Source organism: Epargyreus clarus, unplaced genomic scaffold, assembly GCF_041222505.1.
Source record: "Epargyreus clarus isolate Ecla_fem2 unplaced genomic scaffold, WU_Ecla_fem_2.2 ptg000003l, whole genome shotgun sequence".
NCBI classification, from domain to species: Eukaryota; Metazoa; Arthropoda; class Insecta; order Lepidoptera; family Hesperiidae; genus Epargyreus; species Epargyreus clarus.
Genome location: NW_027332211.1, coordinates 5,158,073 through 5,230,161, shown reverse-complemented (window position 1 = coordinate 5,230,161; position 72,089 = coordinate 5,158,073). Strand labels below are relative to the sequence as shown.

Here is a 72,089-nt window from a genome sequence, read left to right as displayed (position 1 = left end):
CATTTTGTTCGTAATTCTGACACGATACTGCGTAGGCAGTAATTAATGAGTGCCTTTTATGAGAAATTGAGCGTATTTAGGTTCTACGCATGATTATATTCACAATTTTTAATAATAGAATAAATATACATCATCATGGATAAAAAGGTATCATTGTTTGTTCAATCTCAAATGGTTATTTGGTTAAATGTTATGTTATGAAATTTTTTCCTTCCTATGTATACAATAAAATCTCACACATACATAATTTATGACCGCTTCACCTCATGGGAAGAGAAGGTTAGCAGTAAATCATAGTGCAGGCATCCAAAAATATATCAGATCAATACCACGTCTGGGCGAGATCCACAAATACCGGCGCTTCGTTCCACCTTTCTTACTTGCTTGGCAACTGTTAATTATCCTAATTGATACTACCATAATCCGCGGATAGATAACAGTAACAATCCCTATCCATTTTTAATATTCATAGGCATGAATAGCGCGTGAAAATCAAGTAATATTTTCAAATTTAGAAAGAGACAGTAGATACTCTTCATGTTTCTAATTATGTTCGCACCACAGCCCCTTCTATATCTGTCTAATAGAAACTGAATAGCTCTGCTGTTCTCTTTAAGAGCAAATATGCTAACATGAGGCTTCTAACTTAGTTTTAAGTAGCAACAACACATCTGTGTACAGTTGTGTAACTGTCACTTACAGTTGTCTATGGGCGGTGAAGCGCTAACTCCGCGGCTCGTGGATCATAACCCATGTACAAAGTTACCAACTTGGGTACAGTTGGTGACAGTTGGGTAACTAGACGCCTTTCATACGCGATTTTGCGTTTCCCGCCCGCGCATCTACTAATGAGCAATCCTCTTCTTTTAGAATGAAAAAGCTATAAACCACTACGCGGGTCAGCCACGAGATTGTGGACTTCAAACATCTTTACTATGTATTAAAACTAAAAAAAATTCTTGGGATTTAAACATAATGATTCAATTGTTTCTGTCAGATTGAAAACCGAGTTACTAAGCTGTGACTGCTTTGATTATTGGATAGCCATAGACCTAGTCGGACAACTTATGAGTAATATTATGAAAATATTCGATTACCCATTACCTTGCATATTCCCAGGTCTCTACCTATTGGAGAATGAGACCTGTGCCCAGCTGTAGAGAAAGTTTGAAACCTCAGCAAGCAGAATGTCAAACGTAAACAGTCCAACTAATCATGAACCATACATACCATATATACCACTAAACCGTAAGCACCATTCACATCAAAGGCATTGAAAGTTTTCAGCAAGAACACAAATGTGAACACGTGTGCAACTAAGTCGGGAAGTTACAGTGTAAGTTAGTGAAACTGTTCTAGATATTCGAAGCCAGGTGTCAGAACGAGGTATTCCGAATACATTTCACTAGCCCGCTGGGAAATACTGCGTGATATGGCAATAAAACATTGTTTCCCCTGTTTGTATGTAAATCCCGTAACTACGTGAGCTTATCGCCCCAGAGGCGTCTGCCATTGTTTCACATAATAATAACATTTTAGAATAATTTGAATTCATACAAATTGTCAGTTGCATACAAACCCTCCGTGTTTCAGCTCTGGAGACACTACCGCCGCATCTATTTTTTTTTCTAATAACAGCAGTATTAACCACAGTTTTATTCTAGTTTGAAGAGTGTGCTAAGGTAGAAATAAATATATGAGGCATTAATTCAGTCCTTAATGATAGCAATGATGCCTGTTTTTGGTGGGACTCCACTCCGACTATAACGGTTGCATTACATTTAGTAGTTATTATGAACGCTATATAATAACAAACTGTGTAAAAAATCAATGCTGTCACAGAGATAGACAGACAGACAATGGCTTATTACGGAACCCGAAAAATCAATTTCGATTACACCGCTAATTATAACTAATGAGTTTTAAATTAGTCGCTAAATTGATTAATGAGTCCGTCAATGAAATATACTTGGTCGATTGCCAGCATTGAAACTGTCTCCGAACAAGTGGACCCGCCCAATTTACACAACAAACTTCCGATTTGAATGACAGGGCTTAAATGCTAATTGTATTTTGAAATTCCTGCGACGCTTTTATCAATTTCCGGTTTCCGAACAGGTGTGTGTAATTTATGTACGTGCACATGAGTATTATGTGCCTACGAAACGTGCTCGAATGTGTATTATTGAAATATCGGTAGGGAAGGACTGGGTGCAATCCTTTTTATGGCCTAATGCTGCGCTCGGGTCGGGTCGGGGGAGGCCTGATGCCTACTCTATCACTCGGCTTCAGTTCTATACCCATTGGCCCATACAAATTCCAATCAGCGCCCCTAGCAGATTGTGTCAGAACTTGGAATTTGTATAGGCAAATACGTAAACAAATACCAAAACAGTCATATTTGTCGAAACGTAAAAACTCCTGGTAAGGGTACTGTTTGGTGAAAGGGGTTACGGGTATCCGATATTTTCAAACGATAAGATTTGACGACTGCCATCCAATGATGAGCGCGTATGAAAATGGACCACTAGTGGTCACCCGTCCCATTCTATATGTGGCTTAACTTTGTGAATCAATATTAAGTACCTTGATTAAGCCATAACTGAAAGCCGTAACATACATACATGGTAAGTACTTAAAAACATTATATGAGTTTATGGAATTTGATAAAATACTTTCAGTGACATAGATTAGTAAAGATTACTCACTCCTAACAAGAAAATGTAACCAGTTTTGAAAATTGAAATAGTTGCGTAAAAAAGTCTTGTCACGTCTCCGTGCTAATATGTCCCTAAAATATTTGAAATACTTATTTATTTATTATTTAAATTACGCAGTATTAGTTATTTATTCGTAAGTTTTCTCTAAAAATGTTTTTTATTTGTCAAGAATTCAAAAAAATAACTGACAAATCACCGTTTGCGGCATCATTCAATTTCAAGGCGGCGAAGTATCTTTACTAATCTATGTTCAGTACGACATAAAAGATCCAGCCAATCCATCCATCCACTCATCTTTAATACTATTCCAATATCATAATAGATACCTAATTAATATATTCATTTAAGTTACCTACCTTATCAGCATAATAAATTCTCGCAAACGTCTACAAACATTAGTAGCTCCTTGATCCGATTATGGTGTTGAGTACCTTCGCGATACATATATCATGTCGAGTCCTAAGTAGCCTGAAGTCCACGCAATATTCCCTTTGAGATATTCATATACTGTACACGCAAAAAATATTAAACGTAACCCGTAAAGTAAGTCATAAGATATTCATCATTATCCATTTCAGACCAACGGCTGAGCACGGATTTCCTCTCAGACTAAAAGATATTTTTCATTTATTGCGTTTCACTGCGGGGGTAAGTATCCTCAACATAAGGTTTCTATTCCACACCTATTTCTACCTAATAACAGTAGTGTTAGGCGCTGCTGTGTTCCGGTTTGAAGGGTGTGGTAAGGGAGACAGACTTTTCCAAGGCGTTCCAGCTTAGTCCTCAGGGGTAGCGGCGCATCTGTGGCCGACGTCAGGTAGGAATACCTAATCCTATCTGGGATTGATTACAGATGTCCATGGGCGGCAGTAGCCACTTACCATCAGGTGGACTGCATGCTCGTCTGTTACTCCTATATTATAAAAAAAGGTTGACAAGAACATAGTACCACGATTTGCTACGATGCAATACCATACTGAAATTTTTCCGCAAAATGTATGTAATTTGATCGTAATTACGATCTCACATATCACGGGTAAGTAAGAGAGTAATAGCAAAATTCTGCCGATTAATATGACTTATTAAGGTTTCGACTATACTGATCTAAATGTACCCACCCATACCCACAGACCTGTTTAAAACAAATACAGATCTGTTTCCATACCCTTTTAATACCTTAATGGGAAACTGAAATTAAATGAAATGAGATATATATTTCTATAGGCCAACGGCGGCAATTACAAATTGTCAGTTACAATATTTCTTCTTAAACTACTACCGGATCGGAACGCGACCTCTTTGTTTTGCGAACTTTAATGTCTCGTCGTTTCCCCCTCATCAAAAAAAACCGGGTAATATGTCATATTCCCTTATATTAAAAACGTAATAAACGAGTAAGTAAATGGCCACTTGCCCTTACAGAACTCACGGTGCTTTTTGCTACCGCGCTTGGACGCGAAACCCCACCAAGCGTATGATTTTTGTCGTTTTCGCGGCGCAATTTATTTTGATTAAATGAAACAATCATCCGCGTGCGGAAACCTAAGAAAACATCAGTAGTGAGCCCTAAGTAGGATTTGTAGTACTACTACTACCACCCTACTATACTACTACTATCTACTGTAATTATAATCACCTACCAGTCGCAATGCCACTCTAATTTCCAATGTTCGGCCGATTGCGCAGTACCTATTGCCCTAGAGATGCATACGTGGCTGGGCACCTTAATACCCTAACAATTACATCCATTACTGATAATCCAAAGGCAATTGAAGATGCCAACTGTTAATTTGAGCACAGAGAATATAATAGCTTGCTGATTAACTGTTAATTTTCGAAGCTACTGCACTGTAATGGAGTTTATTAAAAGATGTATTATATTGTTTAAGAAATAAATGGTGCTTATTTGGTGAATATGAGAATTAGGTTCAAAAGATACAAGAAAGCTTCATTTAAAAATCTCATTTAGTAATAAGATTATATTACAAATAACTCTAATATTATGCATAGACTAAAAAAAATATTCCATTTTCTTTTTTGTACTGTATCTGTAGATAACATAAGTAAATTAAATAATATTTTTTTATCATATTGTATTGATAAACTAGCAATAAAAAAGAAACAAAAAACACAAAGAAAATAGTTGAACAAACTTTTGATTTTCACAAAGAAATATACATTCTGGTTTGATCGATGGACAGAGTGCGCCGCAACAACGCTCGACGCGGGGGCTCAGGGGACGAAGTGGAATCGGACTGTACTCTATAATAATGAAAGCACTGAATATAAACCTCAGTCTATTTATTTGAGTACATTTCTTGGATTGTTCTGAGGCTTTCGAGTCTGCTCTAGATTTGAAAGTAAGTACTTTTCGAATTTATCAATGTGCTGTGATTATCTATTATGACCATTGCAGCGTTTCAGAGAACCAAGAGTCATTGATTTAGTTTCGTTGTAATGTTGCTAACCCAACGACTCAGGGGGCCATGAGGGACTTAATCTGAAAAATAACTTTAATTAACTCGAAGATAAAAACATACATTCCTGTAGAAGAAAACGTCTGATTTCGAATGATTCCAACATTACATCACAAAAACTTAATATGTGAAATATTATATACATTAATGAACGGCGGGAACATCTGCTAACGATATATGAAGAAATATGTTTTTTCTTAAAAATGCCATTACCATTACTTCCCAGAATTTGATCCGTAAAAGCGACACTATCTGATGATAGAATAATACAGGGTGTGTTTTTCTTTCAAAATGAACTCGTTCGTTTCCCTAGGGAGGAGAGAAATAGGGAGAAATATATTCAAAAAAACGAAAGATGCAGTGTTAGTTTTTATCAAAATCGGCCTCGTAACTCTTTTCAGCATTTTTTTCTAATCCTTATAGTTCCGAAGTTGGCCAGAAGGCCTATTTGAAAAATTCACCCTGTACAAGGTAATAAGTTTAAATAGTAATCATTTTATAAAAATATTATAAAGCGTTACTTTCTAGGTAGGCACGATTGCTCCCGCGCGCATTACCGCCAACCTTCAAACCGTCATAGCAATGGCGTGATTTTATTAGTCTCGTAAAAATTCATCCGCAATAAACACCAAACAACGGATAATGCCCAATTGTTCCTTAGCCCTACGAAGATCGTTTTATGGACGCCTTCCGAGCGCTGCCAAACATAAAACGAAAGTAGGCGAGTATACTAAGACGACGGGTCTTAGACTCCGGTTTATGCTGTTTAGTTATATTGAACAGTTTATCCCGCAATAATTTAAGGTGGTTTTATGAAGGTGGTAGAACCCTTGTGGTTCGATTTCGGCGGCACCACCGCCACACCTACTTCTGCCTGAAAACAGCAGTGTTAGGCGCTGCTGTGTTCCGTTTTGAAGGGTTTGGTAAGGGAGACATACTTTTCCGAGGCGTTGCAGCTTAGTCATCAGGGGTAGCGGTGTATCTTTGGGCAACTTCAAGTAGGAATCTTAACTTATCTCGGGTTGACAACAGATGTATATAGGCGGTAGTAGTCACTTACCATCAGGTGAACTGCATGGTCGTCTGCTACTCTTATAGCTCCGTATCTATGATTGACATCAGGCAGAACCCCTGCTACAAAAAATAACGCCAAATTATTGCGGAATTATTATCAGCAACCACAAATTTAAATGACTGTGGACAGTGATTAATTCATAAATAAATATTTTAGTTTATTTCACATAATTTTTATCAAATAAATATCGACAACCATATCGCAAACGTAGCAATATTACGTAACGAGAAATGGTAATAAAACATTTGAATCAATGCCTGGCTTAATCTAGTCGATCAATAACGCGAGATAAGACGGCCTAGTCATCATTGAACGGTAATATATCTTCGTCACTACTGCCTTTACTGATTCCACAATGTCTTTGTAGTCGGACAGTTACGTCACTTTTCAACAACAGAATTTATTACATAATTTATAGAACACAACTAGGCCGATGACCTAAACTGCCTACTCAATGTCAAGATCCAAAATAAATCGACAGTCGGCGAATAATCTTCTCCAATTTAGAAAATGTTGCCTTACTCCCCATGGACCCTACAATGTGGAGGCACGATGATAAGTGCTTGATACACAGGTTACAAAACCGATATGCAATATGCATAGTACTAGAGGACAAATAGGGAAGATCTCGAAAAACTGGATGTATTATTATAAAGATGACTCTCAGCACTCCGCAAGATCTATAAACAGAAATCCGTAATTAAAGGATTTAGAAAGAAAGAAAGAAAATACTTTATTTACTTAACTTATTTTATTTTTATTTTTATTTGTCTGGACACTCATCCTACTATGATCTTAAAGTAAGTACTAAAAATCTGACGTAAAATATTAATCATCAAGAAACCAAAATAACCTAATTTATATTACTTTTTCACTGTCTTGTATACAACAAAATATTTTCCCCTTAAATCCCGCCCAATAAAGATTTGATAGTATTATCTTAAGACGGGTCATAAAGTATTATACTTTGTGGGAGAGATATAGTAACTCCTTGGTGGAAGAGTGCCGAATCACGAATTACTATAAAAACTTTTCATATAAAGCTGGGATCATTGTTTACACTTTGTAGACTCACTCATTCCTTCGTCTAAATGTAAGTTTTGCTCATCACTCTCTGATAATAATTATGGTGGTATATCATGTCTTGTGACATTTTTAAAAGTAACATTAAATAGATCGTAACACAGTCAAAAAACACATTTTCCTGATACGCACAGTTTGACAATTTTTATCATCGGTACTTATGGCTATAATAAGTTGCCAGGGGCAATCATGCATTATATCATACTAGCTGACCCGGCAAACTTTGTACCGCCTCAAAATCTATTTATCAAATATATTTCATTTAAAATATAGCCTATGTTACTCGTGGATAATGTAGCTTTCGAATGGTGAAAGAATTTTTAAAATTGGTCCAGTAGTTTTTGAGCTTATTCATTACATTCAAACAAACAAACAAAGTTTTCCTCTTTATAATATTAGTATAGATAACGCTTGCATATAAAATTTTATATTTATTGCAATATTCAATTCATTAGCAATGAAGATTATCAGCTGAAAATGACGTATTATTCATTAAAGATCTTTAACTGGTTCATAATATATTACATACCAGCTTAAACATCTAGGAGAAAGTATTTATAGAATTGCAATTATTTGCATTTAATATGTGTGGGAGAAATACAATATAAGTCGACGTAACGACATAAGTATGACTTTGTAAATTAAGCCAGTAGAGTGGAGTATGTTGTTGCTACTTCATACATACTCGTAGTTGCACATACGGCTTACGAGTACAAGTATCCTTGCAGCGCTTATGCATAACTTTCTCTGCATACAAGTCCATTTGCGGAGCTTTCTCGTTGCCGTGAGCTTTGAGTTCGGACGCTGTGGAATGGACCTGCAATTAAAATTTGTGGAATTGGACGAATTTTGTTGTTAGGACTTGTTTGGCGCTGCTAAATTCGTTCACGAAGCGTTCTGAACTAATTGTAACTTCGGGTATCACTTTGAAAATTGAGTACAGAGAATTGATGCTTTAGTCCGGAAGTAGATATGAGTTTTTAAACTACATTTCGGCAGTTTACGTATAGCTTCAAAAGAGACTACAACAATCGCTACTGTACATATGACATGTATAAGAAAAAAAATTTTCGAAATAGTAAGTAAACTGCTATTTCCAAAATATAAGACGCTGCATGGTGCAACGTTGCCCGCATGCGTCCATTTATATTTTTTACGAAATTTACGCAGACTCTAAATAAATTAAGTTTAAAAATGATTAACAGTTACAAAACGTTTAGAAATTAGTGTTTAAATTTCAATATCATATACTCTACCAATATAATATATCACTATACCGATTTGACACACAAAATCTTCTGGGTCCAAACCTTAACCAGGCAATCATCGAATTTCCAAGTCTTTGTATTTACAAACCCCTATTCTGGCCTATTTGTGGTGTACATAACACCTACACCATAGCCGATCCTATTGTAAGGCTATGAGCATAAAAGCCACTGCTTAAGCGATAAACTTGGTTTTGGAGTAGCCGGGATGACATATTCAATCAGCGGATTCCAGTTGGGTGCGAGCCAGCGCTGCTGCATATTGATGCACCAATGCTCACTCGGCTGCAGTGACTGCCAAACTGCTGCCCTAAGCTGATCGCGTGAACTTAATGACGCAAATAAGCCAGCTTGCGATCTGGTTGCATTTCAAATAATAATAAAGCTTTCTAAAATCATAGCGTCGCACTAGAATTTTTCTTGTTTTTGGATGCCAAGGATACGCAAAAAGACGAATACAAGAACACCAAGTCCCATAACAGATATCTAAATTAATAGTTTATACTGTCTAGCCGGGGATTAAAGCCGTAATCCAAAGCATGTCAGTTATGATGTAAGGAACATGAGGTCACAACACAATTGTACATAACGCACTGAGATTGCAACTGGATTTTTCATGCGATTATTTCTCATTTCGATACATTATATGCTATTTCAAGTTAATAAGTAAGATATTTAAAAGTATTTCTCAAATTTAACTAAAACAACAAAAATATCTATAATTAATGGAATTATAATAACCAGAGGAAAAAAGAAAATAAAGATGACATCGAAGGAGTCGAAATTGCTGGCATATGGGATAATTCCTTGCTGTATTACAGCGTAATACATTTTGCACCAAATATTTTACATTCCCTTTCAATATATCTCAATTCAAAAGCAACGATTCGTCTCAATACTTCCGATTTATTATCAACAGAAACGAGGGCAAGTAAAACCAACAATCTGTTTTCATACGATGAACCACGCTGAACAAAGATCAATTTGATTTGATCGATGGGCAGCTACTATGTCTGCGCCGCGGTGAGCCGGTAGCGTAGGAAATTGAAGGCAGTAATGAAAATAGGTATCTAGTAGACTAACACTCCTCATATTGAACTAGATCTAGGCATTAGCTTCAATGTACGTAAAGGAAGGAAACCGGCTGTTTATTGTAGTGGTTTGGTAGAAGAATATCCCTATTCTTGTAATGATTTTGGTATCATAATTGTCACTATTTGCTTCTACCATCTGGCTATAGTACATAGTACCATCTGAGTATCAGTACTTCAATTTTATCTCGTGTTGATTACAGATATTTATGAAGAGCACTGACAATCGGGACTAGCATTTGTTTGTTACACATCAAGAACCACATAACTTTATGTGCTGCTTTGCGATTAGTCCCACGATTCGATTAGTATTCACCGATAGAATTCGTAAAAATCTTAATTTCGCTGTTATTGAGTTTTCATATTCACATTAATGACAATATCTTTACACGTGTTACATTTGAATTTGGGGGAGAGTCATCTGGGGATTTCCGATTCATCCTAAAGGATCTATGAATCTGTTAAATTTGCTTTAATCTTCGTGTTTCAAATTTTATCATGCCAGCTCTACTATTTCATCTAACACTTATTTATTTAGAATTACGTTACCACTAGACTTGAGTAGCTCGCGAGTGAGTGATATAAAAGATATATATCTTCACCAAAGAGCTAATCACTCATCAACTCCGACGAATTTGAATTATATCTTTATATCCGCGTCACATGGTTGAGTTCATAGGTCCATACGATTACGGATATAAGATCTTCTTCAACTCAACAGTTTTATACTCGCTCGCGAGTGAGTTATGAGTCAAATGAGCGACTGACTGAGAGAGTCTGATTCGAGTCAAATGCATTACGTCTTAAACACTTATTAAAATCTTTTTTCTTTGCTAAGAATATGAAAATGGGGATATACAAATAGTGTTGGCTGTGAAATTTATATATAATTTCTTGCCAGTTTTGTATTAATTATAGGAATCAAAAATGTTGTCAAAACATTTTGATCTGATTCTCTGATATACTGATATAAAATGTCGCTTATATCTTTACAGAGCTACTGAGCTAAAGTGAGTTACTGAGCTAAAAGAGTGATATATATCACTGAGTTGAAAAGATATATATCTCTCTTTTCACTTCAGTGATATATAATGCGCACCTCTAGTTACCACCAGTGAAAATACCACAGAAACCTTAAGTCATTTCAACAGACTCCATAGAAGATATCAGTATACCGATAAAATATTTTCAATATATCGTTCCCTACCCTACTCATGAACTTCGAAAGAAAACGAGTGAAGATGCTACGTCAAGTTTAATTCATTGAAGAAATTCATTTGATAGGTAAAATGTTGATTTACATACATAAATAAATGATGAACGAATCCTCGGTTCCTTCAAGTTGGTCGTGAGATAGGGTTGTCACTCATTCAGCTATTGTAAAATTTTCAGTACGCACAAACGGCTAGCCTATTGTAATCCTAGAAATATATTTGATCTTATCCATACACATCTATCATCCATCCATCCATCCATCCATCAGCCTTTTGAAGTCCACTGCTGGACATAGGCCTCCCCTAATTGGCGCCACTCCAACCGGTCCTTTGAATCCAGCGGTTTCCCGCCGTCTTCTTCAGGTCGTCGGTCCACCTGGTCGGGGGGCGGCCTGAACTCCTTTTGCCTACGCGTGGTCGCCACTCGAGGACCTTTCTTCCTCATCGGTTATCGGTCCTCCGAGCGATGTGGCCGGCCCATTGCCACTTCAGCCTGCTAATTTTGAGGGCTATGTCGGTAAGCTTAGTTCGTCTACGGATTTCATCATTACGAATCATGTCTCGTAGCGAAATACCAAGCATAGCTCTCTCCATAGCACGCTGAGCGACTCTGAGCTTTCGAACGAGGCCTACGGTAAAGGACCACGTTTCGGCGCCGTAGGTCATCACTGGCAACACACATTGCTCGAATAGTTTCGACTTCAGGCACTGAGGAATTTCGGACGAGAAGATGCTGCGTAATTTCCCGAACGCAGCCCAGCCGAGTTGGATTCTTCAAGTGACCTCCCTCTCAAAGTTGGACTTACCCATCCGGATCGTTTGTCCCAGGTAATTGTACTCGTCGACAACTTCGAGAGGAGTGCCATCAACAACTACCGGTACGGGTGTGACATGGACATTGGACATGATTTTCGTCTTGTCCATGTTCATCTTAAGACCCACCCGTTATGAGGCACTGTTGAGGTCTCCTAGCATTTTACTAAGGTCCCTCAGCGAGTCTGCCAAGATGACTATACCATCGGCAAATCGAAGGTGTGTGAGGTGTTCACCATTGATGTTAACGCCAAGACCTTTCCACTCCATCAGCTTGAACACATGGAACAGGTGAACAGCTTCGGCGATACGACGTCGCCTTGTCTGACTCCCCGCTGCAATTGGATAGGGTTCGTCCTCTGGTCGTGTACTCGGACTGACATGGTGGCGGGTTTGTATACACACTTCAACACCTCGATGTACCTATAGTCGATCTGGCATCGCTGAAGGGACTCCAGCACCGCCCAGGTCACGATAGAATCGAAGGCTTTCTCATAGTCCACATAGGCAACACATAGCGGCATATTATACTCCTCGGTCTTCTGTATAATCTGCCGGAGCGTGTGTATGTGGTCCATGGTGCTGTAGCCTTTTCGGAATCCGGCTTGTTCGGGAGGCTGAAAGTCGTCAAGCCTGCGTGCAATACGGTTAGTGAGGACCCTCGAAAAGAGCTTATAAACATGGCACATCTATCATCAGTAGCATATTATAGTTCCAATCAATAAACTTAAAAGAAATATGCATATATGACGGCAGTAAATACCTGTGTAGAAGTAGCAACCCACCAAGTTTTAAGGTCTATGTAGGGATGCAAACTAATGATTGGACCTAATAAAGCGCTTCTCGAACTTTGGTCTGAATGGCCGTGTCCAAATTAGAATTCAGCCTAAGGACTGTGGCAGTAGTGCAACCATACGCGAACGTCAAAATGTTGAACCACCGTTAAAATATTTGGTAAGATTTTTATTAATGCCCCTTTAAAACGTGAGCCGGTGTTTGAAAACGTATATCTCGGTTTTTGCTTAAAAAAAATTTTTCTTAAAAAAACGAGAATTAGTTTTTAGTTCTTGTTGTCCGGCGAATATAATCCGGCTTTTCTATTTTCGAGTGTGACAACCCTATGCAGAGATGGAAATCGCGCCAAGAACAAAGGAACATTTCAACTTTTAAAAGCTTCGCTGACGCGTGCCAGCAATTATAATATCAAAAGAATTGACCCTCGCCTCGGCCAGTCATTTATTTGCCACAATTTTAATATTTTTACCATAATAGAAACAAATTTCATTTTAATAGGCAAGGTCCCAAATTGTATTTTGTATTTTTTGCGTTTCCTTGTTTTTACAATAAGTACCGAATTTCGTGGAAAATAATTATTGTTTTACACAATAGATGATGTTTTGGAATTTCATAGTTAAAAGAGTCCGGGCTTCTCAAAATTCTTGGAATTCTCCAGACTCAACAAAGTCTTATCGGTCTTCACAATCCCCTAGATCTTTTTGAGCTTTTCGATCTACTCCACCCTTTAGGTCTTTTCGCACTCTCTTATGAGGATTTTGAAAAGAGATAAATTCAAAGCTTGAAAGGTCTATGACACATTTTTTTTTTGTTAACAAGGGGGAAACCTTCAAAAGGTACCCGGTGCCGTGGGTGCGACACAGGGTTACGTGGAGCTCTTACCGCACTACAACCCCCCTGGTGGCCGTCCTCGGTGCTGCGGAACGCAACCGGAGTCCTCTTTGCGCGGTGCCCCGTCGGGCTCCGCCCAGGTGAGCTTGACGCTCGCCACACCGTCTGGTGTGCACGATGATATGCGACCACACATTCCGCCGTCCTTCCCGGGGCCGCTGGCTGGGCGGTTCGAGCTCCCACTCTTGCCGTCCGCAACCCCGGAAGCCCCCTTTTAGTCGCCTCTTACGACAGGCAGAGGATACCGTAGCCCTATTCTTGTCCCGGAACTACAGGGACAGAGGTCTATGACACCTAGATTACATATTAACTTTTATTACTTTAAATAACTAAGTTAAGGGTCAGTTTTGTTGATAGCTGCTAGAAATTTCCTTAATCTTAATAAAACGGAAACATGTACCTTTTACGCTCACCTCATTTATGCGGCCTGCGCTTATCACTCCCTTGGGCCCTAGCTCTATTCTTACATACATCGTCCTTTTACCTTTCCATTTGGTACACATATATTATGTTATCAAAGGTGGTGCAACTCTTCTTTGTTAATACACCTATTTCTGTCTAACAGTATCACTATTATAAGAATATTGTAAAACGATTAAAATAAAACGACCATAAATAAATAAGTTGCTCAATTTTCCAATCATCCCAATGTATATTAGGTAACTTTGATTTTTCTATGTGCTGTGCTTATGTGTTTATTAGAATCGTGAAAAAAAATCAATGGTGTGTGAAGTCTATCAATCTGCATTTGGTCAGCCTTGTGGACTATGACTAAACCCCTCTCAATCTGCAAGGAGACCCGAGCCCAGCAGTGGTAACTCTAAATAAGAAAAAATTAAATCACAAACAGACATATCATCTTTATAAGTATGTATCTATATCTATGTATAAACCACTTATAATTAATTCAGTCCTTTTGATTTTTCATAACCAATCCTATTATAGTGTCATGATCATTGTCGCTGTAGACATTATCCATGTAACATCCGGTTAATATGCATTTCCTGGAATCGTGTCATAAACAGCTTATGAACAATTTCAATATTACCAGCAATACTCATCGTATGCACATCCAATAATATGTAGCGTATCTTCGTAATCCGATTACTTTTAATGTGCTTCGGAATCGAATCGGATAGTTCAAATATTCCTTAAAATGGATTTTATTCATTCTAGAATTGCTCACTATTTCTTGAAGAGAATGTTCTGTCTTTTAAATTTCGACGTAAGACTAAAATATAAATAGCAATAAAATCCGTACTTGGGAAAAACCTTAGCAACAAAAAAATATGAAATGTCCTTAAAAATAAATAAAGTGCAAAAATAATAAACTATTTATTACACCTATTTCTAGAGATGCGCTTACTTGCGTTTCGATAAAAGAGCGTAGATGCTGGCTGACGTATAGTACGGTAACCAGCGTATTCCTCAGGAGCAGCAACTCATCTGTAATCGATTTGCGATAGAAGCCCTGTTCTACATGCAGTTAGTTATATGTCCATGGGTGACAGTGAAAACCTTGTCAATCTTTTAAAAACAATACTAACCCTTTATTTGAAGGTGGTAGAACCCTTTGTGGTTCGACTCCGGTGGCACCACCACCACAACTATTTCTGCCTAATAACAGCAGTGTTGGGCACTGCTGTGTTCCGTTTTGAAGGGTGTGGTAAGGGAGACATACTTTTCCGAGGCGTTGCAGCTTAGTCCTCAGGAGTAGCGGCGCATCTGTGGCTGACCTCAGGTAGGAATATCTAAGTATTTCTGGGATTGATTACGGATATCCATGGGCGGCAGTAGCCACTTACCATCAAGTGGACTGCATGCTCGTCTGCTACTGTTATATTATAAAAAAATCTAATGTATAAAGGATAATTAATCCCACTTCAAAGCAAAACAATTTCGTTCTCCCGCTACTCTTTTTGTCTCCAACTCGATTAACCCTACAACGGTTTATAATTCTTTTTCCTACAGTCGAGCCAGTCCGCTGCACGAGTTCCAAATTTCCTGCCGATATGTTTTTGCTGTATCGACGGGCACTTGCAATTAAAGTTTTTAATTTGCTTCTGTTGCGGAGTTTAACGCGTTACAGAAATACTCTGAAAAGTATTTTTATGGTAAATACATACCAGAAGACAGATGATCTCTTGATGATAAATGGCTACTACGGTGAATTGACAGTTGAAATCAACCCAGATAGGATTGGGGCTCTTTCCAGGTCGATGACGAATGCGTTGACAGTCCTGCAGACTAAGTTGGAATTGTTTTGTATATGTGCGTTTGCATTACCACAGCCAAACTAGTATGTAGCAACGCTTAATATTGCTGTTATTAGACAACGTGACATGTAACAATAACTTATCTATCATTGGTCATAATCAATCTTAACCAATTTTTGCCAAACATTGAATTGTGACAAATTTTCTAGACAAAAATTATAATTTTCCGACTTTTGGTAGGCAATTATTATTTGACTTTATTTCAATTTAAAGGGCATTTTAGAAAAATCCTAAGCATATTATTATAATGTCATCTAGTTGAGTACATTCTCTGCTTGTCTCCAATGCAGTTAATCTGTTTTTTTTTCCTACAGTGGAACCAGCGGACCACGGGTTCCAAATTTCCTGTCAATATGTTTTCATTGTCGTATCGACGCGAACACGTGCAAGTAAAAGTTTTTAATTTCGGGGAATTTGGTAGCGTACACCTTGTTTTTTAACACTTTTTACTAAAAGCTCCACGCTGGGGTTTCGTTTTGTAAATGACATACGGACAATAACGTCTCTTTGGTTCAAAAGACACGAATAACATTTGATAATGTTGTTATATCAGGTATATTAACATACCACATGTACTCGTAAATAATATCATCATATTATCAAAATTGTTGTTATAATTTACAATATGTATTAGTTTCATTTTCACACTCTTTTAAATTACATAGTATTTTCAAATTTTCTTTCTTTAAATTTTCCTTCACATCACCTACCACTTCCGAACAACAATACCAGTTTCAGTTCCTAAATTATTATAAATAAATTTCTATTATAAAATAATTCTATTATGAAAATATTCCATTCCAAAATATAGAAGCTATGGTAGCTAAGCTGATCTTATCCAATCTAGCGGAATAAATGAAATGAGTGTTTCCGCGAGTTAACCTGTCATAGTTCATGTATCAAGGTTGTATAAGGAAAAGCGAGTTGGCCAAAATATTCAATTGGCGTGTCCCACTGGCATGGAGCCAGTCGTCGCTGCATATTGATGCGCCAACTTTTCTGCCGCCTCAGCTCCTCGGCAGAGCAGCCAAACTGCAACTTCATGAGCATAAGTGTACCTCATAATAGTCATTTGTGTATTAACGCTGTATACGACGAATATAATTTCGCTATATTTTCCAATTGTCCATGCATCTGCGTGTCGTTTAATTTTGAATAATTTCGAGTTTTTTTTCGTATAATGTAGGAGTAGCAGATGAGCATGCAGTCCACCTGTTGGTGGCTACTGCTACCTAAGGACATTTGTAATCAATCTCAGATATAACTAGATTCCTACCTGAGCCACAGATGCGCCGCTCCTTAGGACTAAGCTGCAATTCCTCGGAAAAAATATATTTCCCTTATCACACCCTTCGAAACAAAAGACAGCAGCACTTAAAACTGCTGTTATTAGGCAGAAATACAGAACCACAGAGGGTTCTACTACCTCTGAAGGTAATTAATTATGAGTAATACAGATTTTGTCTGGGTTAAAAGGGTACGAGTGACACTTCACAAGTCTTCATAAGTAATCCTAGATACGAGATAGAGAGAGGCGAAATGTACTCTGCCGTAAATTATTCTTGGCGACGTTTTTTGCTTCAATAAACATTCGTATAACGAGCTCAAAGCCTTATTTACGCCCACGGAAACCATTTTACTAAGTCGTCAGTCAAGTGGTCGGTAAGGGAAGCCTACGCAGGCTAGGGCGCGGCAGGCGAATGCCACATCAACTATATGACCAGTCCAAATTATAACATTAATAAGCTGGCCATTATATCATATTAGTGACATAAATAATTTTATATTAAGCTTGCTCTGTCACTGCCTTACGAAATAAATTTCATTTAACATTCCATTTGTATTATATTAAGTCGTAATTTATTGAAATATGTCACCATATGGTTATTTATGTGTATAACTGAATAAATAAAAGTAAATTATATTTTATGTGAAAATATTTAAGGACATAATAAATTAAAAACTTCGACAACAAAAAAAAACTGTTAAAATGACACGAATTAGACATACCAAGAAAACTGGTGGTGATTCTCAAACTTCTCTATTTTATGTTCCAATCGTTCGTTCTGTGACGAACCAAATTGAATATAAGACAAACAAAGAGTATCGTGTTTGATCGATGGAAAGGGACGGCTATCATCCCGACACCTCATAGGGAGCCCCAGGGAGCTCTCGCCAGAACTTTCTTGATAGTAATAAAAGTGTCGCCACGGTTGGGAAACTTCAAAAATACTCCGCTAAGTTTTTTTGTGGTGGAGAGGCGATATTCAGTTCCCTTACAGTTAGAAATACGATTTCCCATGAATTAGTAAACAAGTGTTTTTAAACTAGTGTTAAGTGTTAATTAGTAAACATTTGAAGGTGGTAGAACCCTTTGTGGTTCGACTCCGGCGGCGCCACCGCCACACCTATTTCTGCCTCATAACAGCAGTGTTCCAGCTTAGTCCTCAGCTACCATCAGGTGGACTGCATTGCTACTCCTATATTATATAAAAAAGTGTTCTACTACAGGAACTTTAAACTTCAAACTAAGTAATATTAATATACTTAAGAGGCTACATCCTTCATACCAAAACATAGAATATAGACAGATAGAATAGATACAAGATATAAATATGTAGAGCCGATAGGGCCACCGCTTTACATCCGCAAAGCTTACAAGGGTACGTATGTCATTCTTTATTGTATACTAGGTGATGCAAGGATGATGGCATCCTTTGTGGTTCGATAACGGAAACACTACAGCCACACAGCCTATTTCTACCTAAAGCAGCAGTGTTAAGCTGCTGTGTTCCGATTTGGAAGGCGCGAGTAAGAGATACATACTTATTCGAGGCGTATCAACACAATCGTCAGGGGTAGCAACGCATCTGTAGTTAACCTCAGGTAGGATTCTAATCTTATGTGAGGTTTGATAATAGATATTCATGGGCGGCAGTAGCCACTTACCATCAAGTGAATTGCATGCTCTATTGCTACTTTTATATGTATAAAAACACAAAATATTCAACGCAAAGCTCAATACAATATCGACAACTGATTATTAATTTTAAACCACCATCGAGTCTCTTCAGTAACCTTTTCGTGCTGGATTGCCTTTTATTTATTCACGAAACGGCGGAACACAAGGCCTATTTCTGTCGTACCAATTTTGTGTGGCATACTTCAGGTTCTTTGTAGGCACATTTTCATTCTGAGAATGAATACATGAGTATCGGATGCATTAGGCTATTATTTATACCAAATTAAATGAGAAACACTATAGTTTTCTACTAAGATTTGAGTAGTAAACGAACATATTGTTCACTTATAAATTGTAACTCACTAAATTGTCACTCCCGCCCATGGACGTCTAACCAATTCTATATAGAATAAGGTTTGAAGGGTTAACTTCTGATGCCTAAGATCGCCTCATATGAGAGTGTGGGTAAACACCATTGTGTAGAACCATTGCTTTAACTAAAATATTTCAAGACTCACTCACTCACTCTCTCTCTCACTCTCACTCACTTACTTACTTACTCTGACTCTCTCTCTCATTACTTACTCTGATTCTCTCACTTAGATACTTAGTGACGTATTGTCACTCATATTTGCCTCGTAGATAAGTATGCAAAATCAGCTTTTGCAGCAGCTATCGAAGATATAGCTGCTTCCCGAAAATGAGATGCAGAGATAAAAATGCACACGTTTGAGTGGCGGTTACTCTTACAGAATCGCAATCGCCAAATCGCCGACGCTAAAAGTAACTTGTCTGCTAGCTATTAAAATACACTAACAGAGCAATTTAAATAAAAGCTTATAATGGCTTACCTGCGATGTGACGAGCGCTAATGGATTTTTATGTGGCCATGACGGCCATATGAAAATTGCAGTTAAATTGTTCGGCAAATTTTACGCATTTTTCGCGAAATATTCACACGGGAGTGACTTATAGCAATATTTACGACCTGTCTATAGCACTCGGTGCGCGCCGCCAACGAAAATACGAGTTTCATAATATTTAATGGCTGTGTAAGGGTTGTAATGAATATCATAAAATTATGTACGAGTAACAAACATAGTTGGCTAAGTATGTTTGTTAAGTATGCTTATAAAGGACAAGTTAATAAAATTTAGAGCCCTAATTTTGGGATTTTACTGAATATTTTGGAGGTGATAGAACCTTACGTGGTTCGACCCTGGAGTCATTACCACCTATTTCTGCCTGATAACAGATAACGTCAATTTTAATCACTTTTATGTTCTAGTTTCAAAGGTATAAGGAAAAAAAAACATTTGATTAAAGGATTTTAACTAAGGGTAAATTTTAGCAACTAAGCCAAATGTAGAAATTCAATTCTATCTGGGGTTTACAGATATCAATGGGCGGCAGTGGCCTCTTAGTATTGGGTAGAATGCTTGCTCGTATACTATAAATAAATCCATGTTTATTAAAGTCTCACTAATAATTTCAACTATACTATTTCACTAATAGTCGCAAGTCACTAATAGTAATAGTCAGCGCATTAAAAAGTTAAGTTATGTAAAAGTTAAAAGGTCGTGAGGAAAACAGCAAAAAGTCTCAAATCAAACAGAAACCCTTGACCGTTAGTGGATAAGCTTTCATAACTACCGTACTCATAAATACGCCCTTATTATACGAATGTTGTAAATCCACTATCGAGGGGGCGATCAATCATTCTAATGCATTAGTGAAAATATATTTTACCGCACAACAATGGATCAGCGCCGCGCAGACAAAAGAGGTCATGTTTCGTCGCTGAAACAACTGCTTTGTAAAGTCTCAATAAATATTGATACTGGTTTGTTGTGATCATAAAACTAGAGAACGAGCGTATAGCACAATTGATGGTTAGTGGTATCTGCCGTAGACACTTATAATCAACTCGAAATAGGTGGTTACTCTCAAAGTCGTTCGATTTCATAATCAACTCCAAATAGGATAGAAGTTCGACGATGGAAGTTTGTCGTTTAGTCCATGAAGGCTGAGATAAAATAGCTCGAGTGGCATTACCACTCTCTTCAAAGCAGAACATGACAGCGTTTATCACTGCTGGTATTAACAGTGATGGTGGTGGTACTATCATTCACGAACCACAAAAGGTGTCTGTAAATTTCAATTACAAATATAACAGGAATCTTTTTTGAAATCGATCTAATCTTGCTACTTAACGGGTAGCTACTAAATAACGGTTTATTATTTATTTATTACTTAACCAATGTTTGCCTAACAAATTTCAAAAGACAATTATTACCTCCATACATTGTAACCAACTTCGAACTGTAGCAGGCAAAAGCTAAATAATATAACGAGATCGCTTAAACCTTTGGTCTATAGACTAAATAGTACTTGCCAGGTCTGCTACATAATAATATTACTTAAATAGTGTTTGCCAGAGTGTTCTCTCTTTGTGTTCTTCTCTTCTCTTACAAGCAAAACTGTTATGAGCTTAATAGTAAACACGTAATACATAAAAGGATTAAATAGTAATCTATAAAAACATTAAATATGTTCTTATTACACTGATAAATACCAGACAATTTTACTGTTTTGAGTACATACGAAGGTGGTAGAACCCTTTGTGGTTCGACCCCGGCGGCAACACCGCCACACCTATTTCTACTTAATAACAGCAGTGTTAGGCGCTGCTGTGTTCCGGTTTGAAGGGTGTGGTAAGGGAGACAGACTTTTCCGAAGCGTTCCAGCTTAGTCCTCAGGGGTAGCGGCGCATCTGTGGCCGAGCTCAGGTAGGAATATCTAATCCCATCTGGGGTTGATTACAGATGTCCATGGTCGGCAGTAGCCACTTACCATCAGGTGGACTGCATGCTCATCTGCTACTATTAAATTATAAAAAAAAAACAAGTTACATTGTACCCTAATAACAAAATCTAATTCTTATTTGCTGGCAGAAAAGCTTTGAAAATTGTTAAAACGTTTCTTTGTTCTTGTCGGATTTCGATATCCACAGCCAATTTGAAAGGAAAATAAATAGGTAGGTACGTACTGAATTTCTTTAATACTCGTAAATGCCTTTACAACAAAACGAGCAATTTAACGAGTAGTAGGTATTTGCGTTCAGGAGCTAATTAAAACAAAAGCGTCCGTTAAATGGCTCCAAAATACTGATATTATTAACGAATGTTTTACTGATTAAATTACGTTTCCTTTGTAATGCTGGACACAATTACGTTGTTTTATTTGCTTGTAATGAAAAGCTGTTATTTTATGGATGGTCAAATGCCATTGAACTTTAATGTATCCTATGCTACCTTTAATTAGGTACAACGTTCCTATTGGCTACATTTTACAAAAATCTGCACCGATTACTCAAATATTCCATGCAGTTATAATTATTTTAACAGTTATATGGAATGTATTGTATATATAGGAGGATGATAGATGTGTCTTCCACCAGTACTTCATAGAGGCTTTTCCTATCATGGGAACCACACTCACGCGGGTCACAGAGAGACTACAGCGGGTTAATCACGCACGCGGGTGATACGCAACGGCGGAGAAGACCGCGTGACAAGAAAAAGGCCACAAGCCCTCAAGTGTTGAATACACACCTCTGTTATTGTCGTGCCTCTACAGATCAAGATCAAGCCTCGAAACATTGGAACTACCTTACCCCATCCTATAAACCATAACGGTTCACTTCTGCGACAAGATACAGGGGCAACGCCAAGATGAGCAAAAGGAACAAAGACATGACAACCCCCACCCACCCCAATACAAAAACTACTTCTCAATCAGTCAATTGCTCTCGTAGGTCATCGACTGACAACGTCCTAGATAAGACAGAGATAGATGTAATCTGTAGCGGTTGCACTGGCACAGCCAAATGACAACATATTCTTAATTTCTGCAAAACTTGATTTCTTTCTTCTATAAAGAAAATAACTGAGAAGTGACCACTTAACGCGCATACCCTTTACTCTTGTCACATAAAAAAAGATCAAAAAAGTTATTTCGCAAAACTTTATAAAGCGTCTTCGGTTCAAAAGGGGTTGGAGGAGAGTCAAGACAAAAAGTGTAATTAAGAAGAACGGAACTGAAATCGTTTCTTCGCCGTTTTATTGTTCAGTGAAATGAGTTACTGCGTAATATAAAAATTTTGATAGGAAAGAAACATTAGATCTTTGTAAAAATATTAATAAATTGTGAATTGTATGAATGAATCCAATTACTTGTGACTTCAAACACTATCCATTGTTCTTCATGTTATCGTTTTATATATGGTAAATCCCTCCTTAGTTCAGTCTTTCGATTTTCGTAAAGATGGCGATGTGATGTACCTGAAAACGTTCCAATTGTCAGAGATATCAACGCATCTATGATTCATTCTAATGAAGGACATGGTTGCATGAACCACACACTGCTTGCATAGACACAGCGAAACTATCTTCTTGCTTCCTTGACTGACTTCAAGTAACGGATGACTAAGCAGTAAATAGACATACATTTACCATTGTATATTAAGTTGATATAGTATGTCAACTTTCTTGTATTTCAATACTTTCCCAAGTAATTTTTGACTGTTTTCCATGGTGTCTTCATTTATTTCAAATTACCTTGGAAAACATCCATTATGGTATGATATAACTGACTACTGTAATACTTTTATAAGATTTATGAAATATTATTAATCAGATTATTTGCCACACTTCCAAGTCCCATCCAATAAATATGTGATTGGATAACGACACGGTCGGGCAACTTTTGTGGATGCCATAACTGCGAGCATTACCGAGCTAATGGCGTGAGATCGGATTCCAAAATAATGATATTACACCTACGCCAAAGGGATATGAAGAGATTTAAGACATCAAGGAGATTGTATTTTTGTGAGCTCAATTATGGTGATGGTTTTCTGACATTCCAATAATGTTGAATTGTCGCATGGCTGATCAAAGGCCAACAATAGGAATAGGCAAGGCAAGGAATAGGCAAATTCTAGAAAAGGTAAAGTAAGGTAATAAAATCCTTTTGGTTCGACGCCGCAGGCACCACTGCGACGTCTATATCAGCTGTACTAGGCGCCGCTGTGTTCTGGTCTGACGGGTGTATTAAGGGAGATATAGGTTTCCGAGGCATTCCAACTTAGTCCTCAGGGGTAGCAACGCGTCTATAGCCCATCTCAGGTAAAATTTTAATCTAAACTGGGGTTAATTACCTACAGATGTCCATTGGTGTCATTAGCCACTTACCATCAGATGGACTGCATGCTCGTCTGCTACTCCCATATTGTAAAAAGATAAAGATAAATAAAGCAATTTAACACGATATACAAAAAGCCATCAGATATATGTAGGCACATTGCCCGTTGAAAGTTCAATGCGCCAATTTCATGCACTGTTTCGCTTTCAGGTAAAATAACGGTTACGGAAATTCCTTGAATTTTGTTTTTGTAAAAAACTTCCCCTTCAAAAATATGATATTCAATAATCCTTTGCCTTTTTTTTGTTGACGAGGGAGAAACCTTCAAAAGGTACCCGACGCCATGGGAGTGACGCCGGTTTATGTGGGACTTTTGCCGCACTAAAATCCCCCCGGTGGCCGTCCTCAGCGTTTGGTGGAGAACTCCGGGATATCCAACGGAACACAACCGGAGTCCTCCCAACGCGATGCCCCTCTATCGGGCAATTTACGCTCCTCTCACATCCCCTGATGATTACAGCGATATGCGACCACACAAAACCGCTGTCCTTCCCGGGGTCGCTTGCTGGACGGTTTGAGCTCCCACTCTTGCCGCCCGCAACCCCGGAAGCCCCTTTTAGTCGCCTTATACGACAGGCAGGCTAAATTTAGTGAATACATTTACATTTAAACATGTCTATGCGATATACGATCGATATAATAACTGGTGTTTTTTAATATCCCATGCTATGCCTGGTATGCTATAGTTATTATATCATTGTATACAGTAAACTCCAATAATAATATTATCATTATTGATTCTAAAGCAATAAAGTCGCTAATCGTTTAATTATTTTATTACTTTAAGTAACAAATTTAATTACTCCTGTTTAAACACATCTGATGTCCAAATCTGGAAACTTTAATGCATTCATTAATTCACACTGATTTTATTTTGGTAAGTATTGATTACTTCTAAACTTCCCGAGTATAAGACATACGTTCTAATTTGATCGATGAGTTGCTTGGGCGTTGTTGCTTTGTTCGACGTAGGGGCTCCAGGGAACTAAAGGAATCGAACTGTAGCTTATAATAAATGAAAATACTAAACGTAAAGCTTTATATTTGTACATACAAATCGGCGAATGTTTCAATTGAGTATAATCGCTAAAAACAAGGCACTGAGCCTCCACTGGTCCGATTATCACAAAACTAATATTTTTAAAATAGTAAAATAACTTCTTCTTAACCTATAAGTTATTTTTATAAAATAAAACTTACCTTGTACCTTCTATTATGCCCCCGGATCACACCGAATCGAAATATACAAATTTACGTAGTATAGTTATGAACTATACATTTTTGGCTACTTCTAAAGGTGGCCTTTAGAAGTAGCCTTAAGACTCTAAAATATGAATGAAGTAAAATTTCATAGAAAAAAATGGTATAATTCTGCTTGATAGATCGAGGGCCGTATCAAACTATACTCAATAGGAATACAAGCACTAAACATAAAGCATAAAATTGTTCATATACTTTTACACGGATAGGTACAAGTCACCCTTTCTTCAATTGGTTTTGGATTTTAAACCCTAGTTTGATTTCAAAATATTTGCCGTTTCTGTAATATCTATATGTAAACTTGACTAACCCTTTTCATAACTCTGATATTATTATCTATATCTTGGGTCATATAGTCCATGACGTGGGTCATATCCATGTCATAGCGATCTGAAGTATCTTGGAGAAAGGTTACATTATAAGTTTATGGTAGAAAGAGTACTAAAGTCAAAAGTACCTATTACATACTATAAAAATAGTCAAGATATGAAATATTCGACAATAATAATGCGAGTATATGTGTTGCGTTTGTTTATTAGTTACTCGTATAGAATACTACCTAATAATAGCAGTGTTGTTACTGTGTTCTGGTTTAAAAGGTGTGGTAAGGGAGACATATAGTCCGCGGCGTTCCAGCTTAGTCCTCAGAGGTAATGGCTAACTTGTGGCCAAACTCAGGTAGGCATCTAATCTTAGCTGGGGTTGATTACAGATATCCATAGACAGCAATAGCCACTTACCATCAGGCGGTCAGCATGCTCGTCTATCACTCCTACATTATTATATAAAAAAAATATAATCATAAATTCTTCGACCAAGTATTTCATAAATTAACTTTTCAGAAATTTATCTGACTACGTAAGTATAAAGTTTCTGTGAGAACATTTTTCTAACGCATCGCTTAATTATCCGTTGCCGCAGTTATTAAAGAAATAATTTACTAAATTTATAAAAGAAATGTAGAGAAAGTTTTGAAACCTACAGGTAGGTTAAATAAATAATGAACCAGTCCCACAGTTCCCTTTCAAGTTAATCCTAAAGGCGGAGTCAAGAATAAAAGAAAATTTGAACTTTAAAAAGATTCACTGGATCGTGCTTCCAATTATAATATCAAAAGAATGGACTTCCCAATCGCTTTATCAGAAAAAACAAATATTACTTACAATTATTATAAAAACAAAAAACCCGACTGACAAAAATATAGTCTATGTCACTCCCCACAATCTAGTGTTTAGACGAAACCAACGACACCTCATATTATGTTAAAATCCGTCAAGCCATATGGGCTGTAGAGCGTGCCAAAGAATGAGGCATAAAATCATACACAGGTACTCATATACGCAGCAAAAACATTACCACAGTCGGATACAAAGGAATAGGCTAAAAAGTATGTATATTTTTATGTACTTTTTGCTTTGATTTTTGGCGACACCACATGGAAGGATAATAAAGAGAGAACATTCCAAGTTGTTATTAGAATTTATATCTCAAAACATTATCAAAAGGATAGTTGCCTCACTCGTCGAGCGATACACTAGCGCTAAAAAATTTTGAAGTCTCATATCAATAACAAGACGAGAATAATTCAATTTGCTATAATATTTTCATACGGCCTCGTTTTCGGTAAAAAAGTAAAGGAGCTTTAGTATGTAAGAATAGCGGCCTCAAGGGGATGATGAGCGTGTGCTGCATAAACGAGTTGAGAGTAAAACTGGGTTGTTCCACCTCATCATAACAGGAAACAAACTTCAACCAGTGCAAAATCAAACGCCTATTATTATACCAGGAAAAATATATAATATTGTAGTTACTAAATATATGAAATTTTATGTAATAAAATAAACGATTAACTAAAAAAGGACTTCTTTACAAAATATACAAGAAAAATCATAAATAAAATAAGCCATCTAAAATTGCCGTGTGAGGTATGCTTCCCAAAACGCTATCTATTCCAATTTAGTAACTATAATTGTAAATAAATATAATATTATGAGAATAAATATAGACAATTATTGTAAAATTGTTGAGTAGGTAAATTCTTTTTGAAATACCCGCTCTGAATAGTTGAAGTTTCCAAGGTATTCGAGGCACTACCTCTGATATTTATCAAAGCTATATGCTCAAGAAAATAAATTGTCATTAATTGAAAATATTTTGAGTCCGGACCCCCTAAACCCCTTGACTACTCTTATATAATCCGATCTAATTAGTCTAGCCACTACTTAATTGTTTTCGTTAAAATCAATATTCATCCCGTGCTGTTGAAAATTGCCTATAATACATTTATAATTCATTCACAGGTGATGTTGATGTATCGCCCACCGCAGCCGGGATCAGTAACCGTATAATGGACTATAATATTTCAGTGGCCATATACTTTTCCTCGAGCAAAAATGTTCCTGAACTCATCCTATCGAGCTGCATATACGCTTTTTTACCCACCATATTATTATAGTTGCTTTTGTAATTCTTGTTTTAAGCAGCAAAATATAATATTAGTCGTCCTCATTTTACCCACCATAATATCATGCTTGCTTTTCTTGTTTTATTAAGCAGCAGAATAGTTCAGTGTGCTTAGTCATTATTGCTGGCCATTTTAAAAAGCCTAAAAATAAATAAAATGAGAAATATATTTAAGGGGTTCTTACTTTTCCGTGAATAACACGGCTCCTGTCTTCATATTGCTCTCTTTGAAGTTGGAAAAGCTAATAAACCCAAGAGATCCTTACTACTATAAAGTAATTTCCCAGATAGACTCCTCTCTCTGGGAAATTACTCATCTACTGGGGGCACCATCTCGTATAGCACATCGCGATGCCTACAGCGAATATCCCTATCAGATGATGTCTGGGACCAGCAGAGGACATCTAAAAAACTGCAGAACATACTACCTTGTGCTGATCTACATCCAAAAATAGCTTTATTGAGCCCAGTTGAATACACAAGGTGTACCTAATACCTATACTTGATGTTGCGGATATATGATTGTCATGTTTTTAAAAACAATTTTTGTAAATAAAGAAATTTTAAAAATTATTTCGTTAGTATTTGCAGGCACGGTAGTGCCTTCGCCAAGTCGAGCCACGGTACATAGATCTCAAAACTTTTTACGGTAGAAGAACTGAATGGCGAGAATTGGATCTTTTTACAAGCATTGTTTTTGATGGCATTATATTGTCGTTAGTATGGCGCGCTTTTCGAAAACTGTGAAATGGAGCACCCTACGCTTTTTTCACCATTATACTATTTACTGTTCCTTAATTGATTCCTAGATTGAAAATATTTTTTTTACTTTTTAGTTGATTTCATCATAAAAGCGTGTTTTTTTAGTTTTTTAAACTATATTTAATATTCGTAGAATTATTGGGTAGACACCTGCTGAGTTACAGATGAGGCTACACTGTAGTCCTTAGGAGTGGCAATTGGTTTTAGGTAAACCCCTTCTTTATGTTCTAATGTTATTTGGAGTTGATCTGCTGCTGTTGCTTGCGATATCCATTATATTACATACTAGCTGACCCGGCAAACTTTGTACCGCCTCAAAATCTATTGATCAAATGTATTTCATACTTTATCCACGAGTAACATAGGCTATATTATATAATATAATATAGCCTAGGCTATATTATATAATATAGCTTATGTTACTCGTGGATAAAGTAGCTTTCGAATGGTGAAAGAATTTTTAAAATCGGCCCAGTAGTTTTTGAGCCTATTCATTACAATCAAACAAACAAACAAAGTTTTCCTCTTTATAATATTAGTATAGATTTTGATACATTTAAAGTTTACCCGTTACTGATATCTCTGTGCAGAAATCACGCGGGTTTTTTATTATCTGTTTATAAATACATACGCAGCGAATTGGGGGTTATCAGTTTGATACGTATTTGTGTTTAATTCATTATGTGTGTATATTAATGTATTTTTTGGAATATAGAATTAACAAACGAGTATGCAGTCCACTTGATATTAAATGCCAACTGCTGCCATGGACATCTATAATAAACACCAAATAAGATTAGATTCTTACCTGAGTTAGGCCACAGATGCGTTGCTATTTCTGACGAATTCCTCGAATAAGTATCTTATCCATAAAAAATTGGGAGCTGTACCCTGAGAATGAGTTTTTACGTTTTTCCAAAATGACTGTTTTGGTATTTGTTTACGTATTTGCCCATACATTTCCAATCAGCGCCCCTCTCAGATTGTAACAGAACTGATAATATATGGGAAATACGTAAACAAAAACAAAAAGTCAGTTTTGTCAAAACGTAAAAACTCATACTAAGGTTACTGATGATTTTATTTAAAAACAATAAAACATCATTTCTTCAAATAACTCAAAGAATAGCTGATAATCCCTGCAAAGTTTATAATTTAAACAATCTTGTTTTCATAGATAGTTGGTAATACCCACTCGGTCATAGTAGCGCATACTCTTGAACCTTATAAACTATATAAGCAACATCGGATACAAATACATATGTACGATATATATTATGGAGTATAATGAGAGGCCATAAATTATTGGAGATAAATCTATAAATGTTACTAGCCTTTAATTAGTGGCGCACAGTTATGAAATACAATATTGAATAAATAAATAAAGAGGTTATCACCTTTTTTATATATTTAACTACAAGCCACCGTAGAGAAAAACTCGATATCTTCAAGTGCCGGTGCAAGGAAAAAATGTCGGCTAATCTCTGAATTTTTTTATCATGTTAGAGGATGAAGTTCAAAAAATTTGGCGACAGAAAATAGAAAAGCTCATTTAATTTAAATTATTTTCATTTCTCGTCTTTGCTAAGAAGGGTTCCAGACCAGTAACCACCTCCTTATTTCCATGGACAAATTATGGCACCTATAGAGGTTTTTTGGTGGTACCGCAGCTGTTAAAAGACAAGAGCTATACCACCTTTAACTGCTTGGAGCTAACGTGCTTTTCTTCCCAAAATTCTAACGTTTAACAAATTGTGGCCAATGCCAAAATAGGCAAGAGATTGTTAATTCCCGTTTTATTTTATTGTATGAAAACCTTGATGTTTTATAAAGGCTACTGCTGAACATTATTCTTTATATTGCAACATGTTCTAGGAGAAACCCACACGTATCAGTTGGAAATTTGTGATCGAGCTCTTTGACTGTATTGTTACAGTTCAAGCCTGACTTATATAAGGGGCTACCGAGATATCAGTAAACAGTACAGTTCTGGTTCGTGCATGTGTCGTACTTATTAAATAACTGACGAATTTTATATAATTAATATTTATTGCAGCAACGACGCCTTAAAGAATATTGTGTTGTTAGTTATATTACTATCAGGTACGTATTAATTTAGCGTAAGCATTTTTATTTTACCATTTCAAATTATTTTGTTTTTTATTACAATGTAGGAGTAGCAGACGAGCATGCAGCCCACCTGATGGTAAGTGGCTACTGCCGCCCATGGACATCTATAATCAACCCCAGATAGGATTAGATATTCCTACCTGAGGTCGGCCACAGATGCGCCGCTACCTCTGAGGACTAAACTGGAACGGCTCGGAAGAATCTGTCGCCCTTACCACACCTTTCAAACCAGAACACAGCAGCGTTTAACACTGCCATTATGAGGCAGAAATAGGTGTGGCGGTGTTGCCGCCGAATGAACCACAAAGCGTTTTCTATCATTTTATAAAAAAATATTCGTGACGAAGTAATATTTTTTATTATTTTAATGAATATAAACAAATTAGGTACATTTAGGTTACGTGGTTAACAAATATCTTGACAGTTATCCTGGTATTTTAGAATACTTAAAATGAATTGTTTATACATTATTATATTATTGTAATTATTATAAACACGAGTGTTATTCATTGTATTTTTTTTTAGAAACATGCAAGCATACGCGGTGATATTCGGAGTTCTAGCGGCATGCGCGGTGGTCATACAGGCTAGCAAGAGCGGGCCATTGCTCACCGCACTTCAACCCGTAGAGCCTCAACTGCAGCTTAACAGGCTCGAACGACAGAAAAGAACGCTTCCCATCGTAGGTATGTTCTAAAATATTTATTTGTATGTTAGGTAAACGTAAAATTTACAGACATTCGAAGATGGTGATTTCCAAAGGTAGTAGAACCCTCTTTTGTACGATTCTTCTGCCTATTTCTGCCTCATAACAACAATTTTAAGAACTGATACTTAATACGGCATTATGGAGCATTGTGTTACATATCGATAGGTAATCTCTTTTGACGAATACGTAATAATAACATTCATAACCGTATATGATAAAAATGTTGTTGTTCGGCATTCCCGATATTGCGACTGATGTATGTAAATATGAAGTTGTAATCACATAACGTAAAATATCTTAAGTGCCTTGTGTTAAAAATTTTTGAAACAAGGTTGGCAAATAATTTTTAGGTACAATACAGGTCTGTGATTTTTCTATTATACAGAAGTAGCAAATAAGTATGTAGTCCATCTGATAAAATGTGACATTAGACGGATAGATAAGCATATCCGAGGCTTTAAACATCCTTATCCTGGAGAAGTATGTTTCCCTTACCACTTCATTGAAACCAGAATACAGCGTCAAACAATGTTGTTATTAGGCAGAAAATGTTACATACGAGATGTCGTTAAACTCACTAAATTGTAGGAGTGACACTAGTTATTATATTTTTACAAATGCAATAAAGGTTATTACATGTTTCCTTTAATTTTCACGCTAGATTTTACGTCAAATTAGTACTAAAAATAAATTTACTTATAATATGTATGTATGTTATGTATGTATGGTATGCTTTAAGTGTCAAGCTATAAGTACAGCCATAAATACTAAATTAAAAATGACTTATAAGATGTTATTGACGTCGTCTTGAACATTCGATATCACTCGGGTTAAAATACTTTTATCAGTATTTGACATAATTTATAATATGGTTATATTCATTGATGTACTACTAATAAATACGTTATTAGGAGTACATAATCACAGGCGGCGTAAGCGAACTAAAACAGTCGGTTGTCTGTAAAGTCGGTTTACTGACGATAGTTGAACGTGACAACGTTATAAGAAAATAGTGATGGAATGGTTGCATTTTTAAAAAGAAAATTTTAATTTATTTGTTTGATAGATATTTTGTATGGATATAGAGAAGGAGGTAAATACTCGGAGGCCGATTGTGCCTCTTTGTCGCTCGTTCCACGCTCTCACTTGCACTTCAAGCCTTAAATGGAACGCCTCAGAGCGAGGTAACGCCGCATAAGTCATATTTTGTAGTGCGTGCAGCCGGCTCCATCGAATTATAAGACTTTGTCACGTCAAAAAGAAAAGGTCGCTAGAATGAACCCATCAGTGAAATCAAATCAACTTTTTAGACTAGGGGCCTCCGTTCCACTTTCCGACCGTGGCCTCTGAAGATTTTATTCCGCCACTGTTTCAAATATGTTGTGGCGGAGGGGCCCGCAAAATGTATTTTGCCCACATAAAATTTAGGTCTTACGCCGCCACTGACATCAATGATGATATTTCTTCTTCTTCTTCCTAAAGTGCCTCTCCATACTATTGAAGGCTGGCTATCAGCTTCTTGCTATCCTCCTCGCTTTTAGCTCTGCGAAATAGCTCAGCGGCGCTGGCTATTCCGGTCCACTCTCGGATGTTACGTAACCACAACTTCTTTCTCCTGCCAACCTTCCGTCCTCCAAATGATATTATAATAATACACTATTCGAAGTATTTTTGCGGTAGACATGCCGCTTGGCAATTACCCACTTTTTAGCTAATATTTTACAATATTTTAGTGATTCCTTTGAGCGTTCTTACATTCTATATCAGGTTAGAGATGACTAGCTGGTTACAAATGGAAAGAACCATTGAGGACGACATGACTATTTGGCCCTCCTCAATCTGTAGTAAGGGCACTGCAACACCAATAACGCAGTCTACACAATATAGCATTCCTTCAAGAATTCAAGAATTTCACGTGACTTGAGAGTTACACACAAAATTGAATACACAAACATCTAAGCCCAGAACATAAATATAAATTCATCATTTTGATTATTGTCTCGTCGGGTATAAAACCTGGAACCTCTAAGTATCAGTCCAGCATATTAATATCTGCACTACGCAGAAACACAATTTGACGCCTTTAACACTACTGGTTTCCCATATTTTTTTTGTTTCAAATTCAACAAAAATGATGAAGTCGACGAAACAAAGATAGTTACAAGTATTGTAAATTTTACAAGCTTTTTTACTTTTAGATAACGTCCTTCGAGGTGTAGGAGAAACTCTCGCCGGCGTTGGCCATGGTCTTTTTGGATCTAGGGTTGCCCCCGCTCCTCTCGTCGTGCCTGGTTATTATAACTACGCCTATCCCAATAGTGTCTACGTTCCCAGTCCTCCATTACCCGTGTTCGGGCCCGGATTCTTCGGTCCTGGGCACGGAGGACCCGGATTTGGTAATGGCTTCTTCCCTCCCAACGGCAACATTGGACCGGGGCACGGCAGCTACGGTCCTAACAACGGCAACTACGATCCTAACAACGGCAACTACGGACCTAGCAACGGCAACTATGGACCTAACAACGGGCAGCGCAGATCCGGTACTCGCTACTATGGGCCTGGTAATGGTAACTACGGGCCTGTCAACGGACCTAACCAAGGACCTGGTAACAACCCGACAAGCTATGAAGATTACGAGGACAATACAAATAATGAAGGCTCCGGTGCTGGTTGCAGGTACGATATTGCGTATTTAACATTCTTAAATATAATATCACAATTTATAATAAATATGGTAATCATCTTAGTCCACGCAAGTAGTTTGTCAATTGCATAGATTAGTAAAGATTACTCGCTCCTACCAAGAAAATGTAACCTTTTGACAATTGTCACTGTCAATTATTTTCATGTTTGAAAAATATTAAAAAAATGTAGTTTTTAGATCGTTTACGAATAAAACGATATTTCTTCGCACTTTTTCTTCGATTTCGTGTCTTAACTGCGTATTTTTTTTTTTTTTTTTTTATAATATAAGAGTAGCAGACGAGCATGCAGTCCACCTGATGGTAAGTGGCTACTGCCGCCCATGGACATCTGTTATCAACCCCAGATAGGATTAGATATTCCTACCTGAGGTCGGCCACAGTTGCGCCGCTACCCCTGAGGACTAAGCTGGAATGCCTCGGAAAAGTCTGTCTCCCTTACCACACCCTTCAAACCGGAACACAGCAGCGCTTAACACTGCTGTTATTAGGTAGAAATAGGTGTGGCGGTGGTGCCGCCGGAGTCGAACCACAAAGGGTTCTACCACCTTCATATATGTATGTCGGCATTATTCCGCGTAAATTACACCATGACAGCCATTAAACGGTTGACAGAATTGTTAGCTGCTTAAGTCATTTAATGGCTTCCTTCAATTACAAGGCGGTGAGATATCTATACTTATCTATGGTCAATTGTAGAGTTTGTCAATATTCCAGACATATGACATTTTTAATGAGAATAGAAATGAAAAGAAATATGTTCCCAATTGTATATATTGACGGTTATTATTTCTCCTCGAAATATATATTTATATTAATAAAATGTTTCATACGGGTTTCCTTCTAATCGAGGACCGTTTGTAGGAGTAATTTTGGTTATTTATAATAGAAGTAATGTAGGAACTTTATTTGTTACAGGTTTACATACAGATCTGGGGGCAACACAAACTGCTGAGCTGATATCTAACGATTGTTTTTAGAAAGTATTCCTATTTAGTTAATTATTGAATCTTTTCACGTGGCCAAAGCTACCCCTTCCGAAAAAGAAAACAAGAACAAGTCAAGAACCCAAAGTTATTTCTGTTTAATGAAAATAGTCACTAAACAATAATGATTCTCTAGTAATTCTAATTTATTATGTAATTTAGCTGTACGTAGATATTAAGTAGACTAATATTAATATTAAACATATGCTGTAAATATCACAATTGTTGTTTCTATGAAGGTGACATGATTTATGATATAATTTCGCCAAATAAATTGAACTAATTTGCCATTAACCATACCTGCGCTGTTAATGTTATTATTTTTTACTATTAAAACAAAATAATAACACCAAATATATTAAACTATGTCATTATGGATTTATAAAAAAATCTATTTATATATCAGATTGTATCTTCATCTCATCTATTATCGCTCCATATGACTCAAATATGTCAAAATAAGAGACCCTTAGACCACCATGTGGACCAAGTATGAATCTCACATTTTGGTGGTTATAATTAATTTCTAACTAACTTTGAGACATCAAATTATGTACAATTAAATCTCCCAGGATAAAAACCAAAAAAAGCAATAACAACACAACTACATATGAGGCTGCTAGAACCAGAGTAGCCTAACTGAATTTTAATGATTTTTGACCAATCTATATTTTCGTAATTTAAAATTGTTGTATAGTCCGCGTAAAACCGCTAGTCCTGAATATAGAAATGAATCGCGTCGCCATAGTAAATTGTATGACTACACCTCCTCGCAACAACTTCAAAGCGTTCTATACACTTTTACTTTTCACCATATTGTAAATCGTTTTTTGTAGTTTTTGTAGTAGGGTTCTAACAGCCTTATATCTCCTCTCATGAAGGATCTCCTTCTTAGAAGGTATTGAAAGCGCCTTTCAAAACGACATCGTCAGCACCATGTTCTCAGTAGCATGCAGACACCAACAGCAATTTAGCTGGTCGTATATCTGCTGTGGAGATTACAAAGGCGCTGTGGGGGGCGATGCCATCCATTTTCATTGAATGGTCGACGCAAAGATATCCCCGCACTGGCTCAATGCATCATCAATTATTTATTTATTTATTTAAGGAACATACACAAAATTACAAAATACGGCAGTTCTTACAGATCTAAATCTTAAAGTAAGTCTTTTTGTAATTATAGTTACGTTTGAACACAACATGCGTAGCAATTAAAGGTAGGTGCATTAACATGAATCTTACTATGAATTATGAAGACTTATTTGTTCACATCTTTATATAATAAACGCTTTAAAAAATAAACGCTTTCTACACTCACAGCCTCACACTAGGATTCCCTGTATCGTGGGTGCCATGGACACACACAGAGACAAATATACAAACATTCATCATTTAGAAATCTGTCTGGCCGGGGATCGAACCCGGGACCCTCTGCGCGTCAAACCGGCATGGTAACCGCTCCGCCACGCGGGTCGTCAAACTTTAACTTTAGATGGTTTATATTTAGATGGTTAGTACGTTTTTGGATGATAATGTTTTTCGAGCGTATGTATGTACGTCACATTCTTTAGTATGCGTTACAGTCCGAATTATTTGACGGATATTAACAAAAAAGGTCCCGTTGGATTCGTCTAATATGTGTTAACGACATAGGCTACTTTTTAAAGAGTTGAATTTATGTTCTTTTATAAATATAATGTCTTAATAACCCTAATACTGATAGGACCCAAATGTTTAAACATGGTAACTTTTACACTCGCTCCTTCATCTGCAAGTATATTTCTGTTATTTTTCCTCGATCAAGCATTATAGCGATAACAACTGTTTTTCCTTCTGACAATTTGCTAGTAGAATGGAATGGTATGGTCATTCATTGAAATATTTGAGTACAAAAAAATAGAGTACATATTATTAGGAAAATTAGTTAGGAAATAATTTAAAAACAACTATAAGGAAAACTTGTCAGGAATTTATTAATTAAAAACAAACGTTTATAAACCGAGAACATTTTACTTCACAATTTTACTTTACAAAGTTAACAAAATAACAATTAAGCATACAAATTATAGCTTCGACAAGAAAAGTGGCAGAGTAACGTTCTTTACAATAGTCGGAAAATAACTGCCCAGAAAGCGATCTACAATGTCCTTTTATACGCCCCTTTTTACTGAATACCCTCATTTTAAGATTACATTTTCTATCATCTGTTGACGTTCCTAACAATATTATATGTAATACACTAATTTGGAAACACCATCGCCACGGTTTCTGTCTTACAACTTGTTTGATGAATAAGACGCATACGAACTCAGTCCTCGGGGAGGATAACATATGTATATCACTTTGATACCAAATGTATCTGGACTTCTCTATACGTCAATCTTATCCGTATTCCGCATCGTCGTATCGTCGTCGTATTCGTATGGTTTTCGTTGTTGTATCTTATTCGTATTGGTATTAATTAATGTATTAAGGATATATCAATTCAACGTACCACCAATCGTAGTATCGTAGTACCTATCAATGTTTGTAATCCGATTAAATACATGCAGAACGTGGTACCAGAACCCTGTATTAAATCTGTCGTGTTAGCTAAGTGATATTGTCTATTTCTGCTAACTGCTGCTAATAACAGTAGCTTGCGCTGCTGTGTATCGCTTTAAACGGCGTCGCAAGAAGACTCCAAGTTTGTACTCGACTATATCATCGCATTTATTACCAACCTTAAGTAGAATTCTAATAATATCTGCAGTTAATACAAGATATCCTTGGACGGCAGTGACCACTGTCCATTAGATGGATTGCGACCTCTTCTGCTACTTTTAGGATAATAAAAGAAAAAAAGACGTTGAAACACATGTGAACAAAGTTAGACTCAAATTATCATGCGCATGTTGTAAACACTTCTTGCTCTCTTACATCAACTTATTTTACTGTATTTTTACAATTTTTATCAATTTTAAGATTAATTTTATGAATATTCTGGAGCAAACGCGTCATGGTACGCTAACGAAGCCTGCCCTGACGTTGATTTATGGCTGTTCAATTTTATCTCACCTTGTTAATTGACTACATTAAGAAATTAAGGTTCTTTAATAATAAATAGTTATGTTTTAAGATTATTATCAATTTAGTTAGCTTAACTGATTTATAGTGTAAATGGGAGTTTCCATAGTCATAATTATTATGCCAAGATGAAAAAAGAGGATGTAGCAAACGAGCACGCAGTCCATGTGATCATCAATCCCAGATTAGGCAAGATACTTATGTAAGATCGGCCACAAATGTGCTATCATTTTTAAAATCTCGAAAAACACTGCTGTATTTTGTTGTGAAGTTCGTTGAAACTGGACTTGATTTGAAGACGTCTTGAAGTTTAGTTTTCTGGCGATTATGTTGAAATATTTCCTCTTTTTTCGTTCTGTTCCTTAAAGGTACACAGAAACAAACAGTGTATAATTTACTCATTATATTATTTCAACAAACTATAAAGAGATAAATCTCACCGCGTAGATGACAAACATCGTTACGAATAGAAAAAGTAAATACTAATTCAAATAATGAACAAGTGTTTCCTAAATAATTGGGACGAACACGAGATATTCTTAAGGACATTAAATATTATCCAGACGATGTTAAAAGCTCTTAAATTTGTTTGTAAACATAAGAATTCGGAGCAGAGAGTAACTCTCCAATTTAATAGAGATATTTTCATTGCGAAATTTGTTAAGAGATACTCGTAACTAATTACTAATTTTGTATGAAACGTAAACTAGGCTGAAGTTATTTGGTGCAAGGATTAGAGTATTATTTACAAAAGATTAATAAGTATTATTTTGTTATTGTATACTTTGTTACAATAATCAGTTTGTAGGCCCTTGTAGGCACTCCACACTGATAGTCAGAGTTTCTGCCCACATGAATAACGCAAAAAATCTTCTAGATTCTTCTACCTTGTATTGTTACTTCATTCCGTTATAATTATTTATATACGCGATATTCAATAATATGCTTATCTTAGATATACTTATTTAGCTATACTTTTATATGAAATCTGTAAAATTATTTTAATGATTTGAATAAAATAATATTAACAGAATATTTAATTATTAGTTAAGTAAACAATAAAAAGATGTTTGTACCCCAGCTAGCGCCATCTCTTAGAATATTGATGCCTTAACCAGTATGAGCATAATGCCGCGACAGATGGCGCTGTAACGTTATAATTGGATACACTCAAGACCGGAGATCGTTCATTTTGTGCGGTTGAAAGTGTTGAATTATAGTTTTTAGAATATATCGAAATATATTAATCTAAAAATGTAATTGTGCAAAATTATTAGAAGGTACACGATGACATCTATCTATAGATATGTCGCTTACGTTGTAGTAGTTTTTATTTTGTAACATAGCATTAAATACGAGTATGAGAGTATTTCATTTGGAAATTTGTCCATTCAGTACCTCAATATATATTTTATCTACATTATGCAGTGCCTGAATCCCGACTAAACAACGTAAGATACAAACATTGCCATGAAACTTTTATCGCCCCGGTAGGGCTCTGCCCTGGGAGGAAGCGTAAAGTGCAAGCTTCTCCCACACCCCTGGTGTTTACGACGGCATGCGATCACACATGCCGCCGTTGCTCTCCGGACTTTTCGAGCTCCCACTCTTGCCACCGGCAACCCCGGAAGCCCCATTTTAGTCGCCTCTTACTACAGGAAGGGGATACCGTAGCCCTATTCTAGTCCCGGATCTACAGGAACAATATGAACATTACCTATGTGAACATTGTGGGGACCTATCAGAAGAATCATGATATTTCTGGTCGCGGTTCAATCATTTGTCCATTCAATGGGTCTTATACTCGAAAGTCTACAACAAATACGGATCTGTAGTCTACGGCATGACATATTATGTCTCTCCTTGAAGAAACTTTTATCGTACTCACCACGCTTCGCTGTATATTACCACATTAGCGACCATAGTGGATTAATAACATCGCTAAAATTCGCCGTTTCGGAGAAGTACGGTAAATAACATTGTGACACGAGAATTTTATATTTAAGATTATGCCTGCAGATAACGAATCCTTCATAATTAAAATAATGGTAAAACAAACAAATCTTCACTTAATTTTAATTTAGTTATTCATTTTTTATTAGTCACATATACATGTACATACATAACACACTTTACGTGTGAACATCAGTCGCGAGTCCAACTCAGGTCGAACCCACATTCTCCTACACTTATAACACTTATATATTACAACAATAATTGCACAGTAAAGCTTGATAGTTTGTTTAGCACCATGGGTCCGACACTACATAGGTGGGGTATGACCTGAAACAAACGAAAGTTCATATGAGTAATTAATGTCAACGTAACTAAAATAAGGGTTTTTGAAGGTGGAACCCTTTGTGGTTCGACTTCGGCGGCACCACCGCGACACCTACTTCTGCCTCAGAACAGAAATGTTAAACGCTGCTGTGTTCTGGTTGAAGGGTGCGGTAAGGAAGACATACTTTTTTGTGGATCACATGAGGTATTTTAATGTTAAATAATAAAATTGCGGAGTTTATTAGCAGTACAAAATAAACCCTACCTTGTATATTCAGCTTATGAATTGTAAAATGTATACCTATTATACAATATAACGTTACAATCATTGACTATGGACATTTGCCATGACAAACGGGTAACGGGTAACGGCTTACGGGACACGGCTAACTAATGAACCACATCTCTGAAAGATTCGTTATTTCTCTACCTTTTTTGAAGAGCATCAGAGCGCTTAGAGAAGTCAAAGCGCTCGGGACTCAAAACAAAGCACATTGAACATCATTCACAAGGACGTGAACGAAAAATGAACAAAAATAATTACCTACCCAAATTTAGTCAAAATCTTAGTCGAAACTATAAATAGAACTATAAATGTAGAAGGTGGTAGGACCCTTTCTGCCCTAACTGCCCTATCTGCCTAATAACAGCCGTATTAAGTGCTGCTGTGTTATGGTTTGAAGGGTGAGTTGAGGAAGACTTATTTACCCGTGGTGTTCCAACTTAGTCGTCAGGGGTAGCAACGCATCTAGTCAATCTCAGGAAAGAAACACTCATAATTTCACCTGGGGTTGATAATAGATGTCAGTGGGAGGTTATGGGCGGCAGTAAGCACTTAACATCAGTTCAGCTGCATGTTCGTCTTCTACTTCAATATTGCAATAAGTACAGGTTACACTAAGATGGTATGATACTGCAACAGCAGTAGAAGCAGTGATAGGTTATTGGTTAAGAAACTCGTTCGATGGGTCCAAGAATGAAATCTGAGGTATGCTCCTCTTATTTTTCAAATTTATGTGCGAAAACATCGCAAGGTCACATGTATACCTGAGAAATGAAAAAAAAACTATTTAAGAGTACGCTACCAATACGCACTTGGCCAGGGCGATGGACTATAGCATAATCATATTCATTCCGAGAGGAGACCCGTGCCCAGCAGTGGGGAAGCAATGGGTTGATGATGATGATGATACTACGTCACTTATCGAAATTGAAAACCACGCTTGTTGAAAATTATTCCAATCGAAATGTCGATACATGCATGTAAGATACATTTATCCAAATTACACCAACAGGTAATTGGTAATCGGATATGGTTGAAATAATGACTTCAAAAATCAAAAACATGTAGCATTTGAAACTGCTTCATTATAACTAAATACTTTTAACCACTTGGTAGTCGACGCATCATATGTAATTTGCGGTTTATTGAAATTTTATATAGTAGATCGTGTATTAAATAATTTATTTGGTATTATTTGTACTTGATAAATATTTAATTTATTTAATTAATATTAAATATTTATATAAATATTTAATTAATTTATTATTTTAGACGGCACTATTTTGACGTCGTAATTATTTATGATCGAAGTATCACAATTTAAGTATTTCTTTATAGGTGCACGGAAGTTACAAACTTTGAATAGATAGATTTCAGGTTTTCATTCATAGACACACTGCACACGAAGTTTAACTTTTTTCATTATTTTTATAGATTTACTAAGAACAACTTAGAATATTTTAGACTATTCTATCACTTCAGGTAATTGTAATTTCATTAAGGGACGGCGGAAGAGTTTTATTGCAATCACAAATTGAACATGTATCCACTTGATGTTAATTACATTATTTATATAATTGCAATTATCCTTTCAAAATTTCTTACTTGTCTTGTCAAATGTATAACTGTACATACATGTCTATATCTGAAACAACAGGTATAGCAACTAGCAGTACCGTATCTTCTACGTTTATCCCTAGCAAGACTTGAAAGTTTAGGAGTACCTGTATCCATGACCGTAGCCGTAGTAGCCGTTGCCGTAGCCGCCGTAGTAGCCGCCGTAACCGCCGTATCCGCCGTATCCGCCGTAGCCGTAGCCGCCGTAGCTCCTGGGTCTGAACGCGCCGCCCGCGAGAGCTCCGCCGATGAAACCAGCCTTCGCGCCGAGCACAGCGCCGCCCAAACCGACTGCGCCAGCACCCAACGCTGCAGCGCCGAGGAGACCAGCACCTGCGCCTTAACAAGTTAATTAAATAAATACTTAATAACTACAGAATTATTATAAAACCAAAAAAAACGAACGCTGAAAAATAAACACACCCACAATTTAGGCGAATCCAACGACACTTCATGTGTTAGAATCAGTATGTTATGAACTTGTCTACTGACCTACATTTTAACTGCATAATGTATGGATTATGCTTGCGGTTATTAATAATATATCCCTCGAGTGGAGTAATAAGTTATCCAATAGAGATTATACACAATCCGTCACGAGTCCCTGCGGGTAGAAAGTTAGTAGGTCTTCGCTCGCGTATTTATAACATCGTGTCAATTATCGGCGCGTATCCTACCGCATACTAATATTACTATTGCATGTTGATATACAGGGTGAATTTTTCAAACGGGGATTCAGGCCCAAATCTGAAACTATAAGGATTAGCAAAAAATGCTGAAAAGAGTTACGAGGCGATTTTGATCAAAACTAAATCTGCATGTTTACTTTTTTAAAATAACTTTTTCCCTAGTCTCATAGTGTTGCTTATAAGGATCAAATTCTGGGAAGTAATGATAATGACAAACTAAGCCGCAATTTCAAGAACATACATAATATACATATTTTTCCATATTAATTTGGTAGTTAAGTTCTCGCCATTCATTAATTTATACATTTCGCGTATCAACAAATTTTTACGGCCTAATTTTTCAAATCATCCATCCAAAATTTTTCATTTTTCGCTAATACTTATAGCTTCAGATTTAGTCCTGACGGCCTATTTGAAAAATTCACCCTGTACAGAAGAAGCATATGCAGTTCATCTTATAACTAACCCCCTGAACATCCATAATCAACCTCATATAAGATTAGAGTCCTACCTAAGATCGGCCACAGACTGACCGCTTCTTCAAAGAATGAACTTTCATAAATCATTTCTATATACTCATCTATGTTACATAAGGAATACCTACGCAAATCTTCTGTAAAGTATGTATTTCAAAAAAGCGATAAAAATCGCTTATTAAATAAAATATTTAAAATCATTTTTAAAAACAACATTTTAGTAACGTCATTTCGATTTTTCTTCTCAGAAACCCCTTTTATTTGATACACATATCATAAAAATTAAAATAAAATACCTGTATCATGGGTGCATAAAAAATAATTAATCCACCAAATTGGGGCGTCCGCCACATTGAATTCAAAATAACACGTTAAGCATTGTCTTTGTCATCTAATACGAACGCGTATGCAATATTTCAGCTTAAGCGGTTGGGCTTAACTTCCTTAAAATTCAACGACTTGGCGGAGGCACTGCCGTGCCTCCAGATTATTCCGAATTAACAAAGCAAGTTAAATAAAATCGTATCAATAAATACTCTCTCAAAATATTGACTCTTATTTTAAAAGGTATATTGTCCTGTCACTTGTTACGAAGTCCGTGGTTTGTTTGATTTATATTTTAACTACATCGTCAATGTGTGCTTAACAGTTTAGAAAGATTCCTTACATCTCGCGCTCTAAACCCATTGTGCAATATGTGTTTAGCAAATATGTTTACACGGTCAATGAACTTAATCTGTCTGTTTTTACTTGTCTGGCAACTATATCCATATACAAAAATATCTGTACATGGATGATCATGTGCGATATCTGGGGAAGGGCTTCAACTCCTCCAGGGCATACATAAATCAGGTCTGTAATCTTACCTATATCGGCTTCAACGAAGTTTAAAAACGGCCAACCAATGAATTATCCTAGGGATCGCCCGCTTTCCGTCCCTTCCTAGTCACCTAAGGTTACATGAGATTTGAACAGTAACGGTCACTCAACTTACTTCCGAAGGCGTCGACGTTACTTAAGAATAAGATATATGGCCTATACGCTTAAGGTAATGAATAAAATTACGTAAACTACTTGACTGCTTATGGTTAAATTATACAATGAAGCCGTAGTCATTTCTCTTACAATTTCCAAAACTTACCTAGAAGAAGGCTCCTCTTTGGTCGCAGAGGCTCCTCTTCCCTATACCCCATTTCGTCCGGAGAATAAATGCCATTTTCGTCTAAGTGCAGAGGTTCTTCATTCAGGGGGAAGGACAGCGCGCACGCTACCAACGCTCCAAGGACTACGACGTACAGTTTCATTTTTTCTGGAAAGAGTTTATGGCAAATAGTTCTTTAAATGTTTTACTTTTGAACGAGCAATATATATACAAGTATAATGTGACTCTCGGAAACGGTTTCAACGATTTTCACAAAATTTTGGCATGCAGGTTTCGGGGACGATATATCAATGTAACTAGGTTTGATTTTTAGAAAACGTCGGTATAAAAAAATACTGAGCAAAGCTCCAAAGCGGTCATACACGTACTAGTTACCATATAATAACACAGTCAAACAATTTCAAAATAATAGAGTATAATAACATCATTATTAACAAACAGAATTTACGGTTGCGGAAAAAATAATTATTAGGATTCAAAATAAAATACTTGCTTGAACATTGCCACTTTCTTAGACAACCTATTTTATTTTAAAATATTTAATTTTAGTTTAATATTTGCTTTCGAAGGATATATATTCCTCAGAAAGTGTGAAATGTTAAAGAAAAAAAATCAAAAAATATTTTTTAAATTTTTAAATCAATTAATAATTTTGTCGACGTACCTGTTTAATTAAGTATGGCACAGTCACAAACCAACGCTCTACTGTCGATTGAGATCCTGCCCGCCACTTTTATAGGTCGACTACATCAACCAACTGCCTACTGGTGACACGACCTCAACTTGTAGCGCAAGGATGTGCCGAATTCGAATTTCAATGTTTCCAAAATAGCAAGCCTACTGATACAAGTATCAAGATCGAAAGATCACACAAAGCCCTATTAAGTGACGTTACGAATGTAAGAAAAAATATGTACAGTCATCCTCACAAAGTACAATTTATATACCTGAGTAAATGAGTATAGAAGTATTATTTCTAATGTTAGAAAAAATATGTTTAGTCATCCTCACAAAACATATTTCATACATCTGTGTATCCTATTTGAAATTTAAATATTATGCAACCTTTTTGATATTCCAGGCTTATTTATACTCGTAAATGTATCATATTCTTAAAGTGTCACTTTTTTTTAATCTAGTCTCTATCTTTTAACTTACTTGTTTTTTTCTTACACTCTCATAAACACTTTTATGATATACGCTACATTATTTCTGAAATGTAAAATCCTTTAAAATTATAATTTGCTCCTGAGATAAAAGCTAATTAGGTGAGTACTTAGTCGAGATATTAACTTACCTATCTCTGTGTCTCTATTACACATATATCTATTGTATACTTGCATACTCGTACATCAGAACACTAATAGCCGAATCAAATAATTTAACAACGCAACCAAACAGTAGAGTATATGTAGTTATATTCAAAACTGTTTCGATACTTGCTAACCATTATGGTATCGATTACCCCGGGGACATCCTTAGCTCACAATAGCAATACGTAAACATACCCGTGTACTTTCAGGTGTTCAATATTCATTAGGCGTTATTACAAACATAAAATAGTTGGAGCTGGAGTTAGGGAACTAACCTCACAAGTTTGGAGCTCATACGGGATTCTAGGTGGAAGTCGGAGGGAATCGGTACTTGGAAATAACTCACTCAGCATCTCCGCAAAACTTGCAAATTACCTACTTAATGTTATAATGTAGTAACAAATTATTACTAATATTATTTAATTTAAATACTACTAACGACATCTGTTGTGTACATAGTATAAACGTTGTTGATTCGTAAATAAATGTCAGTCGTTGAAAAGCAAAGTGCACGTTATTTCACAGGTTATGGGCAATCGTCCTATTTTTCTTAGTAAAATAGTTTACAGTTTAAGAAAAGTGCTGAACTTTGTAAAAAAATGTCTATGAGCTATATCCAAAGTGTTCCCAAATTAAAAGGACGGCAAAATTATGACGAGTGGAGTTTTGCGGCCGAAAACCTATTGATACTTGAAGGAATGTTACATTACATCAAACCAATGGCGGCGGTCGAAAGAAAGCCAGAAGAAGATGCTAAAACAAGGGCAAAATTGGTTTTAACTATTGATACTGGATTGTACGTGCATATTAAAGAAACATCAAGTTCGGAAGAGTTATGGAAAAAGCTCAAGAATATGTTTGATGATTCGGGTTTTTCACGAAAGATAACCCTATTGCGACATCTAATATCAATTCGACAAGAAAATTGTGATACAATGACTTCGTATGTAACGCAAGTAATTGAGACAGCGCAGAGATTAAAAGGCACGGGTTTTGCAATTACAGATGAATGGATAGGGTCATTATTGCTCGCAGGTTTGCCAGAAAAATATAGTCCCATGATAATGGCGATTGAACACTCGGGTATTCAAATTACCACAGATACAATAAAGTCAAAGCTAATTGATATGGAGGTTTCAAATGTTATCGAGACAGATACCAGTGGCGCTGCATTCGCTGCGAAAAAACCGTACTGCAATCGAAAGAACACAATAAATCCTAATAAATATGGCACGACGTCAAATAAAGTGACAGATGAAAAGAAGACAATTACATGTTACAAATGTAAACAAATTGGTCATTTTAGAAATAATTGTCCATTAATGCAGAAAAATAAGCAAAGCAATGCATTTAGCGTGGTATTTTTGAATGGAAAATATAGCAGACATGAATGGTACGTTGATTCCGGCGCAAGTGCACATATGACGGCGGTAAAAGATTGGATAAACAATGCAAATTATTCGCCGAGTTTATCAAGTATTACTGTTGCGAACAATACAGTTGTGCCAGTTTTGTGTTCTGGAAACGTACAGATAACGACGGATTATAACTACGAAATCACAGTTAAAGATGTGCTATGTGTGCCGAGTCTAACAACAAATTTATTGTCAGTGAGCGAATTGATCAAAAACGGAAACAGTGTAGTTTTTGAGCAAAGTCACTGTTACATACGTAATAAGAATAATGTGTTGGTAGCAACTGCAGTGTCTACTAATGGTGTTTACAAGCTTCAAACTAAAGAGGCAGATTGTTGTTTAGTGGCACAGACGTCAGTATCTGCGAAGATGTGGCACAGGAGGCTAGCACATATTAACAGCGGCGATTTGAATAAGATGAAAAATGGAACTGTGAATGGATTGACATTTGATGGTACTAGTGACATGACGAAGGATAAATGTGTAATTTGTTGCGAAGGTAAACAGTCAAGACTACCATTTTCACGTGTCACAGAAAGGAGTACTGAGACATTACAGGTCATACATGCAGATGTTTGCGGTGCAATGGAAATAAAATCCATCGGAGGAGCCCGGTATTTTCTATTGTTTATAGATGATTATAGTCGTATGACTTTCATATACTTCTTGAAGAATAAAGATGAAGTATTTACTAAATTCAAAGAATTTAGAATGATGATTGAAAATCAACAGAATAAGAAAATAAAGATTCTACGCACGGACAATGATGGTGAATTTTGTAGTAAAGAAATGAAGAATTACTTGATAACAAATGGTATTATTCATCAGAGAACTGTTGCTTATACGCCGGAACAAAATGGTGTCTGTGAAAGGGCTAATCGAACAATTGTTGAGAAGGCAAGATGCATGTTGTTTGACGCAAAGCTCGGTAAACAGTTTTGGGCTGAAGCAACAAACACTGCTGTATATCTTAAAAATCGCTCTCCAACTTCAAGCCTTGAAAATATGACACCATATGAAGCGTGGTACAAAAAGAAACCAGATTTAAGTCATGTTCGTCTGTTTGGAAGCCCAGTGATGGCCCACATACCCAAAGAGAGAAGATTAAAGTGGGATAAAAAGGCCGAGCAATACATTCTTGTTGGCTATGCAGACAATGTAAAAGGATATCGTGTTTATGTACCAAATAAAAATGAAATCATCATAAAGAGAGATATAATAGTCATGGAGGGAAAAGAGGATAGTGAAAAAGTGGAAGAGAAGGCTATATGGATTCAGAATGAAGAAAAGAACTTGATTCAAGGAACGGATACAACTCATGATTCACAGGAATCAGGTGAAGAGAGCAGAGATTCAGTGGGGGACAATACCTTGATGAATGAATCTCTGGCCAGTACAAGTTCTGACTCATCGGCTTATGTGGATCCATATGAGACTACAGAGAATACTTCAACAGACTCAGTTATACCAACAGATATTTCAACAGGTGAGTTACAAGCTCTAGAAGACGTTGAAGTAGTTGAGAATAAGAGAGTGAGACGTCCACCAAATCGCTATGGATATACAAACATGTGTACTTCAAACGACTTGCCAGATGCTGAGGATATTGACTTCTCTGAAGCGCTGCGTGGGCCTGAAGCAGAGCAATGGAAGCTGGCCATGCGTGAGGAGCTACAGGCATTTGAGTACAATGAGGCATGGGATCTCATAGATGTACCAAGCGATAGTTCAATAGTGCAGAGCAAGTGGGTTTTTAAAAAGAAGTTTGATGTTAACAATAAAGTAAGATATCGTGCTAGATTGGTGGCAAAAGGGTTTTCACAACGAAGAGGTATTGACTATGAGGACACCTTCTCCCCTGTTGTAAAACATTCTACCCTTAGAATGCTATTTGCTCTATGTGTACAATGGGGTATGGACATAACACATCTTGATGTGACTACGGCGTTTTTAAATGGATACTTAAAAGAAAACATTTGTATGGCTATTCCTGAAGGATATGAATGTAAAGATAAAGGTAAAGTTTTAAAACTTAAGAAAGCTATATATGGGCTTAAACAATCATCTTTAATGTGGTTTGAAAGGGTGAAAGATTGTTTAGATAGACTAGGTTTTAAAACAAGTTCTTATGAACAATGTTTATTTACAAAATTAAGTAATAATGTTAAATTAATTGTAGCAGTATATGTTGATGATTTTTTGATTTTCTCTACATGTAAAAATGAGACAGAAAAATTGATAAATTCACTACATGCAGAATTTAAGATAAAAGATCTAGGTTGTGTAAAAAACTATTTGGGTATGAGGATTAATGTAAACAAGAAGTCTAATACTATAACAATTGATCAACAGCAGTATATAGAACAATTGTTATTAAGATTTGATATGTCTAACTGTAGATCAATAGATACTCCTATAGAATGCAAGCTAAATCTTGAAAAAGCAGAAAATTGTATAACAAATGTACCTTATCAAAGACTTATAGGAAGTTTAATGTATTTAGCTGTCATGTCTCGACCTGATATTTCATATTCCATTAGCTACTTAAGTCAATTCAATAATAGTTACAATGAAACTCATTACAATCATGCAAAGAGAATATTAAGATATTTACAGAAAACTAAACATTATTGTTTAAAATACAGTAGAGATAATTTAAATTTAAAAGGCTTTGTTGATGCTGATTGGGCTGGTGACATGTTAGACAGGAAGTCTTATACTGGCTTCTGCTTTACCATGTGTGGGTCTGTGATATCATGGCAGAGTAGAAAACAGTAGACGGTTTCGTTATCTAGCACAGAAGCTGAATATGTAGCATTATCAGAGGCAACTAGAGAAGCCATATATTTAAGAAATTTGTTTTACGAGATTACAGGTAAACTATGTACTATAACATTACATTGTGATAACCAAAGTGCATTGAAATTGGCAACTAGTTCACAATCACCCAATAGAACAAAACATATTGATGTACGTTATCATTATGTCAAAGAAGCTATAAAAAATAATTTAGTTAAAGTTAAGTATGTATCGACTCAAGATATGCCTGCAGATTTGTTGACCAAAGGCTTATTTTCAAATAAACATCATAAATTCTTGGAAATGATAGGTCTTGTTCCTCAGTGAGATTTTGTTTTATTTAGTTAAAGAATTTATGTTTTTAAGTTTATTGTAATATTTCGTTAAGTAGGGGTGTTATAATGTAGTAACAAATTATTACTAATATTATTTAATTTAAATACTACTAACGACATCTGTTGTGTACATAGTATAAACGTTGTTGATTCGTAAATAAATGTCAGTCGTTGAAAAGCAAAGTGCACGTTATTTCACACTTAAACTATTCCTTCATCTTGATATAGTTCTAATACATTTTATTGGCTGTGTTTATTATTTTGAAAACTAACTAAACAGTCTGCGAAGCTACCACCGTCACTCCTATTTTATACTAATACTAAATAAATAATAAATAAATAAATAAGTAAATTTAAAATATCCGAAAATAGAAAAATCGTGTATTTCCTGTTTGTAACCCAAAACAATACTTATCAAAACGTATTTAATAAATTTTTTAGTAACGTCCATAGAGTTTGATTTTTTTCGCTTCTAAGGTTCTTGGTATGACAATTTCACGGTCATATTGTTTTTAGTGTTCCTGACAGAAAACCCTTTAATTTCATATCCATATCATAGAGATACATAAAGTGACTTGTCTGCTATTTTGGGGCATTTGTATTGTTACTTGTCACAAGTTTATCGTGCGTTGCCATCCAAACCGAACGCAATGCAAACTTTAAGCTTAATCGGTTGTATTTTGGACTTCAGTCAGTAGCAAGATTTGACCCTCACATACATACGAACTAACAAGGCAAGTTAAAGAAAAGCTTGTAATTACATGTTTTATGTACATTCAGCGAACTTTACATAGAATTTTGTTCATTCCACGGTTTATTGATTGTGTATTCAAGTAATGAAACTATAAAGTAAACATAAAAGTAATAGAATTTGTAATGCTGTTATTGAATATGGATTAAACCAGATCTTGTTTGTGTTACGAATTTTTGTATTTACAAACATTTGTTTTGGAATATTTGATTCCAGAACGAATATTTATAAACGTGTTTATTTAATAGAATGTAAGTAAATAAGCTTATTTTAATGACTGTATGTAAAATGAGTTATACATTTAATTCAAATTTTAGGCCTCAAGACATCCTATCCACATTTATAGCCAAAATTATATAAAAGTCCTTATAACTTTAAATGTACTACAGTCTTTTGTCACAGCTTTGCCCATCTTATAGTAAACTAGCTGACCCGGCAAACGTTGTGCTGCCATACAAATAAAAAAATGTTAAGGGTGATCAACGCTTATCACTTAGGGGTATGAAAAATAGATAGTAGCCGATTCTCAGACCTACTAAATATGCATATAAAATTTGGTAAAAATCGGTAAAGCCGTTTTGGAGGAGTACGGTAACTAACATTTTGACACGAGAACTTTATATATAAGATATACACTGCCTTCATAGAAATAATGTAACTAACTCCTTACAAAACTGGAGTTCTACTTAAAGTTGATCATAGATGTGTTATCACTCCTGAGAATGTAAGCCAGCCGACATACACATTTCGCACCATTCTACCGCAACTCAGAACTACGAGTACTTCACGCTAGAAGTAGGCGGTAGCGCCTCCTCGGTCGAACTTCACGAATTCTACCCTTATCAGGTGAAGTGATCAGGAGACTCAAAATAATAATATTAAGGAAATGTTCCTGTATAAAAAAAACTATTATTTTTATTTCATTTTTTTAAAGTTAAAACTGCTTAAACTACTTCTTAAATTAATGAGACATTGACCCAATCTGTAAATAATTACAGAAAACCTGATTAAGCAAACCAAAAATATCAAAATGCATTGTACGTATCAACTGGGACAAAAACAAACCGTTTTTCAATTTTAAAAAAAGGTGTTAAGGTCGTGTGTCAAAAATATTCACAAGCTTGTCATTGATCGTAAGATGCATATGAAGCGTATGTATTTTTATGGAAATACAGGAGAAAAAACAAAAAAATACTTAAACAGTATGTACCAAAATCATGACCGTGTAATCTCGGGACCGGAATAGAGCTACGGTATCTTCTGCCTATTGTAAGAGGCGACTAAAAGGGGTTTCCGAAACTGCAGGTTGGTCGCATAACGTCGTAAACATCTGAAGGAGTGGTGAGCGTAAATGCTCACCAGGACTTAATTCAACAGGGCCATCCGGTCGCGTGCCAGTGTACATCCCGAAGTCTCCTCTACGTAGCGGTGAAAATGGCCGACGGAGAGCTTGTGTATATTTACGCCTCATCTATAAAAAAGCTACCTTAAAGTTACCTAAAGCTGCTAAATCCATTTTTATAACTCACATATAAATCATTTTGATAGCATTTGTATGATATAAATCTGCGAAAAATATTTCAAAATAATTCAAAAATATTCGACAAGTAGTGTCCGATTTTTTACCGAATGAGTACATTATTTTTCTTTTTTCTTTCTTATTACTTGTATTAAAATGCAAGCTCCTATTGATACTCGTAAAAAGTTAACAGATTTTTTCAAGAGATCGCCAACAGAGCCTAGTTTATTAAAATATCGTAAATAGTCGAAAAATAGAGGAGATGTGTAACAGAATAGATATTTCATACAAAAACAAGGATTGGATGGACAACAAAGTTACGTTAAACACACAACTGACCGCTTATCGGAACCCGTCGGAGTGAAATACGAGTATGGTACAGTTTATTTATAAAGGTGCAATATAAATTTGTCATGTGAATTTCGGAAAATCTCGTGCAACATTTGATCGTATCCAATTGAACGATAACGTGTCCTGTGCCAATTATTTATCCGGTTTAGTTTAGCTTTTATAAAAGTTAAGCATTTTAGTATTTGCTATTAAACGATATAGCTTTGGTTTAAAACATTGAAATATTTACAATTCTTTTTTACAACTATCGTGATGAAGTTTGTCTTAAATGTACTTATTCTGTTACAAAATATTAAGTAGTTATGTAATAAGTCATTACAAGCTGTATTTCTTGTTTTTATTTAAACTTAACTAAATAATACACATGATACGAAATGTGACCCAAATGTAACACATAGCTAAAACATAAACAAAATTTAATTAACTATTTTTAGTTTTAAATATTTTAAATGAAGAAATATATATTATAAATCATCTTATTGTAAATTTCAATGAAATATATATTTTTATTCAGATTATGAAAGTTTATTGTATTATCGATTGAGCTTCCAAAATGCTTGTATATTTATCTATACGTACAATTTTAACGTTAAGCTAATCGTAGGTATAAATATTTCGGAAACCTTTACAAACAGTATAATACGAAGCGATCATTCATTCGACGTCCAATTCGCACCAGCGTCATAAAAGGTGAATGTCCTGTCACAGCAACGGCCCATGACACGTTCTCCACGGCCTGCTTGCTCTTGGGCCATTTCTCCATACACGGCCAACTTCCGAGTTCTTTCCAACAAGACAACCTTGTATAATCATAAAATCATAATGAATTACTGCCATCACGCGCAAATCCTACATTTTTTCGCACGTCAGACGTATCCATATCAATTAGTTGAAGTGCCTGACAATTATGCTGATACGTTCTTAATTAAAGCTTAAGTGTAGTAGTCTTTATTAACTTTCTTCCTTGCAATTTGCTTGTGAATAAGCTTTGCTTGTTACCTGTCACCACCAACATGACGGGTAATTTGAAGTTTAATTATTTTATTATTTTAAGTTGTGGTTGTCACATTGCTTATTATGTTGCGGTGAAGTTCCAGGTTCAAATGAGACGACTTAAATAGACCTATGTGCACTAGATTAATGAAGTGCCGAAGCTACAGATTTGTAACACTTTTGTGTTAAATGAAAAGGTAATGGAATAATAGTACTTAATGAAAATAGAACGTTTTATAGCTTTCATCTACTGGCACTATTAAATAAGTTTTTTGCGTTTATTCTACGGAAAATAATTGTTCAAATTGGATCTAATTTTAGGTAATAAGCGATTATTGTATCCTATAAAAAATTACAATTAATAAGAAAGAAGTATTTTTGTTTAAATACTAAGTATTTTTATATTAATTTTATTACTTTGTAAATAATAACCGTATATGTATAACTAATTCTTTTTTCCCAATGAAGCGGAAATCATGACGATGGTGAATGATAATACTTGCTTTGAGTCTATGTGGTGTGTCAATTTGTGTGTGCATGTGTTTTTTTCTGTGAGACTAGTGTGTGTGTGACGAATGTAAAGATGATGACAATAAGTGTTGACTTTGCAAAATTTAAAAGTGACTCCTAGAGTGTAAAACTGACTCACTAAGAGTTTTCTTCCTCTCTCTACCCATCACAGCCAAATGTATACAAAATCCTGACCGGGTAGCGTATCTTCATACTTAAAAAATATTATAATTTGTCAGAGTGCTCCGAAATTTTTAAGATATAAGCACACCAACAGCCATATAGACTATAAAGTAAACATAAAACTAATAGAATACTATAAAGCTATAAAGTAAGCAAAACGTTGTATTTTATAGTTTAAAAGAAACTATACTAAGTAGTTGTTAGATTAAACTTCGTTCATAATTAGTCGTTCAATGATTATGCTCGCAGTGCAGTTGCGTCTCAGTCGTAAACTCGCAGCTCGGAACTTAACGAAAGCATAGTTTGTAGAAGCTGAATAAAGTTGTCCTCTGAACCTCGTCTTCGAATACAACATATTTAGCCACAGTATTTACATCCAATAATGGAGGTATGTGAAAAAATTTAAAGGCCATTTCGGTAGTTCATTAAATCAACGAAGTGTATAAATGAGAGAACAAATATTAATACATTATAGGTATAAATACACGGAACTCATCCAGCCGGATTTTTCCATATAGGTACGGTATCTGTTAACATATAAATTTCACCAAATTACTACCTGTCAAGGTGTTGTGTATCAGTTGATGTCGCGCAACTAGATTCCTGTAGGTATTATATTAAGGTAAACTTACATTTTATTCTTATTTATGTTTAAACTTTGTGTAATAGACAACATAGACAATTACTTACAATATATGTACAAATAAAACATTAAAATAATTATTAATTAAGCTAAAATATATAAAAATATATACTAATAAAAATATCATTTTATTCTTATATACTAAGTTATAGCAATAATTGAATGAATGAAAAAACATAATAGCGTCTTTTCTTGTGTCCTAAAATCTATTAATTTTAAATTAAAAAATATGCTTACACGAAGGTTGGACTTAAATCATTAGGCGCAAGTTAGAAGATTGATCTAAAGAATCAAACTAATGATACGTAGATTGTAACAGTTAATCAGTTAAGTATCCTAAAATTAATTAGAACACTGACATTTATGTAAATACCTGACAGCGTAGTAACTATGTATGTATGTCTTTTTTTAATATAGCCTACAATTAAAACCTAACAGATCTTAACTGTTAATTTCAAGTGTTAAATTTAACTGTTTATATCAAGTCTTATTTTCAACTACCGTTAAATTTGTCTTTATTGTAGAAGTGACAAAGGCTATATTCGTAAGCAATCTGATTCTGTTTTTCATAATAATTATGTTAATTTAAATATGTTTTTCTGCATAAAATATAAAAGCTATTAAACATACAATGAAATACAATTCGTCCACAACGTATTGACGCACCCAACAGCCCAAATGCCTAGATACACTTTAACATTCGAGGTGTAGTTGCTTTCGTCTAAATTGTGGAAGACACAAAGTCTGTATTAAGCTATGTTAAGCAGTCGGGTTTTGTTTTTATAATAATTATGTTAATTTAAACGTGTCTTTCTGTTTACAACATAAAAGCTATTACATAGATAATGAAATACAATTTGTCCATAACGGGTATCGAAGTTAGTTAATTAGTAGCAGCCTGCTCTTAATAGCAGTCGATAAATTACAAGTTCGGTTCGCCACTACCCTTTGCCCCCAGTTCAGATTCACAGATCTACTCCGCAGCCTGCATGAGACAGATGGCCACCCGGGGTCAATAGAACCTAACCCCATGGTCAGCCCCTAAGCAATGACCTCATCGAACGCTCTCCGCACCCAACCATTTGTTAAACCACTATAATATATTCACACTAACTTATGTTTATGTCTTTATCCGTGTAGGATCCGATTAATTAGACATTTATCGCCAAATATCTTTAAATCTCTTATTTTAACTTTAGAGGTGGATTTTAGAATACTTTTTACTGTGTTTTTGAATTCTATATAAATAGTAATCAGGTTTTTATATTAAGTGACTAGAACAAGTACTACTTCTGTGGGTGACGTGACGGAGCTATCGATATTCCAATCCAGTTTTTCATCCAGACATTCAAGTCCCTAAAAAAATAGTTTTGTCCGGATCGTTGTTTCGAGTTTCATTATTTGTCTAATTAATATACATATTTATTGGTAAGGAGTCTTCTTTACAGCGAAGAAAACAAGTTCTTATTAAAAATTGCAATGTCGATATTATGTATTTATATATTTAGGTCAAATTTGTTGGAACTGAATTTTCAATAATCAATAGAGTTTAAAATAGCATAAAGGAATATTCTAAGTTTCGATGACAACATATGATTATTTTACTGACGTTATTCTAAAAATATTGACGACGGGACAGAGGTCCCAACATGGTGGACCAACACTCGTATTTTGCATGCACCTCCAGGATTTATCTATCAAATGAAAGTGTTTTCTGAGATCAATACGTAAAACTAAAATAACATTGCTAAAAGCTTGTTTTTCAACGATTTTAATATTAATTTATTTTATATTCAACACAATTATGTTAATTGTGTTTCTATATTTAGATACATAATACCATAAAAATAAAATGGTACTTAGCTAAACAGAAATTTCCAGGCTGACATCATTATAGGACCATCAGATCTGGTTTCACTGGTAGCAATTTTAAAAAGCCTCGTGTCCGCAATAAAGTTGACATAGTGAATAAAACTGATTCTAAATTACTATTTTAAAATACTATTCCTTAAATAAGTAATATGCAATGAAGGTTATACGTTCTGATTATTGTTCTTCATGAAGGTGGTAGAACCCTTTGTGGTTCGATTCCGGCGGCACCACCGCCACACCTATTTCTACCTAATAACAGCAGTATTAGGCGCTGCTGTGTTCCGGTTTGAAGGGTGTGGTAAGGGAGACAGACTTTTCCGAGGCGTTCCAGCTTAGTCCTCAGGGGTAGCGGCGCATCTGTGGCCGACTTCAGGTAGGAATATCTAATCCTATCTGGGGTTTTGATTACAGATGTCCATGGGCGGCAGTAGCCACTTACCATCAGGTGGACTGCATGCTCGTCTGCTACTCTTATATTATAAAAAAAAAATATAGGATTATATAACATTAGGTTCAACGTAAATTAAATGATATGAGATAGGTATGTTTAGGTTCTACTTTAATAATATGCGAATAAAAAAGTTGTCCAAACTGTTCCTAATAACGAAATACGAGTAATTCAAAACTGAAATATTCAGTCTACGAAGCTACTTGTTAATAACTTTTGTAGAATTATATTCGTTAGAGGTGTTGTGTCGTTGAAACGTGTCTCATTACGCAATGAGTCTTTCTATAAATAATTTCTGATCTAAAACTCATAGTACAGTTATTTAGAGATTTTATAATTTACTCGCCCTTAATATTTATCACTAAAGATGTAATCAATTGTATTGTAAAAATCACAATAAAAATTGAAATAGTACATTATCTATCAAAGTACTCCTATAGAATAGGTACTATTAAATAAAGGGAAATGTTAGTATAAATTCTTAATATGAACTTAAACTAAAATAATACACATAGATTACAGTCAGATTGTTTATTTATAAAAAGTACTAACACTAATCTCTAGCATACTGGAACGCAATTTGTTATAAATATTATAACAAACGAGAACACAACGAACTAAACTTAACAATCTTGCAGTGCAACTGACCTATGCGTTATGGCAGCTCTACACAGATGGCTATAAAACATTAAAACTGTACAACTTTAGTGTCAAAAGATAAAAACTCTACCTTCATTTCTTTGAAGAAAAAACTCATGTAATATTCATGTTTTGTTAGTAGGTTTACGATAAAAAGATTATCTTATTTAGTTCTAACATCAATTAACACGTTTATACAATTTACCACATTGGCACTGATTACGCATGATTGCACGATAAGTGAATATATATTTATAATGGGTGTCTATTTAAGTCAGAGTATAATCACTAAGGGTATCTTCATACTTATCGATGCAAAATCGGTGTGATCCGATCGGAAATAAATGTATGTCTACTATATAAAAATATAAACAACATCGTGCTTACTTAACGATTTATAATTTTGGAGATCCTTTAAAAAATCTATGAATGTGTATAAAATGTGACTAGTATATTTGGACTGAACTTCTTTGACTCTGAACCTCTTTGATTGAATCGTCTTTTACTAAAGTTAGGCTGATAATCAATCAACAAGCCCCTTGATGGCTCTTTACCATTTGTTACTATCGTTTACCGACTATTGTAACACCAAAATACTAAGAAAGATTCCTTTTACTGTTTTTAATTATATTTTCTATAGAAAAGTAAGTAATACCTACGACTGTTATTTAACCTCCTACGGTATATGAAACCTATGGCAGAGTTTCTATCTTTATTACAGGACTATAATATTTACAGATGATTTAATGTCTTTAACAAAACATATACATATAGCCTCGAATATCTTCACCTAAAAATTATACCCGATTTAATACCACCATCCTTAACTCTTAATATACTTCACGACCAAACCGCTGGAAACTGCTTTAACCAGAAAAGCTGAAAAACAAAAATAATGCATAAGTATGATAAAAACATGGTCTTATATCTTTCATCGTCGGATCTAGACAAGGTTGATCTCATAGAAGGCAAAAATAAAAATGACCTAGTGCGAGACGAACTCGCATACGGAGGGTTCCGTACTAACATGAAATATTTAACACTGTGTTTAGTTTTAGTACTTCTTTATAACAGCTATGGAAGTATATGGATTATGAAAATTTTAAGTTACCTATTACCTACGATTCAATAGATCAAAAAACACATAAACATATTAACACACGCGCTATAAATTTTAGTGTCTGCGTATTTGGTACAATAGATAGAGTTCTCTGACAGACGGGCCACAGAGGATTAAGTAATAGGGTCACGTTTTTACCCTTTGCGTACGGAACACTAATAAAGTCATAGCCACCCACTTTGTCCAAGTTAATATAATAATATTTCGCACAACTTTGCGAACACACATAATAAACCGATTAAGAAAAGTGATACCATTGCATATTGACCAGACTTTAATCATCTATAAACATGGGAATCCGCATTCCTTTGAAACCATAAAATGGGTTTTTACCAAAAACTTAAGCTGGATATTTCATTTATTCATATAATATATCACAAGATTTGCATATTACGTAAAGGAAGTCAATGAACAGAACTGGTTTCTTGCTCAACATGTTAATGCTCATCTTGCTTCGTGACGCAAAATTAGCAAATATTGTTTACTTACTTACTCACATATTTACGATCTTGACTGACTGGTACAGTTAAGAAACATGTCAAGTACTTAACACGTGATTATAACTAATTAAATATGATATTGATTTTTAACGCTCGTAGTGAAATTTTGTTTTTTCGGTGTCTCATGTAACATTGTAGACTTTAGGTCGAATAATAAATTTGATTTTGTATAACAATGTGTTATGTGTGTTACTAAATAATTAATAATAATCGAAACAAAAGAAGTTTGACATGTCGAGTAAAATGCTTTTCTACGATCTAAGACGCTTTTCCTGTCACGCGTGTTAACGCCCGTACGCGCGTCGCACGCGCTCACATATTTTAACTCACTACAATTATTTTGCGTCCCTTGTGAGTATGCGTATAAAACGATATAATACAAGTCCACGCCAATCCATAATAAGACACGCGTGTAGGCGAAAACACGCACGACAGGAAAAGTGCCCCAAATAACACGCAAAAGTAATAAGATAATTAAGATAAAAAACGTTAAATTAATCAAGTTAACAATTTCAACAAAGATAGCAAAGTTTTCTTGCAAAATAACAAACGATTTGAGCCGTGTCGTAAATTAAAGGTGGGGACTCCGGTCATGTTTAAAATGTTATTGACCTTTTGAAGCTGTTTCAAAAGTTAATTTACAACAACAAAGTTGCTTATGAACATAAATATTATAAAATATCTCCGAATGATAGTTAGAGAAAAAATGTTAAATGATGCCATATTCGAATGAAAATCATTTGCCGTTAAAAATTACTTCAAAAGACTTCAGTAAAATTAGGTAGGTATTAAATCAAAACTTAACTCAGTTAATTTGGATTTTTCATGTCATTTTATTCTAGTCACTTATTAGTTTGGGCTTAACAAAAACAAAGCTCGCAAAGAGATATCGTTAATGTATTTTAAAATTACCAGCAAATAATTTTCATTATTATGTTATTCATTGTGTCATTAACTCACCTGTGTACTTCTACGTTCCATGACGGAGCATGGCTGAAATCCGGATAATCCCAAATGATTAAAAGCAAGTTAATACAAATACATACATAATAAAATACACATAATTCCAGTGTAGCCAAATACTGGACATCAATTATTTGGTTAAATATAGGTTGTTAAATATTATGAAACAGATACGGCAAATGAATTTGGAATTTTGTTTAGCACAAATGTTGATCAAATTTGGAAACAAGCAACAAATAAAGGAAAATGTTTCATATCTATTTATATCATTTATTAACAGTTTATTGTCAAGATTTATAATAAATACGACAAAAACATTATAGTAATTAAAGTAATATAAAAAAGATAATAAAATAATATAACCATATTTTAAATTAATTAATATTATAATCATTTTTATGTATTTAAATGAATTTGATAAAAACATGTGTTCTATTAAACTTTTTTGACAATAAATTTATCGTTATCATAATATCCTCACATCATATTTCTGAACACAGATCTCTTTGATGAGAAATTAAGAATGCTATAAAGATATTTTCTCCCTTACAAAGTTGTTTCCAAACTTTCAAGTAACATTAGATGTAAATTGAGGCAACACTTTATATTCATAAACATTTTCCTTTATCTGAGGGGGAAGAATTTTAATAGCGATTGGTTAGTACAAATTACCGGCTGTACCCGTAAGAGATTTCATGGCGGACTTTTTTTGACGGTACTGACTGTTTTTTGAGCGCGATAGCTCCCGCTACGCCTGCTCCCACGGCACCGATTTTCGCTGCCTTCAAGCCAAGGGCTCCTGCGAATCAATACAACAATTAACATAAGTATCACCCGATGCGTAATATTAAACTTAGTTTATTATGTCTTATAAATAAACGATAAACTTTGGCCGTCAAAGCAGTATACACTGAAAGTACAATTACCTACATTGGGCTATTTCTCCTATCATATATGTTAACGTCTGCAAGCACATGTTGCGCTTATCTTCCAGACCCTGGCAATTACAAGCCCTTCGCGCCCCGTGTGCGCGTGCGTATGATACAATAGGATGCATGTCACATACGTGCGGACATGTGCGGACGGACACGCGTGACAGGGAAATCGACCAAAGTATCATCATCATCAACCCATTATTGTTCCACTTCTGGGCACGGGCCTCCTCTCAGACTGAGAAGGATAAGGCCATAGTCCACCGCGCTGGCCAAGTGTGTATTGGTAGACTTCACATAGGTTTGAGATTTTTTTTATAAATCTCTCAGATATGCAGGTTTCCTCACGATATTTTCCTTCACCGTTTTAGCAAGTGATAATTCATTTCTTATACGCACATAATACCCCTCGATCAAGAGGCCGAGTTTCTTAACCACTAGGCTATCACTGCTTCTAAGTATCAGTAACTTTATATTTATAGCCACATCAAAATTAACAATTGCCAAAATACCTAATTATTCAGTCACCTTAATGTAGATATTGAATTCAAATAAATCTGAAATTATAATAACGAACGCGAAATCTTTATCATTCAAGCTACGTAATAATCGAATTGTAAAATCTCATCATTAGTGGATGCTAAAAACGTGTCTATTATAACAATTACGATTCAATAACCTCACTAATTGATTACCTATAGCACGAATGCGCGTAACTGATCTTTATGAAAACAAAATGAAGATTCAAAATGCTTTGAATGGTATCGCCGTGACTGAAAATAAAGTACTTTGACCCAAGGAGAGGGTCATAAGGAGATTATGGCAATAATAATGTTCTTGGTACGCAATGCTATGCGATTGATTGTAATAATTTCTAAGTTGAAAACCTTGTTAGTATAAATTAAGGAGCATCCACGTAAATCTATCTTTGCAATATAGGTAGGTACTTAGCATTATCAAACATTATAGATCATTTAATACTTCCTTTAAAATATAAATGGTTTTTGAAAAATGAAAAAAACAGTTCTAGATTCTACTAACAAACTTATAACATCTGTTAGTGCACAGATGTTAGAACTTTGTTCATAAGAAGAAATACAGGAATTGTAAACACGTTCTCAACAGCATCGCCTGACTAGAATCCGTTACGGGAAGAAAGCGTACTTACTCGAAATTTAATTCCATATAACCTCCATCTTCCAGAATTTTCTAAAATTTTGTTTAGGACGTCATTATTTTAAATAGTTTCTACAATAAATTTAAAAGTTGTAGAGTTAACTGTTCCGGTAGATTTAACAGACAGGAATATAAGGTGTCAGAAATCTAGAATACCAGTCTATTCGTCTAGGCTTTTCAACCTCAGCATAGCAGTGTAGCGCTGCTGTGTTCAGATTTAATATAAAGTATGAAAATTGACTTTTTCATGAAAATTGATTTTTATTTAAAACCTCAGGAGTACGCATTTACTGTCGACTTCGTAATGACAAATTAACATCAGTACCCTTACCAGGAATTTTTACGTTTCGACAAATACCAAATACCAAAACAGTCATATTTGTCGAAACGTAAAAACTCCTGGTAAGGGTACAGGTGGTCTGCATTGACTCAGCATCTATCGTAACATAACCAAAATATTGTTTAACGACAAAATTAATATGCAAACAATTTCACTAAAACCACAAACCAGTGTGATGGTGGCAATGACCCGATTATGTAAGTGATTGGATCGATTTACGAGAATTTCGCTCAGATTTACCTTGGTGGTATGTTAAAATCCCCTTATATAGCACGTAACATTTCGGAAAACTAGACCTTGTATTCATAGACTAGTTATTGCCCGCTGCTACTCCCACGTTTCCCATCGCCGGCCGTAGCCAATCCACATAGGTCTTCTCTTCGAATAAGAGACTTAGGTCATAGTTCACCAGTGGCCCTCGATATGCCTTATGGAAATCTCCCAAAAATAAAGGACCCTACACTATCAAAGCAAATTATATTTCATGGTAATTCTATAAAGCAATGCCTAGTATTCGAACACCTGATCTCTAAAGTGGAAAGCTGAAACCATCACTCTCTACATAGCATAATTTTAGGGTGTTTTTCTACCAGACATGTGTAAAAAAGCTATGATGTGTGTGAAACCAATAGGATTACATGATTTTCATTACCCAGATTAGCTTATACTTATGAAAATTAAGCTTTTAGCTTTGGTACACTCAAGTAGTTTCGTAGCTGAGCTTCGACATCGACACCTTGTCTACCTCATACATTTCTTGTGGAAAATCACCTTCATGCTATCTCATGACCAAGACTAAACCCAAAGAGACTGGTAACAACTTTACCGAGCAGTAACTTCTTCTTCAGCAACAGCAATCCTCTCTTCGTCCTCGGGCTCCTCTCGTGCGCGGGGCTGTCGTACTGGTATACGGAGTCTTCAGGGAAGCGGAGGGCATCTTGAGCAGGAGACTGCTCGTGAACACTGGCCACTACTGCCGCGATGAGGCAAAGCAGGACGATGATTGTAGCGGACTGCATGGTGTTTTTTTCTGGAAAAAGTAATAAACTTCGATTTGATATGAGGCTTCAAAAAGGCGCAAAATGAGGCTGCCGGTAAATTGGCAATAAGCCGATTTGTTGAATCGTTAGGTTTACTAATTAAGAAAAAAATAACAAAAAATAGTAACAAATAAGTACAAAAATAAAACATAACAGAAAACATAAACCGAAAATAACAAATAAAAAACCGATTTTTATAAGTGTTTGAATTATAAACGTTTGACTTTCATGTACTTAAATGTACCTAAATTGTATTGACCACTCCATCATTTGTATCATCAAACCGCCAATAGATGCAAGAAATGTTTTAATTCAATGCATGCAAAATTTCTTTATACGAAATCCTGTTTATTTTGACCTACAGTAAAACTTTTAATATCTACTGCAAAAGTAAATAGAACACCATTTAAAAAATTGGCACAACGTTTACCCGAATAAAAGCGTAATGTAAAGAACTGGTAACCCATTACAATTACTACCCGTATAAACAAACACTGCAGTGTTATTTAAATACTTGAAAACAAGTGTTCAAGTAACATAAAGTTGAAAAACTAAGTACTAGGGCGCAGATTGCAGTACTCTGGCGCAACGCCAAGCTGCACGTGAGAGCAATACTGAATGCAGGTGTGATTCGATTCAATAAAGATTAGAATTAGTTTTGTTTGAAGTATAGTAAAACAAAAAACTCGGCTAATTATAAACAATTAAAGAAAAGGTAAAGTAATGTAGTCGATGTGACTTAAACACACATTAAATTGTCAAGCCGTTTGGGATACAAATACATACACTCTAAAAACATTACCCTCTGCAGTCGTATATATGCGACATATATTTATACTGAATCTATAAATTGTATTTAAGAAAATAGTATAAGTAAATTTTATTACTGTATTTTAAGTCTCAACTTTTCGCCACACAAAATACAGTGAAAGCAAGATGGAATAAATGTGGGCGTCATTTATGATTCTATTCTTTAACGACTCTATTATAAGCGGGTTGCGTGCGTACGTGTGGCGTAGTGTAAGTAATACCCGAGCAATGGACGGAATAACCAAACTTACGACCTGGTTAACAAAACGTACACAAACTTTTCAATTAGTTAATTACGAGATTCTTCCGCAAACCCTACGTGCATCCAGATTTGTCCACATGCACAACTACTTACAGGGTAATTAGATTCCGTAGTCCCTGTGAAGTTTTGCCGAAATACCTTTGAAATCTGTGCCGCTGTTAAAGATTTTTTTATATGTAAGTAGAAAAATCGACACAAGATACGGATAAGTTACCTAATTATTGCATTAGGTATACATATATATGTTTATCTAACGATCTTGTTACAAAGAATATGAACATAGCATATAATACTTGTTTATAAATAACTGAAAGTTTTTATTTATTACATAGTTGTAGCTTTTCACACACGGTCCCGCCGATGTGTGAAATTCGCAGATGTTCTGAGACAATTGCACTGCAATAAAACTTAACGTTACTTCAAATGAAATGTGTCTTTAAACAACATTATGTGTTTAACAAAAATATTATTTTAATATTCGTATATAAATGACATTAAAGCATTTTCATAATGTAATATTTTTATGTTGTATTGTATGATTTAGGCCAGGAAATATAAGTATTACGCTAAGAGTTTTTGATACTTTTCGCAAAAGGACGAGATCATTTTATCAATCATTAGTTCTGAATTAAAAGTGATTAGATTTTAGGACAATGAACGAGCACAAAACGAGAATAAAACAGATGAGTTCGTGACCAGCTGGTGTTTGTTAAGCAGCCCAAAGTCAATTGATCAATGAACATACAACAGATGGGAAAACCAGTATCACTTCAACAAGGTCGGTAAGCATCAGCAACCTCCAGTTTTATTAGGTTCATCGTCAGGGTAAACAGTGATGACCTTATCACTATTCTGATAAATACTGACTTGTTATGTAACCAATGATGACCTTGCTCTGCGTTGAGCAATAAACTCTAACCTGACAAAGCAATGGATATCTTGCTAGAAAAATATCAGATGTGGAATCTGAAGACAAAGTCAGAAGTTGATTTTTCTTTAAAAAATCACTAAATACTTGTTCATTAAGACAAAACAAACATTGATACTTTGATCATTTTAATATTGATAATTTTGCCCATCAGTTTAGTAACTTATCATGTCTTCCTTAGGTATCCCACCCATCAAAGTGGAAAACTGTAGCGCTTAACACTTGTAGTTATGCAGAAATAGGTGTGGCTGTGGAGCCTTGGCAGTCAAGCCACAAAGAGTTCTTCACAATCAAACGAACACACCAGACACGACCAAACTTTAACAAGTTCCGACCTTCGTGTTTCAATATAAAATAATAGTTCCTAGACTAGAGTTGCGTACACGCACATAAGAATAAACATAGTAACAATATTCTAATAATAAAAAATAAACGGCCTTCCATCCAATAAATGCTATGTCGCTAATTAACCTTAGAATAAAACCCTACGATATAACCGTAATAACGCAATTGAACGCAAAAAGTGCGAATACTGAAAATACTGAAATCTTAATGTAAAATTAAAGCAATAACAAAGTAGAAGCAGAGGTACGAATAATTATCATTTTAATTAATTTAACGTCACTTTCTTTCTTTGTTTTTGTAGTCTTATTATAATTCTATGCTCAGTTTTAGCGGATCCAGTATTAAAATAGTGACAGACAGGTTATTTCAACGCTTGTTTGTAAAAAACTTCATTAACAATTCTTACAAACGTATCAACATCTGTAAGACTAACTAATAATCCTTGACCGACTCTACTAATATGTCCGTCCTCCCACAACACTGCTTAAATTTAAATTCATCATCTTTCGTAATTTATCCGTAAAATGTATCAAAACAAGCTATTCTTCTAATACCTAACATTTATGTCTATGTTACTTTAGTCATATTTTAGAAGCGCATCTAGCCTGCGTTAATTTTGAAAAACAATCAATAGAAATAATTAATTGGTTAAAAAATTAATGTTGCGTGCATTTTCGAAAACCTTTTGACCGCGCTCCCCTAAACTTTATAAAATTGTTATGTAACCAATTCTCATTGATATTTACAATACATATAAGTAATACTTAATTGTCTGTGATGTTTGAAATGTACTAAGTTTTTATACACTTATTTTATTAACGTTTAAATAAAAGTTACATTTTGACAAATGAACTGATTTTTACGGAAACTTCACGGAAGATAGAATATAACATATGGTAAAGGGCAGAAGACTCATTATTTTTATCAAAGTATGTACTATTTCTTTCATAAGTAAATAATTGTATTCAATGGAAAATTTAATCACTTAATAAGCTATAGCCTTATGGTAATAGTGGATAAAACAATAGAGCTACAGAAGATAATTAACCAAAACGCCATGAGATTGCACGTTTATTTAAATACTTAACTAAGGAATATCTTTAAGGTATAACACTGATATTTTGATTTCGTTTAAATATGCGTTAATTGAAAAATGTTATTTTCAGGATTGTCATTTGAGCGTTCTTTGTTTAAACGATTGAAATAATTGTCGTTTATTAAGTTGCAAAGTATATTGCTACCACGATTAGGATAAACATTTTGAAACATATATCACAGACACAATTGAGTAACGATCGAGATTTAGATCTATAAAGCAATACACGTCCAAATATAAAATACTCGTAATATCGACATAAAATTTAGAAGCTTCGCAACATAACAAGGAAGTGTTGCGCGGAAATTGAGACATTTCTATTTGCTTTTCACTCTACATCCACGACATTGTGTGTTTTATCTATTTTCTATGAAAACGTAGCAAGATTTGATTTTAAAAGCGATATAAGTATGTCGTTTTCCAAATGCATAGTATTAGGTAAACACTATAAAGACACTAACTGTTTCGGTATTACACAAATTACTAAATTTCAGTAAATCGTAATTTGTCACATGTAAATGCTATGCTTAATGTCGTTAAAAATATTAAACGTCCTAAAATAACGAAATGATAATTCACTTAACAAGACAATACCTTCATGCACTTTCCTTTTAATCCTCAATCTCCAAAATTCGATTTTTCTTTTATTGATGTTTAGACAAAAAAAACATATAATATATTATATTTTTTAAATGAAACTTAATTTGTGATTCATATCTATGTCTATTTTTAGTTACCGATACAGTTAAAAAGCTATTAATTAATTTGTGTTTTCACTATAAACAGTATTATTTATACTTGAACTGTCACCTTTACTCCGATTATAATTACGATAAAGAGGACATTAGAAGAAGATAGAATGAATACCTTGATTTAGCGTGCACACAACACAACAAAGCTGCAGCCACTAACGCACAGATGACAAGGAGTTGGTAACGAATTCTTTTATAGACTGCAGTGGCAACGCAAGTGATGAGCTGAGGGGAGGGAAGATGGTCAACAATGCAGGCATCGGACACGAAACGCATCGAGTTGCCGAGTTCAAGGAAAGAAAGACAAGAGCGTAGCCGTCAACACGGCAGCTTGTCGGCGGCGGCGAATAGATCAATATTAGAGGCTTGCAAATCATTTTCCGACTGGGTTTAACCTGACAAACTACCTTTTATATTCCTTATATGGTAAGTAGCACGCAAGAATGCACTCCTAATGCTGAGTGGTCATTACCATCCATGGACATCTGTAGCCAGCCAAATATCCCATAATTAGTATTACCTAAGCCCAAATTCAAAGACACACTTGTGTGTGTACATGCTTTCGTGGATAGTTTAATTAAATCTATGACAAAACCATATATGGCATTTGAAAATCCTTTAAAATTGAGTATAGGTGCGCGAGTACTGCTGGGAATCAAATTATATAAAGGGCTTACCATAATTATCATCATCGTATAAATTATGATAAAATATTAGGCATATAGGCATATGAAATACATAAAATTGTGTTAAAAATATATAAATACATATTTACAATCTACAAGGTTATTACCTGGTACCGTTTTGTTTCATTCCATCTCAATCCGTTTTCTAGAACTACACATCCGAAACCCATTTTCAACCATATTTGTTACATCGTAACGACCTTCAGGTTTTGTGTAAAGATGACATTTATTAGGATTAGCATGTAAAAGATAGATCTAAGTTTTCGTAGTCAAAATAAGTTAACGACTTCAATGACTAATATCTTAAAAAGGTTTCAGAGGCCACAAAAGTCACAACTGTTTGAGGCCTAATTTAATTTAATTAGCAGATTCTTTAGCCCTTTTATGTTAGTCATATTTATAGAAAGAGAGCGAGCACTTTTTGGAAATAAACAGAAAATCTGTAAAACAAGTATTATTACTATTCGTAGCTTTGAAATAATCCTTAAAAGTTCCAGATATTAATACAAGACAAAAACAAGCAAATACTCGTAAATATTAAAATTCAAGTCCTGTTCACTAATATTGCTCTTTTGACCTAACTACACGAAATTTCTCTTTCAAAATATATTGGCGTATCAATTGATACAAAAGAAAAAATACTTTCAAAAGAGTTGGTGGAAATGAAAGCATTCAAGTATTCAGGAAGGCGACTATTGGGAAGGGACTTCGTAATAAGCTAATGGAAAACATGAAAAGGCCAATCGCTAGAAAGATATTAAATAGTAAAATGATATTTGACGGCATTACATCTAAAGGTGAAGAGTATTTTTTGGTTCACGGCGTTCAGTAATAAATTATTTGTGCCTCAAATATATTTTGTACCTTGGAAAATTACCTTAAATTAAAAGTCATTCTATAAATAATTGGTAATCAAGTTAGAGGAACGCAAGAGACTATAATGACTTGGCATTTTCAAAATGTTATTGAACCTGAATCATCTATTGACACATCTATTTGTAATAGGATTTTCAACATTTCGAGTTACATTTTTTTCGTTCATATACGTGGTCAGGCCTATTTATGATTTTAAATAGTCTATCCTGTCTATTTACGTGCAAACCTGCACACCAATGACCAAACAGTGCTGCCCAACATATCTATTAAGATATAAATTGAACCAAAGTTCATAATCACTAATTTCAATATTGTAGCCACAAAGAGCAAAACCCAGAGCAAAATATTTTTTTATAATCAAAATTCTATTACGTTTACAAATTATTGCTACAACCTCAATAGGTTATGCCATAATTGCTACAACATATTAAGGTTGTAGCAATTATGGCATATAATTATGTTATGAGGAGAAAACATGCTTCAGATACGATTGAAAAACATAGCTTTTAGATATGCCTCGACAATATCAGGAACGCGGACGAAGACGCGCGGCGAAGCTCGTATGTAATCTGTAGTTATCCGTCTGACCTCTTCACACTACTATTTGACAATATTCTGACGTACTTGTAAGTACAATCATAAAACCACGACTAGTCATAGTCCATAGTTATTTCGAAATTAAACACGACACACCTTTACTTTCTGTGTTAAGTGAACCACAAAGATTCCATCGAAACCTGCGGGTATACATATAATAAATTTATTGATAAAACCGGTTTCATTTTAAATTCAAACTTTAGACCAGATTTTGGTGAATATTATTAACATAATGTTTGCTAATATTATTTGTTAACTAAACAGACGTATATCGTATTATACGTTTATTTACCTCCATTTATGGCTTATTCCGTTCTGGTTGAATTTTACGCCGTCCATATTAATTTACATGCAGATCCAAATATGTGTTTTCCAGGCACCTACATGTTAGGCGCTTTGCAGATTTGCGCTAGAAGCAATTTACATACGAGTATATCTACTTAGTTAAAATCTATGCTATTAGACACTGGAAATAGGTCCACGTAAACATCACTGTAAAGCTAATCTGCCTAAACTGACGGGATGTAACCGAACAATACGAGACGGAACGGGATGGGATGGAACTGATTGAAACGAAACGAAATTGGTTAAGATTTATAATTATATAGAGATGCTTAATTCATACTTGAGTACACATCTCTTTCAATCCTTACGCGCGAAGCCGTAAGTAAAATCTAGTGAGGTTAAATCAAAAATAAAATAAAATATTTGATTGCAATCAAATAAAAACTAATATTGTAACTATATATTTTAATGTTTTGAATTCTATCGCAATTATGAATCACGTCTTTGACATCACTTTTGTCACAATTTTATCTTAGTAACGAAATACGTATGAAAAAAAATGTAAGAAATAAAATCTGATAAAATCTTCTGTAAGATAAAGATAAGACAAATCCAACATCACACATCACACATCGACATCTTATTATGTTAAAATCTGTGAATCCCTTTACGCTGAAGAGCATGCCAAATAATGAGATATTCATACCTACGCTTTAAACTTTACCATCCACAGTCGGAGAAAATATAGAAAACCAATGTCAAAGGATTTCCAACAGTGTAATGGGTAAAGTCTATACTATTAACTCAGTAGCTTCTGCAAATTCTAAAAAAGCGCGGTTCATCTAGAAGAGTTCATCCAGTCCATGCAACTCCATGAATATTACAGAGTTATAGTTTAGTTTGCAACACTGATTTTTTTTGGTTTATATTTTTGAAATAATTACTCAATGTACAAACAAAGACGTCTGTTCTGAGCTTCTGGGTCTGAGTGTTTACACTTATCTGTGTCCATGACACCCATAACACAGAGAATCCTAGTGTAGAGCTATGTATGTAGAAAGGCGTTTATTTGTTTTACAAGCTGCAGTGTCCATTTAA

At 35.2% G+C, this 72,089-nt stretch overlaps 3 protein-coding genes across 5 annotated transcripts; 1 reads left to right on the top strand and 2 right to left on the bottom strand.

The window, feature by feature from the left end:
* Positions 1-30,358: 30,358 nt before the first annotated feature.
* LOC140751001 (uncharacterized) lies at positions 30,359-35,171 on the top strand. The gene is made up of 4 exons (XM_073084788.1): positions 30,359-30,515; positions 31,068-31,228; positions 33,450-33,927; positions 34,872-35,171. The coding sequence occupies exons 2-4, from the start codon at positions 31,072-31,074 to the stop codon at positions 34,906-34,908; spliced, it is 672 nt and encodes a 223-aa protein (XP_072940889.1). The 5' UTR covers positions 30,359-30,515; positions 31,068-31,071; the 3' UTR covers positions 34,909-35,171.
* A 4,903-nt stretch (positions 35,172-40,074) lies between these two features.
* LOC140748763 (uncharacterized) lies at positions 40,075-45,301 on the bottom strand. 2 transcript variants are annotated; one of them, XM_073081635.1, is made up of 4 exons: positions 45,177-45,301; positions 44,492-44,659; positions 42,293-42,524; positions 40,075-40,288 (listed from the first exon to the last, which is right to left on the bottom strand). In XM_073081635.1, the coding sequence occupies exons 2-4, from the start codon at positions 44,652-44,654 to the stop codon at positions 40,249-40,251; spliced, it is 435 nt and encodes a 144-aa protein (XP_072937736.1). In that variant the 5' UTR covers positions 44,655-44,659; positions 45,177-45,301; the 3' UTR covers positions 40,075-40,248. The 2 variants fall into 2 exon arrangements, with proteins under 2 accessions (XP_072937736.1, XP_072937743.1); XM_073081642.1 differs by having other exon boundaries at positions 42,293-42,518.
* Positions 45,302-58,160: 12,859 nt separating this feature from the next.
* Positions 58,161-64,376, bottom strand: LOC140750964 (uncharacterized). Of its 2 annotated transcripts, none has more exons than XM_073084732.1 (4): positions 64,141-64,376; positions 61,539-61,665; positions 60,864-60,896; positions 58,161-59,162 (listed from the first exon to the last, which is right to left on the bottom strand). In XM_073084732.1, the coding sequence occupies exons 1-4, from the start codon at positions 64,331-64,333 to the stop codon at positions 59,150-59,152; spliced, it is 366 nt and encodes a 121-aa protein (XP_072940833.1). In that variant the 5' UTR covers positions 64,334-64,376; the 3' UTR covers positions 58,161-59,149. The 2 variants fall into 2 exon arrangements, with proteins under 2 accessions (XP_072940833.1, XP_072940842.1); XM_073084741.1 differs by having other exon boundaries at positions 61,548-61,665.
* Between the last annotated feature and the right edge of the window lie 7,713 nt (positions 64,377-72,089).

Excerpts from the sequence above, each read along its gene's own strand:
- LOC140750964 (XM_073084732.1), bottom strand. The coding sequence starts at position 64,333 with ATGCAGTCCGCTACAATCATCGTCCTGCTTTGCCTCATCGCGGCAGTA. Across the intron at positions 61,666-64,140 it reads GAAGAAGAAGTTACTGCTCG|GAGCCCTTGGCTTGAAGGCA; the intron begins GTAAAGTTGTTA and ends ATTGATTCGCAG. Across the intron at positions 60,897-61,538 it reads ATCTCTTACGGGTACAGCCG|CCATGCTCCGTCATGGAACG; the intron begins GTAATTTGTACT and ends TCCGGATTTCAG.
- LOC140748763 (XM_073081635.1), bottom strand. The coding sequence starts at position 44,654 with ATGAAACTGTACGTCGTAGTCCTTGGAGCGTTGGTAGCGTGCGCGCTG. Across the intron at positions 42,525-44,491 it reads AAAGAGGAGCCTTCTTCTAG|GCGCAGGTGCTGGTCTCCTC; the intron begins GTAAGTTTTGGA and ends TAACTTGTTAAG. Across the intron at positions 40,289-42,292 it reads GGCTACGGTCATGGATACAG|GTCATACCCCACCTATGTAG; the intron begins GTACTCCTAAAC and ends CGTTTGTTTCAG.
- LOC140751001 (XM_073084788.1), top strand. The coding sequence starts at position 31,072 with ATGCAAGCATACGCGGTGATATTCGGAGTTCTAGCGGCATGCGCGGTG. Across the intron at positions 31,229-33,449 it reads AAGAACGCTTCCCATCGTAG|ATAACGTCCTTCGAGGTGTA; the intron begins GTATGTTCTAAA and ends TTTTACTTTTAG. Across the intron at positions 33,928-34,871 it reads GGCTCCGGTGCTGGTTGCAG|GTTTACATACAGATCTGGGG; the intron begins GTACGATATTGC and ends TATTTGTTACAG.